Consider the following 64,953-nt stretch of genomic DNA (forward strand, 5'->3'; position numbering starts at 1 on the left):
GGCGGGGTCAGGCTTGGAGGGGAAGCTGGGCGGGCGGGGCCAGGATGGGACGGGAAGCTGGGCGGGCGGGGGCCTCGCTCGGGAGGGGAACGGAGCGGGCGGGGCCAAGCTGGGAGGGGAGGCTGGCGTGCGAAGCCTGGCTTGGGAGGAGAAGCGGGGCGGGCGGGGTCGGGAACGGGAGGAGAAACTGGGCGGTCGGGGGCCTGGCTGGGAGTGGATGCAGGGCGGGTGGGGCCGGGCTCGGGAGGGAAGCTGGGCAGGCGGGGCCTGGCTTGGGAAGAAAAACCTGGGCGGGCGGGGCCTGGCTCAGGAGGAGAAGCTGGGCAGGCGGGGCGAGGCTGGGAGGGCAAGCTGGGCCTGCGGGGCCTGCTCGGGAGGGGAAGCTTGGCGGGCGGGGCCTGCTTGGAGGAGAAGGTGGGCGGGCGGGCCTGGTCAGGAGGAGAAGCTGGGCAGGCGGGGCCAGAATGGGAGGGGAAGCTGGGCGGGGCGGGGCCAGGCTGGGAGGGGAAGCTGGGCGGGCGGGGCCTTGCTTGGGAGGAGAAGCGGGACGGGCGGGGCCGGGAACGGGAGGAGAAACTGGGCGTGCGGGGCCTGGGTGGGAAGGGAAGAAGGGCGGGCGGGGCCGGGCTCGGGAGGAGAAACTGGGCGGGCGGGGCCTGGCTCGGGAGGGGAAGCTCGGCGGGCGGGGCCAGGCTGGGAGGAGAAGCAGGGTGGCGTTGCCGGGCTCGGGAGGGGAAGCTGGGAGGGCGGGCCGGGAACGGGGAGGAGAAACTGGGCGTGCGGGGCCTGGCTGGAGGGGAAGCTGGGTGGCGTTGCCGGGCTCGGGAGGGGAAGCTGGGAGGGCGGGGCCAAGCTGGGAGGGAAGCTGGGCGGGCGGGGCCTGGCTTGGGAGGAGAAGCTGGGCGGGCGGAGCCAGGCTGGGAGGGGAAGCTGGGGGCGGGGCCAAAATGGGAGGGGAGGTTGGCAGGCGGGGCCTGGCTGGGAAGAGAAGCTGGGTGGGCGGGCTTGGCTAGGGAGGGGAAGCTGGGCGGGCGGGGTCTGGGTCGGGAGGGGAAGCGGGGGGCGGGCGGGGCAAACCTGGGAGGGGAAGTTGGGCGGTCGGGGCCTGGCTGGGAGGGGAAGCTGGGCGGGCGGGGCCAAGCTGGGAGGGGAAGCTGGGCGGGCGGGCACTGGTTCGGGAGGGGAAGCTGGGCGGGCGGGGCTAGGCTGGGAGGGGAAGCTGGGCGGGCGGGGCCAGGCTTCGGGAGGGGAAGCTGGGCGGGCGGGGCCAAACTGGAGGGGGAAATTCGGCGGTCGGGGCCTGGCTGGGAGGGGAAGGTGAGCGGGCCGGGACAGGCTGGGAGGGGAAACTGATCGGCGGGGCATGGCTCGGGAGGAGAAGCAGGGCGGGCGGGGCCAGGCTGGGAGGGGAAGCGGGCCGGCGGGGCCTGGCTGAGAGGGGAAGCTGGGCGGGCGGGGCCGGGCTCGGGAAGAGAAAGCGGGCGGGCGGGGCCGGACTAGGGAGGGGAAGCTGGGCGACTCGGGCCAGGCTGGAGGGGAAGCTGGGCGGGCGGGTCCGGACTCGGAGCGGAAGGTGGGCGGGCGGGGGCTGGCTGGGCGGGGAAGCTAGGCGGGCGGGCCAAGTTGGGAGGGGTAGCTGGGCGGGCGGGTCTGGACTCGGAGGCGGAAGGTGGGCGGGCGGGGGCTGGCTGGGCGGGAAGCTGGGCGGGCAGGGCCGTTCCTCGGGAGGAGAAGCTGGGCGGGCGGGGCCCGGCTCGGGAGGAGAAGCTGGCCGGGGCGGGGCCAGGCTGGGAGGGGAAGCTGGTCGGCCGTGGCCTGGCTCGAGAGGGGAAACTGGGTGGGCGCGGCCGGGCTCGGGAGGGGAAGCTGGGAAGGCGGGGCCGGGCTCGGAAGAGAAAGTGGGGCGGGCGGGGCCGGACTCGGGAGGGAAGCTGGGCGGGCGGGGCCAGGCTGGGAGGGGAAGCTGGGGGGGCGGGCCAAACTGGGAGGGGAAGTTGGGCGGTCGGGACCTGGCTGGGAGGGGAAGCTGGACGGGCGGGGCCGGACTCGGGAGGGGAAGCTGGCCGGGCGGGGCCAGGCTGGGAGGGGAAGCGGGGCGAGCGGGGCCGGACTGGGGAGGAGAAGCGGGGCGGTGGGGCCTGGTACCGCAGGAGAAGCGGGGCGGGCGGGGCCAGGCTGGGAGGAGAAGCTGGGCGGGCGGGTCCTGGCTCGCGAGCGGAACGGGGCTGGCGGGGCGAAGCTGGGAGGGGAAGGTGAGCGGGCCGGGGCAGGCTGGGAGGCGAAACTGGGCGGCCGGGGCCTGGCTCGGGAGGAGCAGCTGGGCAGAGGGACCTGGCTGGGAGGGGGAAGCGGGCCGGGCGGGGCCTGGCTGAGAGGGGAAGGTGGGCGGGCGGAGCCAGGCTGGGAGGGGAAGATGGGCGGGCGGGGGCTGGCTGGGAGGGGAAGCTGGTCGGGCGGGGCCGGACTCGGGAGGGGAACGGGGCGGCGGAGCCAAGCCGGGAAGGGAAGGTGAGCGGGCCGGGCCCCGCTGGGAGGGGAAGCTGGGCGGGCGGGGCCTGGTTCGGGTGGAGAAGCTGGGCAGAGGGGCCTGGCTGGGAGGGGAAGCTGGGCGGGCAGGCCGGGACTCCGGAGAAGCAGCTGGGCGGGCGGGGCCAGGGTGGGAGGGGAAGCTGGGCGGCGGGGTCGTCTGGGAGGGGAAGCTGAGCGGGCGGGGGCCCAAACTGGGAGGGAAGTTGGGCGGGTCCGGGCCTGGCTGGGAGGGGAAGCTGGGCAGGCGGGGCCAGGCTGGGAGGGGAAGCGGGCCGGGCGGGGCCTGGCTGAGAAGGGAAGGTGGGCGGGCGGGTCCAGGCTGGAGGAGAAGCTGGGGTGGGCGCGGCCGGGCTCGGGAGGGGAAGCTGCGAAGGCGGGGCCGGGCTCGGGAGGAGAAACTGAGCGGGCGGGGCCTGGCTGGGAGGGGAAGCTTGGCGGGCAGGGACGGACTCGGCAGGGGAACCTGGGCGGGCGGGGCCAGGCTGGGAGGGGAAGTTGGGCGGGCGGGGCCAGGCAGGGAGGGGAAGATGGGCGGGCGGGGCCAGGCTGGGAGGGGAAGCTGGGCGGGCGGGGCTTGGCTTGGGAGGAGAAGCGGGGCGGGCGGGGCCGGGAACGGGAGGAGAAAACTGGGCGTGCGGGGCCTGGCTGGGAGGGGAAGCTGGGTGGGCGGGGCCAAGCTGGAGGAGTATCTGGGCAGGCGGGGCCAGGCTGGGAGGGGAACCTGGGCGGGCGGGGCAAAGATGGAGGGGAAGGTGGGCGGGCGGGGCCAGGCTGGGAGGAGAAGATGAGCGGGCGGGGCCTCGCTGGGAGGGGAAGCAGGGCGGGCGGGGTCAGGCTGGAGGCGAAGCTGGGCGGGCGGGGCCTGGCTTGGGAGGAGAAGCTAGGCGGGCAGGACGGACTCGGGAGGGGAAGCTGGGCGGGCGGGGCCAGGCAGGAAGGGGAAGATGGGCAGGCGGGGCCAGGCAGGGAGGGGAAGATGGGCGGGCGGGGCCAGGCTGGGAGGGGAAGCTGGGCGGGCTGGGCCTGGCTTGGGAGGAGAAGCGGGGCGGGCGGGGCCGGAAACGGGAGGAGAAACTGAGCGGGCGGGGCCTGGCTGGGAGGGGAAGGTGGGCGTGCGGGGCCTGGCTGGGAGGGGAAGCTGGGCGGGCGGGGCCTGGCTCGGGAGGGGAAGCTGGGCGGGCGGGGCCTGGCTTGGGAAGAGAAGCTGGGCGGGCAGGGTCTGGCTTAGGAGCAGAAACTGGGCAGGCGGGGACAGGCTGGGAGGGGAAGCGGGCCGGGCGGAGCAGAGAAGCTGGGCGGGCGGGGCCTGGCTCGGGAGGGGAACGGGGCGGGCGGGGCCAAGCTGGGAGGGGAAGGTGAGCGGGCCGGGCCAGGCTGGGAGGAGAAGAGGGGCGGGAGGGGCCGGGAACGGGAGGAGATACTGGGCGGCCGCGGCCTGGCGGGGAGGGGAAGCCGGGCGGGCGAACCAGAGAAGATGGGCGGGCGGGGCTAGGCTGGGAGGGGAAGCTGGGCGGGCGGGGCCAGGCTCGGGAGGGGAAGCTGGGCGGGCGGGGCCAAACTGGGAGGGGAAGTTGGGCGGTCGGGGCCTGGCTGGGAGGGGAAGCTGGGGAGGCGGGGCCAGGCTGGGAGGGGAAGGTGGGCGGGCGGGTCCAGGCTGGGAGGAGAAGCTGGGTGGGCGCGGCCGAGCTCGGGAAGAGAAAGTGGGCGGGCGGGGCCTGGCTCGGGAGGGGAAGCTGGGCGGGCCTGGCCAGGCTGGGAGGGGAAGCTGGAGGGGCGGGGCCAGGCTGGGAGGAGAAGCTGGCCGGGCGGGGTCAGGCTGGGAGGCGAAGCTGGGCGGGCGGGGCGGGTTTCGGGAGGAGAAGCTGGAAGGGCGGGGCCAGGCTGGGAGGGGAAGCTGGGCAGGCGGGGCCAGGCTGGGAGGAGAAGCTGGGCGGGCGGGGCCTGGCTCCGGAGGGGAACGGGGCGGGCGGGGCCAAGCCGGGAGGGGAAGGTGAGCGGGCCGGGCCCCGCTGGGAGGGGAAACTGGGCGGGCGGGGCCTGGTTCGGGAGGGGAAGCGGGCCGGGCGGGGCCTGGCTGAGAGGGGAAGGTTGGCGGGCGGAGCCAGGCTGGGAGGAGAAGATGGGCGGGCGGGGGCTGGCTGGGAGGGGAAGCTGGGCGGGCGTGGCGAGGCTGGGAGGGGAAGCTGGGGGGCGGGGCCAAAATGGGAGGGGAAGCTGGGCGGCCGGGGCCTGGCTCGAGAGGGGAAGCTTGGTGGGCGCGGCCGGGCTCGGGAGGGGAAGCTGGGAAGACGGGGCCGGGCTCAGGAAGAGAAAGTGGGCGGGCGGAGCCGGACTCGGGAGGGGAAGCTGGGCGGGCGGGGCCAGGCTGGGAGGGAAAGCTGGGGGGGCGGGGCCAAGCTGGGAGGGGAAAGTGGTGGGGCGGGGCCAGGCTGGGAGGGGAAGCTGGGCGAGCGGGGCCGGACTGGGGAGGAGAAGCGGGGCGGGCGGGGCCTGGTACCGGAGGAGAAGCGGGGCGGGCGGGGCCAGGCTGGGAGGAGAAGCTGGGCGGGCGTGTCCTGGCTCGCGAGCGGAACGGGGCGGGCGGGGCCAAGCTGGGAGGGGAAGGTGAGCGGGCCGGGGCAGGCTGGGAGGGGAAACTGGGCGGGCGGGGCCTGGCTCGGGAGGAGAAGCTGGGCAGAGGGGCCTGGCTGGGAGGGGAAGCAGGGCGGGTGGGGCAAGGCTGGGAGGGGAAGCTGGGCGGGTAGCGCCGGACTCGGGAGGAGAAGGTGGGCGGGCGGGGCCAGGCTGGGAGGAGAAGCTGGGTGGGGGGGGCCCTGCTCGGGAGAGAAGCTGGGCGGGCGGGGCTGGGCTCGGGAGGAGAAACAGGGGGGCTGGGCCAAGCCCGGAGGGGAAGGTGGGCGGGCGGGGCCAGGCTATGAAGAGAAGCTGGGTGGGCGGGGCGGGGCCGGGCTCGGGAGGGGAATCTGGGCGGGCGGGGCCAGGATGGGGAGGGGAAGGTGGGAGGGCGGGGCCAAGCTGGGAGGGGAAGCTGGGCGGGCGGGGCCAAGCTGGGAGGGGAAGGTGAGCGGGCCGGGGCAGGCAGCGAGGGGAAACTGGGCGGGCGGGGCCTGGCTCGGGAGGACAAGCCTGGCAGAGGGACCTGGCTGGGAGGGGAAGCGGGCCGGGCGGGGCCTGGCTGAGACGGGAAGGTGGGCGGGCGGAGCCAGGCTGGGAGGGGAAGATGGGCGGGCGGGGGCTGGCTGGGAGGGGAAGCTGGGCGGGCGTGGCCAGGCTGGGAGGGAAAGCTGGGGGGCGGGGCCAAAATGGGAGGGGAGCTGGGCGGGCGGGGCCTGGCTGGGAAGAGAAGCTGGGTGGCCGGGGCTGGGCTAGGGAGGGGAAGCTGGGCGGGCGGGGTCTGGCTCGGGAGGGGAAGCGGGGCGGGCGGGGCAAACCTGGGAGGGGAACGTGGGCGGGCGGGGAAAGGCTGGGAGGAGAAGCTGGGCCGGCGGGGCCTGGCTGGGAGGGGAAGCTGGGCGGGCAGGGCCGGACTCGGGAGGAGAAGCTGGGCGGGCGGGGCCAGGCTGGGAGGGGAAGGTGAGAGGGCCGGGGCAGGCTGGGAGGGGAAACTGGGCGGGCGGGGCCTGGCTGGGAGGGGAAGCTGGGGAGGCGGGGCCAGGCTGGGAGGGGAAGGTGGGCGGGCGGGTCCAGGCTGGGAGAAGCTGGGTGGGCGCGGCCGAGCTCGGGAAGAGAAAGTGGGCGGGCGGGGCCTGGCTCGGGAGGGGAAGCTGGGCGGGCCTGGCCAGGCTGGGAGGGGAAGCTGGAGGGGCGGGGCCAGGCTGGGAGGAGAAGCTGGCCGGGCGGGGTCAGGCTGGGAGGCGAAGCTGGGCGGGCGGGGCGGGTTTCGGGAGGAGAAGCTGGAAGGGCGGGGCCAGGCTGGGAGGGGAAGCTGGGCAGGCGGGGCCTGGCTGGGAGGGGAAGCTGGGCGGGCGGGGCCTGGCTCGGGAGGGGAAGCTGGGCGGGCGGGGCCTGGCTTGGGAAGAGAAGCTGGGCGGGCAGGGTCTGGCTTAGGAGCAGAAACTGGGCAGGCGGGGACAGGCTGGGAGGGGAAGCGGGCCGGGCGGAGCAGAGAAGCTGGGCGGGCGGGGCCTGGCTCGGGAGGGGAACGGGGCGGGCGGGGCCAAGCTGGGAGGGGAAGGTGAGCGGGCCGGGCCAGGCTGGGAGGAGAAGAGGGGCGGGAGGGGCCGGGAACGGGAGGAGATACTGGGCGGCCGCGGCCTGGCGGGGAGGGGAAGCCGGGCGGGCGAACCAGAGAAGATGGGCGGGCGGGGCTAGGCTGGGAGGGGAAGCTGGGCGGGCGGGGCCAGGCTCGGGAGGGGAAGCTGGGCGGGCGGGGCCAAACTGGGAGGGGAAGTTGGGCGGTCGGGGCCTGGCTGGGAGGGGAAGCTGGGGAGGCGGGGCCAGGCTGGGAGGGGAAGGTGGGCGGGCGGGTCCAGGCTGGGAGGAGAAGCTGGGTGGGCGCGGCCGAGCTCGGGAAGAGAAAGTGGGCGGGCGGGGCCTGGCTCGGGAGGACAAGCCTGGCAGAGGGACCTGGCTGGGAGGGGAAGCGGGCCGGGCGGGGCCTGGCTGAGACGGGAAGGTGGGCGGGCGGAGCCAGGCTGGGAGGGGAAGATGGGCGGGCGGGGGCTGGCTGGGAGGGGAAGCTGGGCGGGCGTGGCCAGGCTGGGAGGGAAAGCTGGGGGGCGGGGCCAAAATGGGAGGGGAGCTGGGCGGGCGGGGCCTGGCTGGGAAGAGAAGCTGGGTGGCCGGGGCTGGGCTAGGGAGGGGAAGCTGGGCGGGCGGGGTCTGGCTCGGGAGGGGAAGCGGGGCGGGCGGGGCAAACCTGGGAGGGGAACGTGGGCGGGCGGGGAAAGGCTGGGAGGAGAAGCTGGGCCGGCGGGGCCTGGCTGGGAGGGGAAGCTGGGCGGGCAGGGCCGGACTCGGGAGGAGAAGCTGGGCGGGCGGGGCCAGGCTGGGAGGGGAAGGTGAGAGGGCCGGGGCAGGCTGGGAGGGGAAACTGGGCGGGCGGGGCCTGGCTGGGAGGGGAAGCTGGGGAGGCGGGGCCAGGCTGGGAGGGGAAGGTGGGCGGGCGGGTCCAGGCTGGGAGGAGAAGCTGGGTGGGCGCGGCCGAGCTCGGGAAGAGAAAGTGGGCGGGCGGGGCCTGGCTCGGGAGGGGAAGCTGGGCGGGCCTGGCCAGGCTGGGAGGGGAAGCTGGAGGGGCGGAGCCAGGCTGGGAGGAGAAGCTGGCCGGGCGGGGTCAGGCTGGGAGGCGAAGCTGGGCGGGCGGGGCGGGTTTCGGGAGGAGAAGCTGGAAGGGCGGGGCCAGGCTGGGAGGGGAAGCTGGGCAGGCGGGGCCTGGCTGGGAGGGGAAGCTGGGCGGGCGGGGCCTGGCTCGGGAGGGGAAGCTGGGCGGGCGGGGCCTGGCTTGGGAAGAGAAGCTGGGCGGGCAGGGTCTGGCTTAGGAGCAGAAACTGGGCAGGCGGGGACAGGCTGGGAGGGGAAGCGGGCCGGGCGGAGCAGAGAAGCTGGGCGGGCGGGGCCTGGCTCGGGAGGGGAACGGGGCGGGCGGGGCCAAGCTGGGAGGGGAAGGTGAGCGGGCCGGGCCAGGCTGGGAGGAGAAGAGGGGCGGGAGGGGCCGGGAACGGGAGGAGATACTGGGCGGCCGCGGCCTGGCGGGGAGGGGAAGCCGGGCGGGCGAACCAGAGAAGATGGGCGGGCGGGGCTAGGCTGGGAGGGGAAGCTGGGCGGGCGGGGCCAGGCTCGGGAGGGGAAGCTGGGCGGGCGGGGCCAAACTGGGAGGGGAAGTTGGGCGGTCGGGGCCTGGCTGGGAGGAGAAGCTGGCCGGGCGGGGTCAGGCTGGGAGGCGAAGCTGGGCGGGCGGGGCGGGTTTCGGGAGGAGAAGCTGGAAGGGCGGGGCCAGGCTGGGAGGGGAAGCTGGGCAGGCGGGGCCAGGCTGGGAGGAGAAGCTGGGCGGGCGGGGCCTGGCTCCGGAGGGGAACGGGGCGGGCGGGGCCAAGCCGGGAGGGGAAGGTGAGCGGGCCGGGCCCCGCTGGGAGGGGAAACTGGGCGGGCGGGGCCTGGTTCGGGAGGAGAAGCTGGGCAGAGGGGCCTGGCTGGGATGGGAAGCTGGGCGGGCAGGGCCGGACTCCGGAGAAGAAGCTGGGCGGGCGGGGCCAGGGTGGGAGGGGAAGCTGGGCGGGCGGGGTTGTCTGGGAGGGTAAGCTGAGCGGGCGGGGCCGAACTGGGAGGGGAAGTTGGGCGGTCCGGGCCTGGCTGGGAGGGGAAGCTGGGCAGGCGGGGCCAGGCTGGGAGGGGAAGCGGGCCGGGCAGGGCCTGGCTGAGAAGGGAAGGTGGGCGGGCGGGTCCAGGCTGGGAGGAGAAGCTGGGTGGGCGCGGCCGGGCTCGGGAGGGGAAGCTGTGCGGGCGGGGCCAGGCTCGGGAGGGGAACCTGGACGGGCGGGGCCAAACTGGGAGGGGAAGTTGGGCGGTCGGGGCCTGGCTGGGAGGGGAAGCTGGGCGGGCGGGGCCAAGCTGGGAGGAGAAGCTGGGCGGGCGGGCACTGGTTCGGGAGGGGAAGCTGGGCGGGCGGGGCCAGGCTGGGAGGAGAAGCTGGCCGGGCGGGGCCAGGCTGGGAGGGGAAGCTGGGAGGGCGTGGCCCGATTCGGGAGGGAAAGCTAGGCGGGCGGGGCCTGGCTCGGGAGGGGAAGCTGGGCGGGCGGGGCCTGGCTTAGGAGAAGAAGCTGGGCAGGCGGGGACAGGCTGGGAGGGGAAGCGGGCCGGGCGGAGCAGGAAAGCTGGGCGGGCGGGGCCTGGCTCGGGAGGGGAACGGGGCGGGCGGGGCCAAGCTGGGAGGGGAAGGTGAGCGGGCCGGGCCAGGCTGGGAGGAGAAGAGGGGCGGGAGGGGCCGGGAACGGGAGGAGCAGCTGGGCAGAGGGACCTGGCTGGGAGGGGAAGCGGGCCGGGCGGGGCCTGGCTGAGAGGGGAAGGTGGGCGGGCGGGTCCTGGCTCGCGAGCGGAACGGGGCTGGCGGGGCGAAGCTGGGAGGGGAAGGTGAGCGGGCCGGGGCAGGCTGGGAGGGGAAACTGGGCGGCCGGGGCCTGGCTCGGGAGGAGCAGCTGGGCAGAGGGACCTGGCTGGGAGGGGAAGCGGGCCGGGCGGGGCCTGGCTGAGAGGGGAAGGTGGGCGGGCGGAGCCAGGCTGGGAGGGGAAGATGGGCGGGCGGGGGCTGGCTGGGAGGGGAAGCTGGTCGGGCGGGGCCGGACTCGGGAGGGGAACGGGGCGGGCGGAGCCAAGCCGGGAAGGGAAGGTGAGCGGGCCGGGCCCCGCTGGGAGGGGAAGCTGGGCGGGCGGGGCCTGGTTCGGAGGAGAAGCTGGGCAGAGGGGCCTGGCTGGGAGGGGAAGCTGGGCGGGCAGGGCCGGACTCCGGAGAAGCAGCTGGGCGGGCGGGGCCAGGGTGGGAGGGGAAGCTGGGCGGGCGGGGTCGTCTGGGAGGGGAAGCTGAGCGGGCGGGGCCAAACTGGGAGGGGAAGTTGGGCGGTCCGGGCCTGGCTGGGAGGGGAAGCTGGGCAGGCGGGGCCAGGCTGGGAGGGGAAGCGGGCCGGGCGGGGCCTGGCTGAGAAGGGAAGGTGGGCGGGCGGGTCCAGGCTGGGAGGAGAAGCTGGGTGGGCGCGGCCGGGCTCGGGAGGGGAAGCTGCGAAGGCGGGGCCGGGCTCGGGAGGAGAAACTGAGCGGGCGGGGCCTGGCTGGGAGGGGAAGCTTGGCGGGCAGGGACGGACTCGGGAGGGGAACCTGGGCGGGCGGGACCAGGCTGGGAGGGGAAGTTGGGCGGGCGGGGCCAGGCAGGGAGGGGAAGATGGTCGGGCGGGGCCAGGCTGGGAGGGGAAGCTGGGCGGGCGGGGCTTGGCTTGGGAGGAGAAGCGGGGCGGGCGGGGCCGGGAACGGGAGGAGAAACTGGGCGTGCGGGGCCTGGCTGGGAGGGGAAGCTGGGTGGGCGGGGCCAAGCTGGGAGGAGTATCTGGGCAGGCGGGGCCAGGCTGGGAGGGGAACCTGGGCGGGCGGGGCAAAGATGGGAGGGGAAGGTGGGCGGGCGGGGCCAGGCTGGGAGGAGAAGATGAGCGGGCGGGGCCTCGCTGGGAGGGGAAGCAGGGCGGGCGGGGTCAGGCTGGGAGGCGAAGCTGGGCGGGCGGGGCCTGGCTTGGGAGGAGAAGCTAGGCGGGCAGGGACGGACTCGGGAGGGGAAGCTGGGCGGGCGGGGCCAGGCAGGAAGGGGAAGATGGGCAGGCGGGGCCAGGCAGGGAGGGGAAGATGGGCGGGCGGGGCCAGGCTGGGAGGGGAAGCTGGGCGGGCTGGGCCTGGCTTGGGAGGAGAAGCGGGGCGGGCGGGGCCGGAAACGGGAGGAGAAACTGAGCGGGCGGGGCCTGGCTGGGAGGGGAAGGTGGGCGTGCGGGGCCTGGCTGGGAGGGGAAGCTGGGCGGGCGGGGCCTGGCTCGGGAGGGGAAGCTGGGCGGGCGGGGCCTGGCTTGGGAAGAGAAGCTGGGCGGGCAGGGTCTGGCTTAGGAGCAGAAACTGGGCAGGCGGGGACAGGCTGGGAGGGGAAGCGGGCCGGGCGGAGCAGAGAAGCTGGGCGGGCGGGGCCTGGCTCGGGAGGGGAACGGGGCGGGCGGGGCCAAGCTGGGAGGGGAAGGTGAGCGGGCCGGGCCAGGCTGGGAGGAGAAGAGGGGCGGGAGGGGCCGGGAACGGGAGGAGATACTGGGCGGCCGCGGCCTGGCGGGGAGGGGAAGCCGGGCGGGCGAACCAGAGAAGATGGGCGGGCGGGGCTAGGCTGGGAGGGGAAGCTGGGCGGGCGGGGCCAGGCTCGGGAGGGGAAGCTGGGCGGGCGGGGCCAAACTGGGAGGGGAAGTTGGGCGGTCGGGGCCTGGCTGGGAGGGGAAGCTGGGGAGGCGGGGCCAGGCTGGGAGGGGAAGGTGGGCGGGCGGGTCCAGGCTGGGAGGAGAAGCTGGGTGGGCGCGGCCGAGCTCGGGAAGAGAAAGTGGGCGGGCGGGGCCTGGCTCGGGAGGGGAAGCTGGGCGGGCCTGGCCAGGCTGGGAGGGGAAGCTGGAGGGGCGGGGCCAGGCTGGGAGGAGAAGCTGGCCGGGCGGGGTCAGGCTGGGAGGCGAAGCTGGGCGGGCGGGGCGGGTTTCGGGAGGAGAAGCTGGAAGGGCGGGGCCAGGCTGGGAGGGGAAGCTGGGCAGGCGGGGCCAGGCTGGGAGGAGAAGCTGGGCGGGCGGGGCCTGGCTCCGGAGGGGAACGGGGCGGGCGGGGCCAAGCCGGGAGGGGAAGGTGAGCGGGCCGGGCCCCGCTGGGAGGGGAAACTGGGCGGGCGGGGCCTGGTTCGGGAGGAGAAGCTGGGCAGAGGGGCCTGGCTGGGATGGGAAGCTGGGCGGGCAGGGCCGGACTCCGGAGAAGAAGCTGGGCGGGCGGGGCCAGGGTGGGAGGGGAAGCTGGGCGGGCGGGGTTGTCTGGGAGGGGAAGCTGAGCGGGCGGGGCCGAACTGGGAGGGGAAGTTGGGCGGTCCGGGCCTGGCTGGGAGGAGAAGCTGGGCAGGCGGGGCCAGGCTGGGAGGGGAAGCGGGCCGGGCAGGGCCTGGCTGAGAAGGGAAGGTGGGCGGGCGGGTCCAGGCTGGGAGGAGAAGCTGGGTGGGCGCGGCCGGGCTCGGGAGGGGAAGCTGTGCGGGCGGGGCCAGGCTCGGGAGGGGAACCTGGACGGGCGGGGCCAAACTGGGAGGGGAAGTTGGGCGGTCGGGGCCTGACTGGGAGGGGAAGCTGGGCGGGCGGGGCCAAGCTGGGAGGAGAAGCTGGGCGGGCGGGCACTGGTTCGGGAGGGGAAGCTGGGCGGGCGGGGCCAGGCTGGGAGGAGAAGCTGGCCGGGCGGGGCCAGGCTGGGAGGGGAAGCTGGGAGGGCGTGGCCCGATTCGGGAGGGAAAGCTGGGCGGGCGGGGCCTGGCTCGGGAGGGGAAGCTGGGCGGGCGGGGCCTGGCTTAGGAGAAGAAGCTGGGCAGGCGGGGACAGGCTGGGAGGGGAAGCGGGCCGGGCGGAGCAGGAAAGCTGGGCGGGCGGGGCCTGGCTCGGGAGGGGAACGGGGCGGGCGGGGCCAAGCTGGGAGGGGAAGGTGAGCGGGCCGGGCCAGGCTGGGAGGAGAAGAGGGGCGGGAGGGGCCGGGAACGGGAGGAGATACTGGGCGGGCGCGGCCTGGCTGGGAGGGGAAGCAGGGCGGGCGAACAAGAGAAGCTGGGCGGGCGGGGCTAGGCTGGGAGGGGAAGCTGTGCGGGCGGGGCCAGGCTCGGGAGGGGAAGCTGGACGGGCGGGCACTGGTTCGGGAGGGGAAGCTGGGCGGGCGAAGCCTGGCTTGGGAAGAGAAGCTGGGCGGGCGGGGTCTGGCTTAGGAGCAGAAGCTGGGCAGGCGGGGACAGGCTGGGAGGGGAAGCGGGCCGGGCGGAGCACAGAAGCTGGGCGGGCGGGGCCTGGCTCGGGAGGGGAACGGGGCGGGCGGGGCCAAGCTGGGAGGGGAAGGTGAGCGGGCGGGGCCTGGCTTGGGAGGAGAAGCTGGGCAGGCGGGGCCAGGCTGGGAGGGGAAGCGGGCCGGGTGGGGCCTGGTTGAGAAGGGAAGGTGGGCGGGCGGAGCCAGGCTGGGAGGGGAAGCTGGGGGGCGGGGCCAAAATGGGAGGGGAGGTTGGCGGGCGGGGCCTGGCTGGGAAGAGAAGCTGGGTGGGCGGGGCTGGGCTAGGGAGGGGAAGCTGGGCGGGCGGGGCCAAGCTGGGAGGGGAAGCTGGGCAGGCGGGGCCAGGAAAAGAGGGGAAGCTGGGCGGGCGGGGCCAGGCTGGGAGGGGAAGCTGGGCGGGCGGGGCCTGACTTGGGAGGAGAAGCGGGGCGGGCGGGGCCGGGAACGGGAGGAGAAACTGGGTGGGCGGGGCCTGGCTGGGAGGGGAAGCTGGGCGGGCAGGGACGGACTCGGGAGGGGAAGCTGGACGAGCAGGGACGGACTCGGGAGGGGAAGCTGGGCGGGCGGGTGCAAGCTGGGAGGGGAAGCTGGGCAGGCGGGGCCTGGCTTGGGAGAAAAAGCTGGGCGGGCGGGGCCTGGCTCAGGAGGAGAAGCTGGGCAGGCGGGGCCAGGCTGGGAGGGGAAGCTGGGCCTGCGGGGCCTGCCTCGGGAGGGGAAGCTGGGCGGGCGGGGCCTGGCTTGGGAGGAGAAGCTGGGCGGGCGGGGCCTGGCTCAGGAGGAGAAGCTGGGCAGGCGGGGCCAGAATGGGAGGGGAAGCTGGGCGGGCGGGGCCAGGCTGGGAGGGGAAGCTGGGCGGGCGGGGCCTTGCTTGGGAGGAGAAGCGGGGCGGGCGGGGCCGGGAACGGGAGGAGAAACTGGGCGTGCGGGGCCTGGGTGGGAGGGGAAGCAGGGCGGGCGGGGCCTGGCTCGGGAGGAGAAACTGGGCGGGCGGGGCCGGGCTCGGGAGGAGAAACTGGGCGGGCGGGGCCTGGCTGGGAGGGGAAGGAGGGCGTGCGGGGCCAGGCAGGGAGGGGACGGTGGGCGGGCGGGGCGAGGCTGGGAGGAGAAACTGGGTGGGCGTGGCCGGGCTCGGGAGGCGAAGCTGGGCGGGCTGGCCGGGAACGGGAGGAGAAACTGGGCGGGCGGGGCCTCGCTGGGAGGGGAAGCAGGGCGTGCAGGGAGGGGAAGGTGGGCGGGTGGGGCCAGGCTAGGAGGAGAAGCTGGGTGGGCGTGGCCGGGCTCGGGAGGGGAAGCAGGGCGGGCGGGGCCGGGCTCGGGAGGAGAAACTCGGCGGGCGGGGCCTGGCTCGGGAGGGGAAGCGGGGCGGGCGGGGCAAACCTGGGAGGGGAAGGTGGGCGGGCGGGTCCTCGCTCGGGAGGGGAACGGGGCGGGCGGGGTCGGGAACGAGAGGAGAAACTGGGCGGTCGGGGCCTGGCTGGGAGGGGATGCAGGGCGGGCGGGGCCTGGCTCAGGAGGAGAAGCTGGGCAGGCGGGGCCAGGCTGGGAGGGGAAGCTGGGCCTGCGGGGCCTGCCTCGGGAGGGGAAGCTGGGCGGGCGGGGCCTGGCTTGGGAGGGGAAGCTGGGCGGGCGGGGCCTGGCTTGGGAGGAGAAGCGGGGCGGGTGGGGCCGGGAACGGGAGGAGAAACTGGGAGGGCGGGGCCTGGCTGGGAGGGAAAGGTGGGCGCGCAGGGACGGACTCGGGAGGGGAAGCTGGACGGGCAGGGACGGACTCGGGAGGGGAAGCTGGGCGGGCGGGTGCAAGCTGGGAGGGGAAGCTGGGCAGGCGGGGCCTGGCTTGGGAGAAAAAGCTGGGCGGGCGGGGCCTGGCTCAGGAGGAGAAGCTGGGCAGGCGGGGCCAGGCTGGGAGGGGAAGATGGGCCTGCGGGGCCTGCCTCGGGAGGGGAAGCTGGGCGGGCGGGGCCTGGCTTGGGAGGAGAATCTGGGCGGGCGGGGCCTGGCTCAGGAGGAGAAGCTGGGCAGGCGGGGCCAGAATGGGAGGGGAAGCTGGGCGGGCGGGGCCAGGCTGGGAGGGGAAGCTGGGCGGGCGGGGCCTTGCTTGGGAGGAAAAGCGGGGCGGGCGGGGCCGGGAACGGGAGGAGAAACTGGGCGTGCGGGGCCTGGGTGGGAGGGGAAGAAGGGCGGGCGGGGCCGGGCTCGGGAGGAGAAACTGGGCGGGCGGGGCCTGGCTCGGGAGGGGAAGCTCGGCGGGCGGGGCCAGGCTGGGAGGAGAAGCTGGGTGGGCGTTGCCGGGCTCGAGAGGGGAAGCTGGGAGGGCGGGCCGGGAACGGGAGCAGAAACTGGGCGTGCGGGGCCCGGCTGGGAGGGGAAGCTGGGTGGGCGTTGCCGGGCTCGGGAGGGGAAGCTGGGGGGGCGGGGCCAAGCTGGGAGGGGAAGGTGGTCGGGCGGGGCCAGGCTGGGAGGGGGAGCAGGGCGAGCGGGGCCGGACTGGGGAGGAGAAGCGGGGCGGGCGGGGCCTGGTACCGGAGGAGAAGCGGGGCGGGCGGGGCCAGGCTGGGAGGAGAAGCTGGGTGGGCGGGGCCTGGGTCGGGAGGGGAAGTGAGGCGGGCGGGGAAAACCTGGTAGGGGAAGGTGGGCGGGCGGGGCAAGGCTGGGAGGAGTAGCTGGGCGGGTAGCGCCGGACTCGGGAGGAGAAGCTGGGCGGGCGGGGCCGGGCTCGCGAGCGGAACGGGGCGGGCGGGGCCCAGCTGGGAGGGGAAGGTGAGCGGGCCGGGGCAGGCTGGGAGGAGAAGCTGGGCAGAGGGGCCTGGGTGGGAGGGGAAGCAGGGCGGGCGGGGCAAGGCTGGGAGGAGAAGCTGGGTGGGCGGGGCCTGGGTCGGGAGGGGAAGTGAGGCGGGCGGGGAAAACCTGGTAGGGGAAGGTGGGCGGGCGGGGCAAGGCTGGGAGGAGTAGCTGGGCGGGTAGCGCCGGACTCGGGAGGGGAAGCTGGGCGGGCGGGGCCAGGCTGGGAGGGGAAGCTGGGGGAGCTGAGCCAAGCTGGGAGGGGAAGGTGGTCGGGCGGGGCCAGGCTGGGAGGGGAAGCAGGGCGGGCAGGTCCGGACTCGGTTGGAGAAGCTGGGCGGGCGGGGCCTGGCTCGGGAGGGGAAGCTGGTAAGGCGGGGCCGGGCTCGGGAAGAGAAAGTGGGCGGACGGGGCCGGACTCGGGAGGGGAAGCTGGGGGGGCGGGGCCAAGCTGGGAGGGGAAGGTGGTCGGGCGGGGCCAGGCTGGGAGGGGAAACTGGGCGGGCGGGGCCTGGCTCGGAAGAAGAAGCTGGGCAGAGGGGCCTTGCTGGGAGGGGAAGCAGGGCGGGCAGGTCCGGACTCGGTAGGAGAAGCTGGGTGGGCGGGGCCAGGCTGGGAGGGGAAGCTGGGCGGGCGGGGCCTGGCTTGGGAGGAGAAGCTGGGCGTGCGGGGCCTGGCTGGAGGGGAAGCTGGGGGGGCGGGGCCAAGCTGGGAGGGGAAGGTGGTCGGGCCGGGCCAGGCAGGGAGGGGAAGCTGGGCGGGCGGGGCAGGACTGGGAGGAGAAGCGGGGCGGGAGGAGCCGGACTGGGAGGAGAAGCCGGGCGGGCGGGGCCAGGCTGGGTGGAGAAGCTGGGCGGGCGCTGCCTGGCTCGAGAGGGGAACGGGGCGGGCGGGGCCACGCTGGGAGGGGAAGGTGAGCGGGACGGGCCAGGCTTGGAGGGGAAACTGAGCGGGTGGGGCCTGGCTCGTGAGGAGAAGCTGGGTGGGCGGGGCCGAGCTCGGGAGGGGAAGCTGGGAAGGCGGGGCCGGGCTCGGAAAGAGAAAGCGGGCGGGCAGGGCCGGACTCGGGAGGAGAAGCTGGGCGGCCGGGGCCTGGCTCGAGAGGGGAAGCTGGGTGGGCGCGGCCGGGCTCGGGAGGGGAAGCTGGGAAGGCGGGGCCGGGCTCGGGAAGAGAAAGTGGGCGGTCGGGGCCGGACTCGGGAGGGGAAGCTGGGCGGGCGGGGCCAAGCTGGGAGGGGAAGCTGGGCGGGCGGGGCCAAGCTGGGAGGGAAAGCTGGGCGGGCGGGGCCCGGCTCGGGAGAGAAGCTGGGCGGGCGGGGCTGGGCTCGGGAGGAGAAACAGGGCGGCTGGGCCAAGCCGGGAGGGGAAGGTGGGCGGGCGGGGCCAGGCTATGAAGAGAAGCTGGGTGGGTGGGGCCGGGCTTGGAAGGAGAAACAGGGCGGGCGGGGCCAAGCCGGGAGGGGAATGTGGGCGGGCGGTGCCAGGCTGGGAAGAGAAGCTTGGTGGGCGGGGCCAAGCTGGGAGGGGAAGGTGATCGGGCCGGGCCAGGCTGGGAGGGGAAACTGGGCGGGCGGGGCCTGGCTCGGAAGAAGAAGCTGGGCAGAGGGGCCTTGCTGGGAGGGGAAGCAGGGCGGGCGGGGCCAGGCTGGGAGGGGAAGTAGGGAGGGCAGGTCCGGACTCGGTAGGAGAAGCTGGGTGGGCGGGGCCAGGCTGGGAGGGGAAGCTGGGCGGGCGGGGCCTGGGTTGGGAGGGGAAGTGGGGCGGGCGGGGAAAACCTGGTAGGGGAAGGTGGGCGGGCGGGGCAAGGCTGGGAGAAGAAGCTGGGCGGGCGGAGCCTGGCTCGGGAGGGGAACGGGGCGGGCGGGGCCACGCTGGGAGGGGAAGCTGGGCGGGCGGAACCAAGCTGGGAGGGGAAGCTGGGTGGGCGGGGCCGAGCTCGGGAGGGGAAGCTGGGAAGGCGGGGCCGGTCTCGGGAAGAGAAAGCGGGCGGGCGGGGCCGGACTCGGGAGGGGAAGCTGGGCGAGCCGAGCCAGGCTGGGAGGGGAAGCTGGGCGGCCGGGGCCTGGCTCGAGAGGGGAAGCTGGGTGGGCGCGGCCGGGCTCGGGAGGGGAAGCTGGGAAGGCGGGGCCGGGCTCGGGAAGAGAATGTGGGCGGTCGGGGCCGGACTCGGGAGGGGAAGGTGGGCGGGCGGGGCCAGGCTGGGAGGGGAAGCTGGGGGGGCGGGGCCAAGCTGGGAGGGGAAGGTGGTCGGGCGGGGCCAGGCTCGGACGGGGAGCTGGGCGAGCGGGGCCGGACTGGGGAGGAGAAGCGGGGCGGGCGGGGCCTGGTACCGGAGGAGAAGCGGGGCGGGCGGGGCCAGGCTGGGAGGAGAAGCTGGGTGGGCGGGTCCTGGCTCGCGAGCGGAACGGGGCGGGCGGGGCCCAGCTGGGAGGGGAAGGTGAGCGGGCCGGGGCAGGCTGGGAGGAGAAGCTGGGCAGAGGGGCCTGGCTGGGAGGGGAAGCAGGGCGGGCGGGGCCAGGCTGGGAGGGGAAGTTGGGAGGGCAGGTCCGGAGTCGGTAGGAGAAGCTGGGTGGGCGGGGCAAGGCTGGGAGGGGAAGCTGGGCGGGCGGGGCCGGACTCGGGAGGGGAAGCTGGGCGGGCGGGGCCTGGCTGGGAGGGGAAGCAGGGCGGGCGGGGCAAGGCTGGGAGGGGAAGCTGGGCGGGTAGCGCCGGACTCGGGAGGAGAAGCGGGGCGGGCGGGGCCAGGCTGGGAGGGGAAGCTGGGCGGGCAGGTCCGGACTCGGTAGGAGAAGCTGGGTGGGCGGGGCCAGGCTGGGAGGGGAAGCTGGGCGGGCGGGGCCTGGGTTGGGAGGGGAAGTGGGGCGGGCGGGGAAAACCTGGTAGGGGAAGGTGGGCGGGCGGGGCAAGGCTGCGAGGAGAAGCTGGGCGGGCGGAGCCTGGCTCGGGAGGGGAACCGGGCGGGCGGGGACAAGCTGGGAGGGGAACGTGGGCAGGCGGGGACTGGCTAGGAGGGGAAGCTGGGCGGGCGGGGCCAAGCTGGGAGGGGAAGCTGGGCGGGCGGGGCCTGGCTTGGGAGGAGAAGCTGGGCGTGCGGGGCTTGGCTGGGAGGGGAAGCTGGGGGGGCGGGGCTAAGCTGGGAGGGAATGTTGGGCGGGCGGGGCAGGACTGGGAGGAGAAGCGGGGCGGGCGGGGCCAGACTGGGAGGAGAAGCGGGGCGGGCGGGGCCAGGCTGGGAGGAGAAGCTGGGCGGGCGCGGCCTGGCTCGGGAGGGGAACGGGGCGGGCGGGGCCACGCTGGGAGGGGACACTGAGCGGGCGGGGCCTGGCTCGTGAGGAGAAGCAGGGCGGGAGGGCCAGGCTGGGAGGGGAAGCTGGGCGGGCGGGGCCAGGCCGGGAGGAGAAGCTGGGTGGGCGGGGCCGAGCTCGGGAGGGGAAGCTGGGAATGCGGGGCCGGGCTCGGGAGAAGAAGCTGGGCAGAGGGGCCTTGCTGGGAGGGGAAGCAGGGCGGGCAGGTCCGGACTCGGTAGGAGAAGCTGGGTGGGCGGGTCCAGGCTGGGAGGGGAAGCTGGGCTGGCGGGGAAAACCTGGTAGGGGAAGGTGGGCGGGCGGGGCAAGGCTGGGAGGAGAAGCTGGGTGGGCGGAGCCTGGCTCGGGAGGGGAACGGGGCGGGCGGGGCCAAGCTGGGAGGGGAAGCTGGGCGGGCGGGGCCAAGCTGGGAGGGGAAGTTGGGCGGGCGGGGCCTGGCTCGGGAGGGGAACGTGGCGGGCGGGGCGAAGCTGGGAGGGGAAGGTGGGCAGGCGGGGACTGGCTAGGAGGGGAAGCTGGGCGGGCGGGGCCAAGTTGGGAGGGGAAGCTGGGCGGGCGGGCCTGGATTGGAAGGAGAAGCTGGGCGTGCGGGGCCTGGCTGGGAGGGGAAGCTGGGGGGGCGGGGCCAAGCTGGGAGGGGAAGGTGGTCGGGCGGGGCCAGGCAGGGAGGGGAAGCTGGGCGGGCGGGGCAGGACTGGGAGGAGAAGCGGGGCGGGCGGGGCGAGACTGGGAGGAGAAGCGGGGCGGGCAGGGCTAGGCTGGGAGGAGAAGCTGGGCGGGCGCGGCCTGGCTCCGGAGGGGAACGGGGCGGGCGGCGCCACGGTGGGAGGGGAAGGTGAGCGGGCCGGGCCAGGCTGGGAGGGGAAACTGAGCGGGCGGGGCCTGGCTCGTGAGGAGAAGCAGGGCGGGCGGGGCCAGGCTGGAAGGGGAAGCGGGCCGGCCGGGGCCTGGCTGAGAGGGGAAGCAGGGCGGGCGGGGCCTGGCTCGGGAGGGGAAGATGGTCGGGTGGGGCGGGGCTCGGGAACAGAAAGTGGGCGGGCGGGGCCTGGGTCCGCAGGAGAAGCTGGGCGGGCGGGGAAGCTCGGCTGGCGGGGCCGGACTCGGGTGGAGAAGCGGGGCGGGCTTGGCCAGGCTAGGAGGGGAATCGGGCCGGACAGAGCAGGGAAGCTGGGCGGGCTGGGCGTGGCTCGGGAGGGGAACGGGGCGGGCGGGGCCAAGCTGTTAGGGGAAGGTGAGCGGGCCGGGCTAGGCTGGGAGGAGAAGCTCGGCGGGGGGAGCCAGGCTGGGAGGAGAAGCGGGGCGGGATGGGCCGGGTTCGGAAGGAGAAACTGGGTGGGCGGGGCCTGGCTGGGAGGAGAAGCTGGGTGGGCGGGGCCTGGCTCGGGAGGGGAAGGTGGTCGGGTGGGGCCGGGCTCGGGAACAGAAAGTGGGCGGGCGGGGCCTGGATCCGCAGGAGAAGCTGGTCGGCCGGGTAAGCTGGGCTGGCGGGGCCGGACTCGGGAGGAGAAGCTGGTCGGGCGTGGCCAGGCTGGGAGGGGAAGCTTGGGGAGCGGGGCCAAGCTGGGAGGGGAAGGTCGTCGGGCGGGGACAGCCTGGGAGGAGAAGCTATGTGGGCGGGGCCTGGCTGGGAGGGGAAGCTGGGCGGGCGGGGACTGGCTCGGGAGGGGAAGCTGGGCGGGCGGGGCCTGGCTCGGGAGGAGAAGCTGGGCGGGCGGGGCCTGGCTCAGGAGGAGAAGCTGGGCAGGCGGGGCCAGGCTGGGAGGAGAAGCTGGGTGGGCGGGGCCAGGCTGGGAGGGGAAGCTGGGAGGGCGTGGCCGGACTCGGGAGGGGAAGCTGGGCGGGCGGGGCCAGGCTGGGAGGGGAAGCTGGGAGGGCGTGGCTGGACTCGGGAGGGGAAGCTGGGCGTGCGGGGCCAGGCTGGGAGGGGAAGCTGGGCGGGCGGGGCCTGGCTCGGGAGGGGAAGCTGGGCGGGCGGAGCCTGGCTTGGGAGGAGAAGCTGGGCGGGCGGGGCCAGGCTGGGAGGGGAAGCTGGGCGGTCCGGGCCAAGCTGGGAGGGGAAGCTGGGCGGGCGGGGCCTGGCTCGGGAGGGGAAGCCGGGCGGGCGGGGCCTGGCTCGGGAGGAGAAGCTGGGGAGGCGGGGCCAGGCTGGGAGGGGAAGGTGGGCGGCAGGTCCAGGCTGGGAGGAGAAGCTGGGTGGGCGCGGCCGCGCTCGGGAGTGGAAGCTGGGAAGGCGGGGCCGGGCTCGGGAAGAGAAAGTGGGCGGGCGGGGCCTGGCTCGGGAGGGGAAGCTGGGCGGGCGGGGCCAGGCTGGGAGGGGAAGGTGGGGGGGCGGAGCCAAGCTGGGAGGGGAAGGTGGTCGGGCGGGTCCAGGCTGGGAGGGGAAGCTGGGCGGGCGGGGCCAAGCTGGGAGGGGAAGCTGGGCGGGCGGATCCGGACTCGGGAGGGGAAGGTGGGCGGGCGGGGGCTGGCTGGGCGGGGAAGCTGGGCGGGCGGGGCCAAGCTGGGAGGGAAGCTGGGCGGGCGGGGCCTTGCTTGGGAGGAGAAGCTGGGCAGGCGGGGCCAGGCTGGGAGGGGAAGGTGGGCGGGCGGGGCCAGGCTGGGAGGAGAAGCTGGGCGGGCGGGTCCTGGCTCGCGAGCGGAACGGGGCGGGCGGGGCCAAGCTGGGAGGGGAAGGTGAGCGGGCCGGGGCAGGCTGGGAGGGGAAACTGGGCGGGCGGGGCCTGGCTCGGGAGGAGAAGCTGGGCAGAGGGACCTGGCTGGGAGGGGAAGCGGGCCGGGCGGGGCCTGGCTGAGAGGGGAAGGTTGGCGGGCGGAGCCAGGCTGGGAGGAGAAGATGGGCGGGCGTGGCGAGGCTGGGAGGGGAATCTGGGGGGCGGGGCCAAAATGGGAGGGGAAGCTGGGCGGCCGGGGCCTGGCTCGAGAGGGGAAGCTTGGTGGGCGCGGCCGGGCTCGGGAGGGGAAGCTGGGAAGACAGGGCCGGGCTCAGGAAGAGAAAGTGGGCGGGCGGAGCCGGACTCGGGAGGGGAAGCTGGGCGGGCGGGGCCAGGCTGGGAGGGAAAGCTGGGGGGGCGGGGCCAAGCTGGGAGGGGAAAGTGGTGGGGCGGGGCCAGGCTGGGAGGGGAAGCTGGGCGAGCGGGGCCGGACTGGGGAGGAGAAGCGGGGCGGGCGGGGCCTGGTACCGGAGGAGAAGCGGGGCGGGCGGGGCCAGGCTGGGAGGAGAAGCTGGGCGGGCGTGTCCTGGCTCGCGAGCGGAACGGGGCGGGCGGGGCCAAGCTGGGAGGGGAAGGTGAGCGGGCCGGGGCAGGCTGGGAGGGGAAACTGGGCGGGCGGGGCCTGGCTCGGGAGGAGAAGCTGGGCAGAGGGGCCTGGCTGGGAGGGGAAGCAGGGCGGGTGGGGCAAGGCTGGGAGGGGAAGCTGGGCGGGTAGCGCCGGACTCGGGAGGAGAAGGTGGGCGGGCGGGGCCAGGCTGGGAGGAGAAGCTGGGTGGGCGGGGCCCTGCTCGGGAGAGAAGCTGGGCGGGCGGGGCTGGGCTCGGGAGGAGAAACAGGGGGGCTGGGCCAAGCCCGGAGGGGAAGGTGGGCGGGCGGGGCCAGGCTATGAAGAGAAGCTGGGTGGGCGGGGCGGGGCCGGGCTCGGGAGGGGAATCTGGGCGGGCGGGGCCAGGATGGGGAGGGGAAGGTGGGAGGGCGGGGCCAAGCTGGGAGGGGAAGCTGGGCGGGCGGGGCCAAGCTGGGAGGGGAAGGTGAGCGGGCCGGGGCAGGCAGCGAGGGGAAACTGGGCGGGCGGGGCCTGGCTCGGGAGGAGAAGCCTGGCAGAGGGACCTGGCTGGGAGGGGAAGCGGGCCGGGCGGGGCCTGGCTGAGACGGGAAGGTGGGCGGGCGGAGCCAGGCTGGGAGGGGAAGATGGGCGGGCGGGGGCTGGCTGGGAGGGGAAGCTGGGCGGGCGTGGCCAGGCTGGGAGGGAAAGCTGGGGGGCGGGGCCAAAATGGGAGGGGAGCTGGGCGGGCGGGGCCTGGCTGGGAAGAGAAGCTGGGTGGCCGGGGCTGGGCTAGGGAGGGGAAGCTGGGCGGGCGGGGTCTGGCTCGGGAGGGGAAGCGGGGCGGGCGGGGCAAACCTGGGAGGGGAACGTGGGCGGGCGGGGAAAGGCTGGGAGGAGAAGCTGGGCCGGCGGGGCCTGGCTGGGAGGGGAAGCTGGGCGGGCAGGGCCGGACTCGGGAGGAGAAGCTGGGCGGGCGGGGCCAGGCTGGGAGGGGAAGGTGAGAGGGCCGGGGCAGGCTGGGAGGGGAAACTGGGCGGGCGGGGCCTGGCTCGGGAGGAGAAGCTCGGCAGAGGGACCTGGCTGGGAGGGGAAGCGGGCCGGGCGGGGCCTGGCTGAGAGGGGAAGGTGGGCGGGCGGAGCCAGGCTGGGAGGCGAAGATGGGCGGGCGGGGGCTGGCTGGGAGGGGAAGCTGGGCGGGCGTGGCCAGGCTGGGAGGGGAAGCTGGGGGGCGGGGCCAAAATGGGAGGGTAGGTGGGCGGGCGGGGCTGGCTGGGAAGAGAAGCTGGGTGGGCGGGGCTGGGCTAGGGAGGGGAAGCTGGGCGGGCGGGGTCTGGCTCGGGAGGGGAAGCGGGGCGGGCGGGGCAAACCTGGGAGGGGAACGTGGGCGGGCGGGGCAAGGCTGGGAGGAGAAGCTGGGCGGGCGTGGCCAGGCTGGGAGGAGAAGCTGGGGGGCGGGGCCAAAATGGGAGGGTAGGTGGGCGGGCGGGGCCTGGCTGGGAAGAGAAGCTGGGTGGGCGGGGCTGGGCTAGGGAGGGGAAGCTGGGCGGGCGGGGTCTGGCTCGGGAGGGGAAGCGGGGCGGGCGGGGCAAACCTGGGAGGGGAACGTGGGCGGGAGGGGCAAGGCTGGGAGGAGAAGGTGGGCGGGCGGGGTCTGGCTAGGGAGGGGAAGTGGGGCGGGCCGGGCAAACCTGGGAGGGGAAGGTGGGCGGGCGGGCGGGGCAAGGCTGGGAGGAGAAACTGGGCGGGCGGGGCCGGCCTGGGAGGGGAAGCTGGGCGGGCAGGGCCTGGCTCGGGAGGGGATGGTGGGCGGGCGGGGCCTGGCTTGGGAGGAGCAGGTGGGCGGGCGGGGCCTGGCTTAGGAGCAGAAACTGGGCAGGCGGGGCCAGGTTGGGAGGGGAAGCAGGGCGGACGGGCGGGGCCTGGCTCGGGAGGGGAAGGTGGGCGGGCGGGGCCTGGCTTGGGAGGAGAAGGTGGGCGGGCGGGGCCAGGTTGGGAGGGGAAGCGGGCCGGGCGGAGCAAGGAAGCTGGGCGGGCGGGGCCTGGCTCGGGAGGGGAACGTGGCGGGCGGGGTCAAGCTGGGAGGGGAAGGTGAGCGGGCCGGGCCAGGCTGGGAGGAGAAGCGGGGCGGGAGGGGCCGGGAACGGGACGAGAAACTGGGCGGGCGGGGCCTGGCTGGGAGGGGAAGCTCGGCGGGCGGGGCCAGGCTCGGGAGGGGAAGCTCGGCGAGCGGGGCCAAACTGGGAGGGGAAGTTGGGCGGTCGGGGCCTGGCTGGGAGGGGAAGCTGGGCGGGCGGGGCCAGGCTGGGAGGGGAAGCTGGGCCTGCGGGGACTGGCTCGGTAGGGGAAGCTGGGCGGGCGGGGCCTGGCTTGGGAGGAGAAGCCGGGCAGGCGGGGCCAGGCTGGGAGGAGAAGCTGGCCCGGCGAGGCCAGGCTGGGAGGGGAAGCTGCGCGGTCCGGGCCAAGCTGGGAGCGGAAGCTGGGCGGGCGGAGCCTGCCTCGGGAGGGGAAGCCGGGCGGGCGGGGCCTGGCTCGGGAGGGGAAGCTGGGCGGGCGGGACCTGGCTCGGGAGGAGAATCTGGGGAGTCGGGGCCAGGCTGGGAGGGGAAGGCGGGCGGGCGGGTCCAGGGTGGGAGGAGAAGCTGGGTGGGCGCGGCCGGGCTTGGGAGTGGAAGCTGGGAAGGCGGGGCCGGGCTCGGGAAGAGAAAGTGGGCGGGCGGAGCCGGACTCGGGAGGGGAAGCTGGGCGGGCGGGGCCAGGCTCGGGAGGAGAAGCTGGCCGGGCGGGGCCAGGCTGGGAGGGGAAGCTGGGCGGCCGGGGCCTGGCTCGAGACGGGAAGCTTGGTGGGCGCGGCCGGGCTCGGGAGGGGAAGCTGGGAAGGCGGGACGGGCTCGGGAAGAGAAAGTGGGCGGGCGGAGCCGGACTCGGGAGTGGAAGCTGGGCGGGCGGGGCCAGGCTGGGAGGGGAAGCTGGGGGGGCGGGGCCAAGCTGGGAGGGGAAGGTGGTGGGGCGGGGCCGGACTGGGGAGGAGAAGCGGGGCGGGCAGGGCTGGGCTCGGGAGGAGAAACAGGGCGGCTGGGCCAAGCCGGGAGGGGAAGATGGGTGGGGCGGGGCCAGGCTATGAAGAGAACCTGGGTGGGCGGGGCGGGGCCGGGCTCGGGAGGGGAAGCTGGGCGGGCGGGGCCGGGATGGGGAGGGGAAGGTGGGAGGGCGGGGCCAAGCTGGGAGGGGAAGCTGGGCGGGCGGGGCCAGGCTGGGAGGAAAAGCTGGGCGGGCGGGGCCTGGCTCGGGAGGGGAACCGGGCGGGCGGGGCCGAGCTGGGAGGGGAAGCTGGGAAGGCGGGGCCGGGCTCGGGAGGGGAAGGTGGGCGAGCGGGGCCAGGCTGCGAGGGGAAGCGGGGGGGGGGGGGGGGCCGGGCCAAGCTGGGAGGGGAAGCTGGGGGGGCGGGGCCAGGCTTGGAAGAGAAGCTGTGCGGTCGGGGCCAGGCTGGGAGGGGAAGCGGGCCGGCCGGGGCCTGGCTGAGAGAGGAAGCTGGGCGGGCGGGGCCAGGCTGGGAGTGGAAGCTGGGCGGACGGGGCCTGGCTCGGGAGGGGAAGCTGGGCGGGCGGGGCCTGGTTTGGGAGGAGAAGCTGGGCAGGCGGGGCCAGGCCGGGAGGAGAACCTGGGTGGGCGGGGCCGGGCTCGGGAGGGGAAGCTGGGCGGGCGGGGCCTGGCTTGGGAGGAGAAGCTGGGCGGGCGGGGCCTGGCTTGGTAGGGGATGCTGGGCGGGCGCGAGCTGGCTGGGAGGGGATGCTGGGCGGGCAGGGCCAGGCTAGGAGGAGAAGCTGGGTAGAGGGGCCTGGCTGGGAGGGGAAGCAGGGCCGGTAAGGCCAGGCTGGGAGGGGAAGCTGGGCGGGCGGAGCCTGGCTCGGGAGGGGAACGGGAAGCGCGAGGCAAAGCTGGGAGGGGAAGCTGGGCGGGCGGTGCCTGGTTTGGGAGGAGAAGCTGGGCAGGCCGGGCCAGGCCGGGAGGAGAACCTGGGTGGGCGGGGCCGGGCTCGGGAGGGGAAGCTGGGCGGGCGGGGCCTGGCTTGGGAGGAGAAGCTGGGCGGGCGGGGCCTGGCTTGGTAAGGGAAGCTGGGCGGGCGGGGCCTGGCTTGGTAGGGGATGCTGGGCGGGCGCGAGCTGGCTGGGAGGGGATGCTGGGCGGGCAGGGCCAGGCTAGGAGGAGAAGCTGGGTAGAGGGGCCTGGCTGGGAGGGGAAGCAGGGCCGGTAAGGCCAGGCTGGGAGGGGAAGCTGGGCGGGCGGAGCCTGGCTCGGGAGGGGAACGGGAAGCGCGAGGCAAAGCTGGGAGGGGAAGCTGGGCGGGCGGTGCCTGGCTTGGAAGGAAAGCTGGGCGGGCAGGGCGGGACTCGGGAGGAGAAGCTGGGCGGGTGGGGCCCGGCTCGGGAGGATAAGCTGGCCGGGCGGGGCCAGGCTGGGAGGGGAAGCTGGGCGGACGGGGCCAGGCTGGGAGGGGAAGCTGGGGGGGCGGGGCCAAGCTGGGTGGGGAAGGTCGTCGGGCGGGGCCAGCCTGGGAAGAGAAGCTGGGTGGGCGGGGCCAGGCTGGGAGGGGAAGCTGGGCGGGCGGGGCCTGGCTCGGGAGGGGAAGCTGGGCGGGCGGGGCCTGGCTTGGGAGGAGAAGCTGGGCGGGCGGGGCCTGCTTTAGGAGCAGAAGCTGGGCAGGCGGGGCCAGGCTGGGCGGGGAAGCGGGCCGGGCGGATCAGGGAAGCTGGGCGGGCGGGGCCTGGCTCGGGAGGGGAAGGGGGCGGGCGGGGCCAAGCTGGGAGGGGAAGGTGAGCGGGCTGGGCCAGGCTGGGAGGAGAAGCTAGGCGGGCGGAGCCAGGCTGGGAGGAGAAGCGGGGCGGGAGGGGCCGAGAACGGGAGGAGAAACTGGGTGGGCGGGGCCTGGCTGGGAGGGGAAGCTGGGCGGGCGGGGCCGGGCTCGGGAAGAGAAAGTGGGCGGGGGGTGGGACGGACTCGGGAGGGGAAGCTGGGCGGACGGGGCCAAGCTGGGAGGGGAAGGTGGTCGGTCGGGGCCAGACTGGGAGGAGAAGCTGGGTGGGCGGGGCCTGGCTCGGGAGGGGAAGGTGGTCGGGTGGGGCCGGGCTCGGGAACAGAAAGTGGGCGGGCAGGGCCTGGATCCGCAGGAGAAGCTGGGCGGGCGGGGAAGCTCGGCTGGCGGGGCCGGACTCGGGTGGAGAAGCGGGGCGGGTGGGGCCAGGCTGGGAGGGGAAGCGGGCCGGGCGGAGCAGGGAAGCTGGGCGGGCTGGGCCTGGCTCGGGAGCGGAACGGGGCGGGCGGGGCCAAGCTGGGAGGGGAAGGTGAGCGGGACGGGCCAGGCTGGGAGGAGAAGCTCGGCGGCCGGAGCCAGGCTGGGAGGAGAAGTGGGGCGGGAGGGGCCGGGAACGGGAGGACAAACTGGGTGGGCGGGGCCTGGCTGGGAGGAGAAGCTGGGGGGGCGGGGCCAAGCTGGGAGGGGAAGGTCGTCGTGGGGGGCCAGCCTGGGAAGAGAAGTTGGGTGGGCGGGGCCAGGCTGGGAGGGGAAGCTGGGCGGGCGGGGCCTGGCTCAGGAGGGGAAGCTGGGCGGGCGGGGCCTGCTTTAGCAGCAGAAGCTGGGCAGGCGGGGCCAGGCTGGGAGGGGAAGCGGGCCGGGCGGAGCAGGGAAGTTGGGCGGGCGGGGCCTGGCTCGGGAGGGGAAGGGGGCGGGCGGGGCCAGGCTGGGAGGAGAAGCTAGGCGGGCGGAGCCATGCTGGGAGGAGAAGCGGGGCGGGAGGGGCCGGGAACGGGAGGAGAAACTGGGCGGGCGGGGCCTGGCTTGGAGGGGAAGCTGGGCAGGCAGGGCTGGACTCGGGAGGGGAAGCTGGGCGGCCGGGGCCTGGCTCGAGAGGGGAAGCTGGGCGGGCGGGGCCTGGCTTGGGAGGAGAAGCTGGGCGGGCGGGGCCTGGCTTGGTAGGGGAAGCTGGGCGGGCGGGGCCTGGCTTGGTAGGGGAAGCTGGGCGGGCGGGGCCTGGCTTGGTAGGGGATGCTGGGCGGGCGCGAGCTGGCTGGGAGGGGATGCTGGGCGGGCAGGGCCAGGCTAGGAGGAGAAGCTGGGTAGAGGGGCCTGGCTGGGAAGGGAAGCAGGGCCGGTAAGGCCAGGCTGGGAGGGGAAGCTGGGCGGGCGGAGCCTGGCTCGGGAGGGGAACGGGAAGCGCGAGGCAAAGCTGGGAGGGGAAGCTGGGCGGGCGGTGCCTGGCTTGGAAGGAAAGCTGGGCGGGCAGGGCGGGACTCGGGAGGAGAAGCTGGGCGGGTGGGGCCCGGCTCGGGAGGATAAGCTGGCCGGGCGGGGCCAGGCTGGGAGGGGAAGCTGGGCGGGCGGGGCCAGGCTGGGAGGGGAAGCTGGGGGGGCGGGGCCAAGCTGGGTGGGGAAGGTCGTCGGGCGGGGCCAGCCTGGGAAGAGAAGCTGGGTGGGCGGGGCCAGGCTGGGAGGGGAAGCTGGGCGGGCGGGGCCTGGCTCGGGAGGGGAAGCTGGGCGGGCGGGGCCTGGCTTGGGAGGAGAAGCTGGGCGGGCGGGGCCTGCTTTAGGAGCAGAAGCTGGGCAGGCGGGGCCAGGCTGGGCGGGGAAGCGGGCCGGGCGGATCAGGGAAGCTGGGCGGGCGGGGCCTGGCTCGGGAGGGGAAGGGGGCGGGCGGGGCCAAGCTGGGAGGGGAAGGTGAGCGGGCCGGGCCAGGCTGGGAGGAGAAGCTAGGCGGGCGGAGCCAGGCTGGGAGGAGAAGCGGGGCGGGAGGGGCCGAGAACGGGAGGAGAAACTGGGTGGGCGGGGCCTGGCTGGGAGGGGAAGCTGGGCGGGCGGGGCCGGGCTCGGGAAGAGAAAGTGGGCGGGGGGTGGGACGGACTCGGGAGGGGAAGCTGGGCGGACGGGGCCAAGCTGGGAGGGGAAGGTGGTCGGTCGGGGCCAGACTGGGAGGAGAAGCTGGGTGGGCGGGGCCTGGCTCGGGAGGGGAAGGTGGTCGGGTGGGGCCGGGCTCGGGAACAGAAAGTGGGCGGGCAGGGCCTGGATCCGCAGGAGAAGCTGGGCGGGCGGGGAAGCTCGGCTGGCGGGGCCGGACTCGGGTGGAGAAGCGGGGCGGGTGGGGCCAGGCTGGGAGGGGAAGCGGGCCGGGCGGAGCAGGGAAGCTGGGCGGGCTGGGCCTGGCTCGGGAGTGGAACGGGGCGGGCGGGGCCAAGCTGGGAGGGGAAGGTGAGCGGGACGGGCCAGGCTGGGAGGAGAAGCTCGGCGGCCGGAGCCAGGCTGGGAGGAGAAGTGGGGCGGGAGGGGCCGGGAACGGGAGGACAAACTGGGTGGGCGGGGCCTGGCTGGGAGGAGAAGCTGGGGGGGCGGGGCCAAGCTGGGAGGGGAAGGTCGTCGTGGGGGGCCAGCCTGGGAAGAGAAGTTGGGTGGGCGGGGCCAGGCTGGGAGGGGAAGCTGGGCGGGCGGGGCCTGGCTCAGGAGGGGAAGCTGGGCGGGCGGGGCCTGCTTTAGCAGCAGAAGCTGGGCAGGCGGGGCCAGGCTGGGAGGGGAAGCGGGCCGGGCGGAGCAGGGAAGCTGGGCGGGCGGGGCCTGGCTCGGGAGGGGAAGGGGGCGGGCGGGGCCAGGCTGGGAGGAGAAGCTAGGCGGGCGGAGCCATGCTGGGAGGAGAAGCGGGGCGGGAGGGGCCGGGAACGGGAGGAGAAACTTGGCGGGCGGGGCCTGGCTTGGAGGGGAAGCTGGGCAGGCAGGGCTGGACTCGGGAGGGGAAGCTGGGCGGCCGGGGCCTGGCTCGAGAGGGGAAGCTGGGCGCGCGGGACCGGACTCGGGAGGGGAAGCTGGGCGGGCCGGGCCTGGCTCGGGAGGGGAAGTTGGGCGGCCGGGGCCTGGCTTGGGAGGAGAAGCTGGGTGTGACGTAGTGGGGGTACTTGCTGGGCTGTGGTGACCCCTGCTGTCTGGAGCAAGACCCAGCAGGGAAAACCTCGCTAGGCAGAGGTAAGGCCAAACTTGTTGATCCAGGGGCCAGACACCCCCCATGGAGAGGAACAAAGGAAGGTGGAATGCTGCCCTGACTGCGGGGGCAGGGCTGCAAGGGAATTTAGTTAGTTCTGTCCGAGAGCATGGAGGAGAGCCTAGGGGAAGGGGCTGGAGTTTAGGGGCCCAGTCTCCCCCATTTCAAGGGGGCCTGAGGCATCCTAGTCCAGCTCTGTGACCAGACTACATCTGTGCTGTGCTGTATCCTGGAGAGGCAATAAACTTCCTCTATTCCACTGGCTGGTGCAGTCTGTTTGTGCCATTTCGGGGTGCAGGAGACGGGGGACACCCAACGCGCCGTCACACTGGGCGGGCGGGGCGTGGCTTAGGAGCAGAAGCTGGGCAGGCGGGGCCAGGCTGGGAGGGGAAGGTGGGCGGGCGGGGAAAGGCTGGGAGGAGAAGCTGGGCGGGCGGAGCCTGGCTCGGGAGGGTAACGGGGAGGGCGGGGCCAAGTTGGGAGGGGAAGCTGGGCGTGCGGGGCCTGGCTTGGGAGGAGAAGCGGGCCGGGCAGGGCCGGACTCGGGAGGAGAAGCTGGGCGGGCGGGGCCCGGCTAAGGAGGAGAAGCTGGCCGGGCTGGGCCAGGCTGGGAGGGGAAGCTGGGCGGCCGGGGACTGGCTCGAGACGGGAAGCTGGGCGGGCGGGTCCTGGCTCGGGAGGGGAAGCTGGGCGGGCGGGGCCTGGCTTGGGAAGAGAAGCTGGGCGGGCGGGGCCTGGCTTAGGAGCAGAAGCTGGGCAGGCAGGGCCAGGCTGTGAGGGGAAGCGGGCCGGGTGGGGCAGGGAAGCTGGGCGGGCGGGGCCTGGCTCGGTAGGGGAACGGGGCGGGCGGGGCCAAGCTGGGAGGGGAAGATGAGCGGGCCGGGCCAGGCTGGGAGGAGAAGCTGGGCGGGAGGGGCCGGGAACGGGAGGAGAAACTGGGCGGGCGGGGCCTAGCTGGGAGGGGAAGCAGGGCGGGCGGAGCCGGGCTGGGGAGGAGAAACTGGGCGGGAGGGGCCTGGCTGGGAGGGGAAGCAGGGCGGGCGGGGCCGGGCTGGGGAGGAGAAACTGGGCGGGCGGGGCCTGGCTGGGAGGGGAAGCAGGGCGGGCGGACCAGGGAAGCTGGGCGGGCGGGGCCAGGTTGGGAGGGGAAGCTGGGCGGGCGGGGCCAGGCTCGGGAGGGGAAGCTGGGCAGGTGGGGCCAGGCTGGGAGGAGAAGCTGGCCGGGCGGGCCCAGGCTGGGAGGGGAAGCTGGGCGGGCGAGGCCGGACTCGGGAGGGGAAGCTGGGCGGGCGGGGCCAGGCTGGGAGGGGAAGCTGGGCGGGCGCGGGCTGGCTGGGAGGGGAAGCTGGGCGGGCAGAGCCAGGCTAGGAGGAGAAGCTGGGTAGAGGGGCCTGGCTGGGAGGGGAAGCAGGGCTGGCGAGGCCAGGCTGGGAGGGGAAGCTGGGCGGGCGGAGCCTGGCTCGCGAGGGGAACGGGAAGCGCGAGGCAAAGCTGGGAGGGGAAGCTGGGCGGGCAGGGCCTGGCTTGGAAGGAAAGCTGGGCGGGCAGGGCCGGACTCGGGAGGAGAAGCTGGGCGGGTGGGGCCCGGCTCGGGACGAGAAGCTGGCCGGGCGGGGCCAGGCTGGGAGGGGAAGCTGGGCGGGCGGGGCCAGGCTGGGAGGGGAAGCAGTGGGGGCGGGGCCAAGCTGGGAGGGAATGTCGTCGGGCGTGGCCAGCATGGGAAGAGAAGCTGGGTGGGCGGGGCCTGGTTCGGGAGGGGAAGCTGGGCGGGCGGGCCAGGCTGGGAGGGGAAACTGGGTAGAGGGGCCTGGCTGGGAGGGGAAGCAGGGCTGGCGAGGCCAGGCTGGGAGGGGAAACTGGGCGGGCGGAGCCTGGCTCGCGAGGGGAACGGGAAGCGCGAGGCAAAGCTGGGAGGAGAAACTGGGTGGGCGGGGCCTGGCTTGGAAGGAAAGCTGGGCGGGCAGGGCCGGACTCGGGAGGAGAAGCTGGGCGGGTGGGGCCCGGCTCGGGACGAGAAGCTGGCCGGTCGGGGCCAGGCTGGGAGGGGAAGCTGTGGGGGCGGGGCCAAGCTGGGAGGGGAAGGTCGTCGGGCGGGGCCAGCATGGGAAGAGAAGCTGGGTGGGCGGGGCCTGGCTCGGGAGGGGAAGCTGGGCGGGCGGGGCCAGGCTGGGAGGGGAAGCTGGGCGGGCGGGGCCTGGCTCGGGAGGGGAAGCTGGGCGGGCGGGGCCTGGCTTGGGAGGAGAAGCTGGGCGGTCGGGGCCTGCGTTAGGAGCAGAAGCTGGGCAGGCGGGGCCAGGCTGGGAGGGGAAGGTGAGCGGGCCGGGCCAGGCTGGGAGGAGAAGCTAGGCGAGCGGAGCCAGGCTGGGAGGAGAAGCAGGGCGGGCGGGGCCGGGCTGGGGAGGAGAAACTGGGCGGGCGGGGCCTGGATCCGCAGGAGAAGTTGGGCGGGGCGGGAGGGGCCGGGAACGGGAGGACAAACTGGGTGGGCGGGGCCTGGCTGGGAGGAGAAGCTGGGTGGGCGGGGCCTGGCTCGGGAGGGGAAGGTGGTCGGGTGGGGCCGGGCTCGGGAACAGAAAGTGGGCGGGCCGGGCCTGGATCCGCAGGAGAAGCTGGTAGGCCGGGTAAGCTGGGCTGGCGGGGCCGGACTCGGGAGGAGAAGCTGGGCGGGCGGGGCCAGGCTGGGAGGGGAAGCTGGGGGGGCGGGGCCAAGCTGGGAGGGGAAGGTCGTCGGGGGGGGGCCAGCCTGGGAGGGGAAGCTGGGCGGGCGGGGACTGGCTCGGGAGGGGAAGCTGGGCGGGCGGGGCCTGGCTTGGGAGGAGAAGCTGGGCGGGCGGGGCCTGGCTCAGGAGAAGCTGGGCAGGCGGGGCCAGGCTGGGAGGAGAAGCTGTCCGGGCGGGGCCAGGCTGGGAGGGGAAGCTGGGCGGGCGTGGCCGGACTCGGGAGGGGAAGCTGGGCGGGCGGGGCCAGGCTGGGAGGAGAAGCTGGGTGGGGGGCGCCTGGCTCGGGAGGGGAAGCTGGGCGGGCGGGGCCAGGCTGGGAGGGGAAGCTGGGCGGGCGGGGCCTGGCTCGGGAGGGGAAGCTGGGCGGGCGGGGCCTGGCTTAGGAGCAGAAGCTGGGCAGGCGGGGCCAGGCTGGGAGGGGAAGCGGGGCGGGCGGGGCAAACCTGGGAGGGGAAGGTGGGCGGGCGGGGAAAGGCTGGGAGGAGAAGCTGGGCGGGCGGAGCCTGGCTCGGGAGGGTAACGGGGAGGGCGGGGCCAAGTTGGGAGGGGAAGCTGGGCGTGCGGGGCCTGGCTTGGGAGGAGAAGCGGGCCGGGCGGGGCCGGGAACGGGAGGAGAAACTGGGCGGGCGGGACCTGGCTGGGAGGGGAAGATGGGTGGGCAGGGCCGGACTCGGGAGGAGAAGCTGGGCGGGCGGGGCCCGGCTAAGGAGGAAAAGCTGGCCGGGCTGGGCCAGGCTGGGAGGGGAAGCTGGGCGGCCGGGGCCTGGCTCGAGAGGGGAAGCTGGGCGGGCGGGTCCTGGCTCGGGAGGGGAAGCTGGGCGGGCGGGGCCTGGCTTGGGAGGAGAAGCTGGGCAGGCGGGGCCTGGCTTAGGAGCAGAAGCTGGGCAGGCAGGGCCATGCTGGGAGGGGAAGCTGGGCGGGCGGGGCCTGGCTTGGGAGGAGAAGCTGGGCGGGCGGGGCCTGCTTTAGGAGCAGAAGCTGGGCAGGCGGGGCCAGGCTGGGCGGGGAAGCGGGCCGGGCGGATCAGGGAAGCTGGGCGGGCGGGGCCTGGCTCGGGAGGGGAAGGGGGCGGGCGGGGCCAAGCTGGGAGGGGAAGGTGAGCGGGCCGGGCCAGGCTGGGAGGAGAAGCTAGGCGGGCGGAGCCAGGCTGGGAGGAGAAGCGGGGCGGGAGGGGCCGAGAACGGGAGGAGAAACTGGGTGGGCGGGGCCTGGCTGGGAGGGGAAGCTGGGCGGGCGGGGCCGGGCTCGGGAAGAGAAAGTGGGCGGGGGGTGGGACGGACTCGGGAGGGGAAGCTGGGCGGACGGGGCCAAGCTGGGAGGGGAAGGTGGTCGGTCGGGGCCAGACTGGGAGGAGAAGCTGGGTGGGCGGGGCCTGGCTCGGGAGGGGAAGGTGGTCGGGTGGGGCCGGGCTCGGGAACAGAAAGTGGGCGGGCAGGGCCTGGATCCGCAGGAGAAGCTGGGCGGGCGGGGAAGCTCGGCTGGCGGGGCCGGACTCGGGTGGAGAAGCGGGGCGGGTGGGGCCAGGCTGGGAGGGGAAGCGGGCCGGGCGGAGCAGGGAAGCTGGGCGGGCTGGGCCTGGCTCGGGAGTGGAACGGGGCGGGCGGGGCCAAGCTGGGAGGGGAAGGTGAGCGGGACGGGCCAGGCTGGGAGGAGAAGCTCGGCGGCCGGAGCCAGGCTGGGAGGAGAAGTGGGGCGGGAGGGGCCGGGAACGGGAGGACAAACTGGGTGGGCGGGGCCTGGCTGGGAGGAGAAGCTGGGGGGGCGGGGCCAAGCTGGGAGGGGAAGGTCGTCGTGGGGGGCCAGCCTGGGAAGAGAAGTTGGGTGGGCGGGGCCAGGCTGGGAGGGGAAGCTGGGCGGGCGGGGCCTGGCTCAGGAGGGGAAGCTGGGCGGGCGGGGCCTGCTTTAGCAGCAGAAGCTGGGCAGGCGGGGCCAGGCTGGGAGGGGAAGCGGGCCGGGCGGAGCAGGGAAGCTGGGCGGGCGGGGCCTGGCTCGGGAGGGGAAGGGGGCGGGCGGGGCCAGGCTGGGAGGAGAAGCTAGGCGGGCGGAGCCATGCTGGGAGGAGAAGCGGGGCGGGAGGGGCCGGGAACGGGAGGAGAAACTTGGCGGGCGGGGCCTGGCTTGGAGGGGAAGCTGGGCAGGCAGGGCTGGACTCGGGAGGGGAAGCTGGGCGGCCGGGGCCTGGCTCGAGAGGGGAAGCTGGGCGCGCGGGACCGGACTCGGGAGGGGAAGCTGGGCGGGCCGGGCCTGGCTCGGGAGGGGAAGTTGGGCGGCCGGGGCCTGGCTTGGGAGGAGAAGCTGGGTGTGACGTAGTGGGGGTACTTGCTGGGCTGTGGTGACCCCTGCTGTCTGGAGCAAGACCCAGCAGGGAAAACCTCGCTAGGCAGAGGTAAGGCCAAACTTGTTGATCCAGGGGCCAGACACCCCCCATGGAGAGGAACAAAGGAAGGTGGAATGCTGCCCTGACTGCGGGGGCAGGGCTGCAAGGGAATTTAGTTAGTTCTGTCCGAGAGCATGGAGGAGAGCCTAGGGGAAGGGGCTGGAGTTTAGGGGCCCAGTCTCCCCCATTTCAAGGGGGCCTGAGGCATCCTAGTCCAGCTCTGTGACCAGACTACATCTGTGCTGTGCTGTATCCTGGAGAGGCAATAAACTTCCTCTATTCCACTGGCTGGTGCAGTCTGTTTGTGCCATTTCGGGGTGCAGGAGACGGGGGACACCCAACGCGCCGTCACACTGGGCGGGCGGGGCGTGGCTTAGGAGCAGAAGCTGGGCAGGCGGGGCCAGGCTGGGAGGGGAAGGTGGGCGGGCGGGGAAAGGCTGGGAGGAGAAGCTGGGCGGGCGGAGCCTGGCTCGGGAGGGTAACGGGGAGGGCGGGGCCAAGTTGGGAGGGGAAGCTGGGCGTGCGGGGCCTGGCTTGGGAGGAGAAGCGGGCCGGGCAGGGCCGGACTCGGGAGGAGAAGCTGGGCGGGCGGGGCCCGGCTAAGGAGGAGAAGCTGGCCGGGCTGGGCCAGGCTGGGAGGGGAAGCTGGGCGGCCGGGGACTGGCTCGAGACGGGAAGCTGGGCGGGCGGGTCCTGGCTCGGGAGGGGAAGCTGGGCGGGCGGGGCCTGGCTTGGGAAGAGAAGCTGGGCGGGCGGGGCCTGGCTTAGGAGCAGAAGCTGGGCAGGCAGGGCCAGGCTGTGAGGGGAAGCGGGCCGGGTGGGGCAGGGAAGCTGGGCGGGCGGGGCCTGGCTCGGTAGGGGAACGGGGCGGGCGGGGCCAAGCTGGGAGGGGAAGATGAGCGGGCCGGGCCAGGCTGGGAGGAGAAGCTGGGCGGGAGGGGCCGGGAACGGGAGGAGAAACTGGGCGGGCGGGGCCTAGCTGGGAGGGGAAGCAGGGCGGGCGGAGCCGGGCTGGGGAGGAGAAACTGGGCGGGAGGGGCCTGGCTGGGAGGGGAAGCAGGGCGGGCGGGGCCGGGCTGGGGAGGAGAAACTGGGCGGGCGGGGCCTGGCTGGGAGGGGAAGCAGGGCGGGCGGACCAGGGAAGCTGGGCGGGCGGGGCCAGGTTGGGAGGGGAAGCTGGGCGGGCGGGGCCAGGCTCGGGAGGGGAAGCTGGGCAGGTGGGGCCAGGCTGGGAGGAGAAGCTGGCCGGGCGGGCCCAGGCTGGGAGGGGAAGCTGGGCGGGCGAGGCCGGACTCGGGAGGGGAAGCTGGGCGGGCGGGGCCAGGCTGGGAGGGGAAGCTGGGCGGGCGCGGGCTGGCTGGGAGGGGAAGCTGGGCGGGCAGAGCCAGGCTAGGAGGAGAAGCTGGGTAGAGGGGCCTGGCTGGGAGGGGAAGCAGGGCTGGCGAGGCCAGGCTGGGAGGGGAAGCTGGGCGGGCGGAGCCTGGCTCGCGAGGGGAACGGGAAGCGCGAGGCAAAGCTGGGAGGGGAAGCTGGGCGGGCAGGGCCTGGCTTGGAAGGAAAGCTGGGCGGGCAGGGCCGGACTCGGGAGGAGAAGCTGGGCGGGTGGGGCCCGGCTCGGGACGAGAAGCTGGCCGGGCGGGGCCAGGCTGGGAGGGGAAGCTGGGCGGGCGGGGCCAGGCTGGGAGGGGAAGCAGTGGGGGCGGGGCCAAGCTGGGAGGGAATGTCGTCGGGCGTGGCCAGCATGGGAAGAGAAGCTGGGTGGGCGGGGCCTGGTTCGGGAGGGGAAGCTGGGCGGGCGGGCCAGGCTGGGAGGGGAAACTGGGTAGAGGGGCCTGGCTGGGAGGGGAAGCAGGGCTGGCGAGGCCAGGCTGGGAGGGGAAACTGGGCGGGCGGAGCCTGGCTCGCGAGGGGAACGGGAAGCGCGAGGCAAAGCTGGGAGGAGAAACTGGGTGGGCGGGGCCTGGCTTGGAAGGAAAGCTGGGCGGGCAGGGCCGGACTCGGGAGGAGAAGCTGGGCGGGTGGGGCCCGGCTCGGGACGAGAAGCTGGCCGGTCGGGGCCAGGCTGGGAGGGGAAGCTGTGGGGGCGGGGCCAAGCTGGGAGGGGAAGGTCGTCGGGCGGGGCCAGCATGGGAAGAGAAGCTGGGTGGGCGGGGCCTGGCTCGGGAGGGGAAGCTGGGCGGGCGGGGCCAGGCTGGGAGGGGAAGCTGGGCGGGCGGGGCCTGGCTCGGGAGGGGAAGCTGGGCGGGCGGGGCCTGGCTTGGGAGGAGAAGCTGGGCGGTCGGGGCCTGCGTTAGGAGCAGAAGCTGGGCAGGCGGGGCCAGGCTGGGAGGGGAAGGTGAGCGGGCCGGGCCAGGCTGGGAGGAGAAGCTAGGCGAGCGGAGCCAGGCTGGGAGGAGAAGCAGGGCGGGCGGGGCCGGGCTGGGGAGGAGAAACTGGGCGGGCGGGGCCTGGATCCGCAGGAGAAGTTGGGCGGGGCGGGAGGGGCCGGGAACGGGAGGACAAACTGGGTGGGCGGGGCCTGGCTGGGAGGAGAAGCTGGGTGGGCGGGGCCTGGCTCGGGAGGGGAAGGTGGTCGGGTGGGGCCGGGCTCGGGAACAGAAAGTGGGCGGGCCGGGCCTGGATCCGCAGGAGAAGCTGGTAGGCCGGGTAAGCTGGGCTGGCGGGGCCGGACTCGGGAGGAGAAGCTGGGCGGGCGGGGCCAGGCTGGGAGGGGAAGCTGGGGGGGCGGGGCCAAGCTGGGAGGGGAAGGTCGTCGGGGGGGGGCCAGCCTGGGAGGGGAAGCTGGGCGGGCGGGGACTGGCTCGGGAGGGGAAGCTGGGCGGGCGGGGCCTGGCTTGGGAGGAGAAGCTGGGCGGGCGGGGCCTGGCTCAGGAGAAGCTGGGCAGGCGGGGCCAGGCTGGGAGGAGAAGCTGTCCGGGCGGGGCCAGGCTGGGAGGGGAAGCTGGGCGGGCGTGGCCGGACTCGGGAGGGGAAGCTGGGCGGGCGGGGCCAGGCTGGGAGGAGAAGCTGGGTGGGGGGCGCCTGGCTCGGGAGGGGAAGCTGGGCGGGCGGGGCCAGGCTGGGAGGGGAAGCTGGGCGGGCGGGGCCTGGCTCGGGAGGGGAAGCTGGGCGGGCGGGGCCTGGCTTAGGAGCAGAAGCTGGGCAGGCGGGGCCAGGCTGGGAGGGGAAGCGGGGCGGGCGGGGCAAACCTGGGAGGGGAAGGTGGGCGGGCGGGGAAAGGCTGGGAGGAGAAGCTGGGCGGGCGGAGCCTGGCTCGGGAGGGTAACGGGGAGGGCGGGGCCAAGTTGGGAGGGGAAGCTGGGCGTGCGGGGCCTGGCTTGGGAGGAGAAGCGGGCCGGGCGGGGCCGGGAACGGGAGGAGAAACTGGGCGGGCGGGACCTGGCTGGGAGGGGAAGATGGGTGGGCAGGGCCGGACTCGGGAGGAGAAGCTGGGCGGGCGGGGCCCGGCTAAGGAGGAAAAGCTGGCCGGGCTGGGCCAGGCTGGGAGGGGAAGCTGGGCGGCCGGGGCCTGGCTCGAGAGGGGAAGCTGGGCGGGCGGGTCCTGGCTCGGGAGGGGAAGCTGGGCGGGCGGGGCCTGGCTTGGGAGGAGAAGCTGGGCAGGCGGGGCCTGGCTTAGGAGCAGAAGCTGGGCAGGCAGGGCCATGCTGGGAGGGGAAGCGGGCCGGGTGGGGCAGGGAAGCTGGGCGGGCGGGGCCTGGCTCGGGAGGGGAACGGGGCGGGCGGGGCAAAGCTGGGAGGGGAAGATGAGCGGGCCGGGCCAGGCTGGGAGGAGAAGCTGGGCGGGAGGGGCCAGGAACGGGAGGAGAAACTGGGCGGGCGGGGCCTAGCTGGGAGGGGAAGCAGGGCGGGCGGGGCCGGGCTGGGGAGGAGAAACTGAGCGGGCGGGGCCTGGCTGGGAGGGGAAGCTGGGCAGGCGGACCAGGGAAGCTGGGCGGGCGGGGCCAGGCTGGGAGGGGAAGCTGGGCGGGCGGGGCCTGGCTCGGGAGGGGAAGGTGGTCGGGTGGGGCCGGGCTCGGGAACAGAAAGTGGGCGGGCCGGGCCTGGATCCGCAGGAGAAGCTGGTAGGCCGGGTAAGCTGGGCTGGCGGGGCCGGACTCGGGAGGAGAAGCTGGGCGGGCGGGGCCAGGCTGGGAGGGGAAGCTGGGGGGGCGGGGCCAAGCTGGGAGGGGAAGGTCGTCGGGGGGGGGCCAGCCTGGGAGGGGAAGCTGGGCGGGCGGGGACTGGCTCGGGAGGGGAAGCTGGGCGGGCGGGGCCTGGCTTGGGAGGAGAAGCTGGGCGGGCGGGGCCTGGCTCAGGAGAAGCTGGGCAGGCGGGGCCAGGCTGGGAGGAGAAGCTGTCCGGGCGGGGCCAGGCTGGGAGGGGAAGCTGGGCGGGCGTGGCCGGACTCGGGAGGGGAAGCTGGGCGGGCGGGGCCAGGCTGGGAGGAGAAGCTGGGTGGGGGGCGCCTGGCTCGGGAGGGGAAGCTGGGCGGGCGGGGCCAGGCTGGGAGGGGAAGCTGGGCGGGCGGGGCCTGGCTCGGGAGGGGAAGCTGGGCGGGCGGGGCCTGGCTTAGGAGCAGAAGCTGGGCAGGCGGGGCCAGGCTGGGAGGGGAAGCGGGGCGGGCGGGGCAAACCTGGGAGGGGAAGGTGGGCGGGCGGGGAAAGGCTGGGAGGAGAAGCTGGGCGGGCGGAGCCTGGCTCGGGAGGGTAACGGGGAGGGCGGGGCCAAGTTGGGAGGGGAAGCTGGGCGTGCGGGGCCTGGCTTGGGAGGAGAAGCGGGCCGGGCGGGGCCGGGAACGGGAGGAGAAACTGGGCGGGCGGGACCTGGCTGGGAGGGGAAGATGGGTGGGCAGGGCCGGACTCGGGAGGAGAAGCTGGGCGGGCGGGGCCCGGCTAAGGAGGAAAAGCTGGCCGGGCTGGGCCAGGCTGGGAGGGGAAGCTGGGCGGCCGGGGCCTGGCTCGAGAGGGGAAGCTGGGCGGGCGGGTCCTGGCTCGGGAGGGGAAGCTGGGCGGGCGGGGCCTGGCTTGGGAGGAGAAGCTGGGCAGGCGGGGCCTGGCTTAGGAGCAGAAGCTGGGCAGGCAGGGCCATGCTGGGAGGGGAAGCGGGCCGGGTGGGGCAGGGAAGCTGGGCGGGCGGGGCCTGGCTCGGGAGGGGAACGGGGCGGGCGGGGCAAAGCTGGGAGGGGAAGATGAGCGGGCCGGGCCAGGCTGGGAGGAGAAGCTGGGCGGGAGGGGCCAGGAACGGGAGGAGAAACTGGGCGGGCGGGGCCTAGCTGGGAGGGGAAGCAGGGCGGGCGGGGCCGGGCTGGGGAGGAGAAACTGAGCGGGCGGGGCCTGGCTGGGAGGGGAAGCTGGGCAGGCGGACCAGGGAAGCTGGGCGGGCGGGGCCAGGCTGGGAGGGGAAGCTGGGCGGGCGGGGCCAGGCTCGGGAGGGGAAGCTGGGCAGGCGGGGCCAAGCTGGGAGGAGAAGCTGGCCGGGCGGGCCCAGGCTGGGAGGGGAAGCTGGGCGGGCGAGGCCGGACTCGGGAGGGGAAGCTGGGCGGGCGGGGCCAGGCTGGGAGGGGAAGCTGGGCGGGCGCGGGCTGGCTGGGAGGGGAAGCTGGGCGGGCAGGGCCAGGCTAGGAGGGGAAGCTGGGTAGAGGGGCCTGGCTGGGAGGGGAAGCAGGGCGGGCAGGGCCTGGCTTGGAAGGAAAGCTGGGCGGGCAGGGCCGGACTCGGGAGGAGAAGCTGGGCGGGCGGGGCCAGGCTGGGAGGGGAAGCTGGGCGGGCGGGGCCAGGCTGGGAGGGGAAGCTGTGGGGGCGGGGCCAAGCTGGGAGGGGAAGGTCGTCGGGCGGGGCCAGCATGGGAAGAGAAGCTGGGTGGGCGGGGCCTGGCTCGGGAGGGGAAGCTGGGCGGGCGGGGCCAGGCTGGGAGGGGAAGCTGGGCGGGCGGGGCCTGGCTCGGGAGGGGAAGCTGGGCGGGCGGGGCCTGGCTTGGGAGGAGAAGCTGGGCGGGCGGGGCCTGCTTTAGGAGCAGAAGCTGGGCAGGCGGGGCCAGGCTGGGAGGGGAAGGTGAGCGGGCCGGGCCAGGCTGGGAGGAGAAGCGGGGCGGGAGGGGCCGTGAACGGGAGGAGAACCTGGGTGGGCGGGGCCCGGCTGGGAGGGGAAGCAGGGCGGGCGGAGCCTGGCTCGCGAGGGGAACGGGAAGCGCGAGGCAAAGCTGGGAGGGGAAGCTGGGCGGGCAGCGCCTGGCTTGGAAGGAAAGCTGGGCGGGCAGGGCCGGACTCGGGAGGAGAAGCTGGGCGGGTGGGGCCCGGCTCGGGACGAGAAGCTGGCCGGGCGGGGCCAGGCTGGGAGGGGAAGCTGGGCGGGCGGGGCCAGGCTGGGAGGGGAAGCTGTGGGGGCGGGGCCAAGCTGGGAGGGAATGTCGTCGGGCGTGGCCAGCATGGGAAGAGAAGCTGGGTGGGCGGGGCCTGGATCGGGAGGGGAAGCTGGGCGGGCGGGCCAGGCTGGGAGGGGAAACTGGGTAGAGGGGCCTGGCTGGGAGGGGAAGCAGGGCTGGCGAGGCCAGGCTGGGAGGGGAAACTGGGCGGGCGGAGCCTGGCTCGCGAGGGGAACGGGAAGCGCGAGGCAAAGCTGGGAGGAGAAACTGGGTGGGCGGGGCCTGGCTTGGAAGGAAAGCTGGGCGGGCAGGGCCGGACTCGGGAGGAGAAGCTGGGAGGGTGGGGCCCGGCTCGGGACGAGAAGCTGGCCGGTCGGGGCCAGGCTGGGAGGGGAAGCTGTGGGGGCGGGGCCAAGCTGGGAGGGGAAGGTCGTCGGGCGGGGCCAGCATGGGAAGAGAAGCTGGGTGGGTGGGGCCTGGCTCGGGAGGGGAAGCTGGGCGGGCGGGGCCAGGCTGGGAGGGGAAGCTGGGCGGGCGGGGCCTGGCTCGGGAGGGGAAGCTGGGCGGGCGGGGCCTGGCTTGGGAGGAGAAGCTGGGCGGGCGGGGCCTGCGTTAGGAGCAGAAGCTGGGCAGGCGGGGCCAGGCTGGGAGGGGAAGGTGAGCGGGCCGGGCCAGGTTGGGAGGAGAAGCTAGGCGAGCGGAGCCAGGCTGGGAGGAGAAGCAGGGCGGGCGGGGCCGGGCTGGGGAGGAGAAACTGGGCGGGCGGGGCCTGGATCCGCAGGAGAAGTTGGGCGGGGCGGGAGGGGCCGGGAACGGGAGGACAAACTGGGTGGGCGGGGCCTGGCTGGGAGGAGAAGCTGGGTGGGCGGGGCCTGGCTCGGGAGGGGAAGGTGGTCGGGTGGGGCCGGGCTCGGGAACAGAAAGTGGGCAGGCCGGGCCTGGATCCGCAGGAGAAGCTGGTAGGCCGGGTAAGCTGGGCTGGCGGGGCCGGACTCGGGAGGAGAAGCTGGGCGGGCGGGGCCAGGCTGGGAGGGGAAGCTGGGGGGGCGGGGCCAAGCTGGGAGGGGAAGGTCGTCGGGGGGGGGGCCAGCCTGGGAGGGGAAGCTGGGCGGGCGGGGACTGGCTCGGGAGGGGAAGCTGGGCGTGCGGGGCCTGGCTTGGGAGGAGAAGCTGGGCGGGCGGGGCCTGGCTCAGGAGAAGCTGGGCAGGCGGGGCCAGGCTGGGAGGAGAAGCTGTCCGGGCGGGGCCAGGCTGGGAGGGGAAGCTGGGCGGGCGTGGCCGGACTCGGGAGGGGAAGCTGGGCGGGCGGGGCCAGGCTGGGAGGAGAAGCTGGGTGGGGGGGGCCTGGCTCGGGAGGGGAAGCTGGGCGGGCGGGGCCTGGCTTAGGAGCAGAAGCTGGGCAGGCGGGGCCAGGCTGGGAGGGGAAGCGGGGCGGGCGGGGCAAACCTGGGAGGGGAAGGTGGGCGGGCGGGGAAAGGCTGGGAGGAGAAGCTGGGCGGGCGGAGCCTGGCTCGGGAGGGTAACGGGGAGGGCGGGGCCAAGTTTGGAGGGGAATCTGGGCGTGCGGGGCCTGGCTTGGGAGGAGAAGCGGGCCGGGCGGGGCCGGGAACGGGAGGAGAAACTGGGCGGGCGGGACGTGGCTGGGAGGGGAAGATGGGTGGGCAGGGCCGGACTCGGGAGGAGAAGCTGGGCGGCCGGGGCCTGGCTCGAGAGGGGAAGCTGGGCGGGCGGGTCCTGGCTCGGGAGGGGAAGCAGGGCGGGCGGGGCCGGGCTGGGGAGGAGAAACTGGGCGGGCGGGGCCTGGATCCGCAGGAGAAGTTGGGCGGGGCGGGAGGGGCCGGGAACGGGAGGACAAACTGGGTGGGCGGGGCCTGGCTGGGAGGAGAAGCTGGGTGGGCGGGGCCTGGCTCGGGAGGGGAAGGTGGTCGGGTGGGGCCGGGCTCGGGAACAGAAAGTGGGCGGGCCGGGCCTGGATCCGCAGGAGAAGCTGGTAGGCCGGGTAAGCTGGGCTGGCGGGGCCGGACTCGGGAGGAGAAGCTGGGCGGGCGGGGCCAGGCTGGGAGGGGAAGCTGGGGGGGCGGGGCCAAGCTGGGAGGGGAAGGTCGTCGGGGGGGGGCCAGCCTGGGAGGGGAAGCTGGGCGGGCGGGGACTGGCTCGGGAGGGGAAGCTGGGCGGGCGGGGCCTGGCTTGGGAGGAGAAGCTGGGCGGGCGGGGCCTGGCTCAGGAGAAGCTGGGCAGGCGGGGCCAGGCTGGGAGGAGAAGCTGTCCGGGCGGGGCCAGGCTGGGAGGGGAAGCTGGGCGGGCGTGGCCGGACTCGGGAGGGGAAGCTGGGCGGGCGGGGCCAGGCTGGGAGGAGAAGCTGGGTGGGGGGCGCCTGGCTCGGGAGGGGAAGCTGGGCGGGCGGGGCCAGGCTGGGAGGGGAAGCTGGGCGGGCGGGGCCTGGCTCGGGAGGGGAAGCTGGGCGGGCGGGGCCTGGCTTAGGAGCAGAAGCTGGGCAGGCGGGGCCAGGCTGGGAGGGGAAGCGGGGCGGGCGGGGCAAACCTGGGAGGGGAAGGTGGGCGGGCGGGGAAAGGCTGGGAGGAGAAGCTGGGCGGGCGGAGCCTGGCTCGGGAGGGTAACGGGGAGGGCGGGGCCAAGTTGGGAGGGGAAGCTGGGCGTGCGGGGCCTGGCTTGGGAGGAGAAGCGGGCCGGGCGGGGCCGGGAACGGGAGGAGAAACTGGGCGGGCGGGACCTGGCTGGGAGGGGAAGATGGGTGGGCAGGGCCGGACTCGGGAGGAGAAGCTGGGCGGGCGGGGCCCGGCTAAGGAGGAAAAGCTGGCCGGGCTGGGCCAGGCTGGGAGGGGAAGCTGGGCGGCCGGGGCCTGGCTCGAGAGGGGAAGCTGGGCGGGCGGGTCCTGGCTCGGGAGGGGAAGCTGGGCGGGCGGGGCCTGGCTTGGGAGGAGAAGCTGGGCAGGCGGGGCCTGGCTTAGGAGCAGAAGCTGGGCAGGCAGGGCCATGCTGGGAGGGGAAGCGGGCCGGGTGGGGCAGGGAAGCTGGGCGGGCGGGGCCTGGCTCGGGAGGGGAACGGGGCGGGCGGGGCAAAGCTGGGAGGGGAAGATGAGCGGGCCGGGCCAGGCTGGGAGGAGAAGCTGGGCGGGAGGGGCCAGGAACGGGAGGAGAAACTGGGCGGGCGGGGCCTAGCTGGGAGGGGAAGCAGGGCGGGCGGGGCCGGGCTGGGGAGGAGAAACTGAGCGGGCGGGGCCTGGCTGGGAGGGGAAGCTGGGCAGGCGGACCAGGGAAGCTGGGCGGGCGGGGCCAGGCTGGGAGGGGAAGCTGGGCGGGCGGGGCCAGGCTCGGGAGGGGAAGCTGGGCAGGCGGGGCCAAGCTGGGAGGAGAAGCTGGCCGGGCGGGCCCAGGCTGGGAGGGGAAGCTGGGCGGGCGAGGCCGGACTCGGGAGGGGAAGCTGGGCGGGCGGGGCCAGGCTGGGAGGGGAAGCTGGGCGGGCGCGGGCTGGCTGGGAGGGGAAGCTGGGCGGGCAGGGCCAGGCTAGGAGGGGAAGCTGGGTAGAGGGGCCTGGCTGGGAGGGGAAGCAGGGCGGGCAGGGCCTGGCTTGGAAGGAAAGCTGGGCGGGCAGGGCCGGACTCGGGAGGAGAAGCTGGGCGGGCGGGGCCAGGCTGGGAGGGGAAGCTGGGCGGGCGGGGCCAGGCTGGGAGGGGAAGCTGTGGGGGCGGGGCCAAGCTGGGAGGGGAAGGTCGTCGGGCGGGGCCAGCATGGGAAGAGAAGCTGGGTGGGCGGGGCCTGGCTCGGGAGGGGAAGCTGGGCGGGCGGGGCCAGGCTGGGAGGGGAAGCTGGGCGGGCGGGGCCTGGCTCGGGAGGGGAAGCTGGGCGGGCGGGGCCTGGCTTGGGAGGAGAAGCTGGGCGGGCGGGGCCTGCTTTAGGAGCAGAAGCTGGGCAGGCGGGGCCAGGCTGGGAGGGGAAGGTGAGCGGGCCGGGCCAGGCTGGGAGGAGAAGCGGGGCGGGAGGGGCCGTGAACGGGAGGAGAACCTGGGTGGGCGGGGCCCGGCTGGGAGGGGAAGCAGGGCGGGCGGAGCCTGGCTCGCGAGGGGAACGGGAAGCGCGAGGCAAAGCTGGGAGGGGAAGCTGGGCGGGCAGCGCCTGGCTTGGAAGGAAAGCTGGGCGGGCAGGGCCGGACTCGGGAGGAGAAGCTGGGCGGGTGGGGCCCGGCTCGGGACGAGAAGCTGGCCGGGCGGGGCCAGGCTGGGAGGGGAAGCTGGGCGGGCGGGGCCAGGCTGGGAGGGGAAGCTGTGGGGGCGGGGCCAAGCTGGGAGGGAATGTCGTCGGGCGTGGCCAGCATGGGAAGAGAAGCTGGGTGGGCGGGGCCTGGATCGGGAGGGGAAGCTGGGCGGGCGGGCCAGGCTGGGAGGGGAAACTGGGTAGAGGGGCCTGGCTGGGAGGGGAAGCAGGGCTGGCGAGGCCAGGCTGGGAGGGGAAACTGGGCGGGCGGAGCCTGGCTCGCGAGGGGAACGGGAAGCGCGAGGCAAAGCTGGGAGGAGAAACTGGGTGGGCGGGGCCTGGCTTGGAAGGAAAGCTGGGCGGGCAGGGCCGGACTCGGGAGGAGAAGCTGGGAGGGTGGGGCCCGGCTCGGGACGAGAAGCTGGCCGGTCGGGGCCAGGCTGGGAGGGGAAGCTGTGGGGGCGGGGCCAAGCTGGGAGGGGAAGGTCGTCGGGCGGGGCCAGCATGGGAAGAGAAGCTGGGTGGGTGGGGCCTGGCTCGGGAGGGGAAGCTGGGCGGGCGGGGCCAGGCTGGGAGGGGAAGCTGGGCGGGCGGGGCCTGGCTCGGGAGGGGAAGCTGGGCGGGCGGGGCCTGGCTTGGGAGGAGAAGCTGGGCGGTCGGGGCCTGCGTTAGGAGCAGAAGCTGGGCAGGCGGGGCCAGGCTGGGAGGGGAAGGTGAGCGGGCCGGGCCAGGCTGGGAGGAGAAGCTAGGCGAGCGGAGCCAGGCTGGGAGGAGAAGCAGGGCGGGCGGGGCCGGGCTGGGGAGGAGAAACTGGGCGGGCGGGGCCTGGATCCGCAGGAGAAGTTGGGCGGGGCGGGAGGGGCCGGGAACGGGAGGACAAACTGGGTGGGCGGGGCCTGGCTGGGAGGAGAAGCTGGGTGGGCGGGGCCTGGCTCGGGAGGGGAAGGTGGTCGGGTGGGGCCGGGCTCGGGAACAGAAAGTGGGCAGGCCGGGCCTGGATCCGCAGGAGAAGCTGGTAGGCCGGGTAAGCTGGGCTGGCGGGGCCGGACTCGGGAGGAGAAGCTGGGCGGGCGGGGCCAGGCTGGGAGGGGAAGCTGGGGGGGCGGGGCCAAGCTGGGAGGGGAAGGTCGTCGGGGGGGGGGCCAGCCTGGGAGGGGAAGCTGGGCGGGCGGGGACTGGCTCGGGAGGGGAAGCTGGGCGTGCGGGGCCTGGCTTGGGAGGAGAAGCTGGGCGGGCGGGGCCTGGCTCAGGAGAAGCTGGGCAGGCGGGGCCAGGCTGGGAGGAGAAGCTGTCCGGGCGGGGCCAGGCTGGGAGGGGAAGCTGGGCGGGCGTGGCCGGACTCGGGAGGGGAAGCTGGGCGGGCGGGGCCAGGCTGGGAGGAGAAGCTGGGTGGGGGGGGCCTGGCTCGGGAGGGGAAGCTGGGCGGGCGGGGCCTGGCTTAGGAGCAGAAGCTGGGCAGGCGGGGCCAGGCTGGGAGGGGAAGCGGGGCGGGCGGGGCAAACCTGGGAGGGGAAGGTGGGCGGGCGGGGAAAGGCTGGGAGGAGAAGCTGGGCGGGCGGAGCCTGGCTCGGGAGGGTAACGGGGAGGGCGGGGCCAAGTTTGGAGGGGAATCTGGGCGTGCGGGGCCTGGCTTGGGAGGAGAAGCGGGCCGGGCGGGGCCGGGAACGGGAGGAGAAACTGGGCGGGCGGGACGTGGCTGGGAGGGGAAGATGGGTGGGCAGGGCCGGACTCGGGAGGAGAAGCTGGGCGGCCGGGGCCTGGCTCGAGAGGGGAAGCTGGGCGGGCGGGTCCTGGCTCGGGAGGGGAAGCTGGGCGGGCGGGGCCTGGCTTGGGAGGAGAAGCTGGGCAGGCGGGGCCTGGCTTAGGAGCAGAAGCTGGGCAGGCAGGGCCATGCTGGGAGGGGAAGCGGGCCGGGTGGGGCAGGGAAGCTGGGCGGGCGGGGCCTGGCTCGGGAGGGGAACGGGGCGGGCGGGGCAAAGCTGGGAGGGGAAGATGAGCGGGCCGGGCCAGGCTGGGAGGAGAAGCTGGGCGGGAGGGGCCAGGAACGGGAGGAGAAACTGGGCGGGCGGGGCCTAGCTGGGAGGGGAAGCAGGGCGGGCGGAGCCGGGCTGAGGAGGAGAAACTGGGCGGGAGGGGCCTGGGTGGGAGGGGAAGCAGGGCGGGCGGGGCCGGGCTGGGGAGGAGAAACTGAGCGGGCGGGGCCTGGCTGGGAGGGGAAGCTGGGCAGGCGGACCAGGGAAGCTGGGCGGGCGGGGCCAGGCTGGGAGGGGAAGCTGGGCGGGCGGGGCCAGGCTCGGGAGGGGAAGCTGGGCAGGCGGGACCAAGCTGGGAGGAGAAGCTGGCCGGGCGGGCCCAGGCTGGGAGGGGAAGCTGGGCGGGCGAGGCCGGACTCGGGAGGGGAAGCTGGGCGGGCGGGGCCAGGCTGGGAGGGGAAGCTGGGCGGGCGCGGGCTGGCTGGGAGGGGAAGCTGGGCGGGCAGGGCCAGGCTAGGAGGGGAAGCTGGGTAGAGGGGCCTGGCTGGGAGGGGAAGCAGGGCGGGCAGGGCCTGGCTTGGAAGGAAAGCTGGGCGGGCAGGGCCGGACTCGGGAGGAGAAGCTGGGCGGGTGGGGCCCGGCTCGGGACGAGAAGCTGGCCGGGCGGGGCCAGGCTGGGAGGGGAAGCTGGGCGGGCGGGGCCAGGCTGGGAGGGGAAGCTGTGGGGGCGGGGCCAAGCTGGGAGGGGAAGGTCGTCGGGCGGGGCCAGCATGGGAAGAGAAGCTGGGTGGGCGGGGCCTGGCTCGGGAGGGGAAGCTGGGCGGGCGGGGCCAGGCTGGGAGGGGAAGCTGGGCGGGCGGGGCCTGGCTCGGGAGGGGAAGCTGGGCGGGCGGGGCCTGGCTTGGGAGGAGAAGCTGGGCGGGCGGGGCCTGCTTTAGGAGCAGAAGCTGGGCAGGCGGGGCCAGGCTGGGAGGGGAAGGTGAGCGGGCCGGGCCAGGCTGGGAGGAGAAGCGGGGCGGGAGGGGCCGTGAACGGGAGGAGAACCTGGGTGGGCGGGGCCTGGCTGGGAGGGGAAGCAGGGCGGGCGGGGCCGGGCTGGGGAGGAGAAACTGGGCGGGCGGGGCCTGGATCCGCAGGAGAAGCTGGGCGGGCGGGGAAGCTGGGCTGGCGGGGCCGGACTCGGGAGGAGAAGCGGGGCGGGCGGGGCCTGGTTCGGGAGGAGAAGCGGGGCGGGTGGGGCAATGCTGGGAGGAGAACCTGGGCGGGCGGGGCCTGGCTCGGGAGGGGAAGCTGGGCGGGAGGGGCCAAACTGGGAGGGGAAGTTGGGCGGTCGGGGCCTGGCTGGGAGGGGAAGCTGGGCGGGCGGGGCCAAGCTGGGAGGGGAAGCTGGGCGGGCGGGGACTGGCTCGGGAAGAGAAAGTGGGCGGGGGGGTGGGACGGACTCGGGAGGGGAAGCTGGGCGGACGGGGCCAAGCTGGGAGGGGAAGGTGGTCGGTCGGGGCCAGACTGGGAGGAGAAGCTGGGTGGGCGGGGCCTGGCTCGGGAGGGGAAGGTGGTCGGGTGGGGCCGGGCTCGGGAACAGAAAGTGGGCGGGCGGGGCCTGGATCCGCAGGAGAAGCTGGGCGGGCGGGGAAGCTCGGCTGGCGGGGCCGGACTCGGGTGGAGAAGCGGGGCGGGCGGGGCCAGGCTGGGAGGGGAAGCGGGCCGGGCGGAGCAGGGAAGCTGGGCGGGCTGGGCCTGGCTCGGGAGGGGAACGGGGCGGGCGGGGCCAAGCTGGGAGGGGAAGGTGAGCGGGACGGGCCAGGCTGGGAGGAGAAGCTCGTCCGGTGGAGCCAGGCTGGGAGGAGAAGCGGGGCGGGCGAGGCCAGGCTGGGAGGGGAAGCTGGGCGGGCGGGGCCTGGCTCGGGAGGGGAAGCTGGGCGGGCGGGGCCGGACTCGGGAGGAGAAGCGGGGCGGGCGCGGCAAGGCTGGGAGGAGAAGCTGGGCGGGTGGAGCCTGGCTCGGGAGGGGACGGGGCGGGCGGGGCCAAGCTGGGAGGGGAAGGTGAGCGGGCCGGGCCAGGCTGGGAGGGGAAATTGGGCGGGCCGGGCCTGGTTCGGGAGGAGAAGCTGGGCAGAGGGGCCTGGCTGGGAGGGGAAGCAGGGCGGGCGGGGCCGTCTGGGAGGGGAACCTGGGCGGGCAGGGCCTGACTCGGGAGGAGAAGCTGAGCGGGCGGGGCCAGGTTGGGAGGGGAAGCTGGGCGGCTGGGGCCAGGCTGGGAGGGGAAGCTGGGCGGGCGGGGTCTGGCTCGGGAGGGGAAGCTGGGCGGGCGGGGCAAGGCTGGGAGGAGAAGCTGGGCGGGAGGAGCCTGGCTCGGGAGGGTAACGGGGCGGGCGGGGCCGGACTTGGGAGGGGAAGTTGGGCGGTCGGGGCCTGGCTGGGAGGGGAAGCTGGGCGGGCGGGGCCAAGCTGGGAGGAGAAGCTGGGCGGGCGGAGCCTGGCTCGGGAGGGGAACGGGGCGGGCGGGGCTAAGCTGGGAGGGGAAGGTGAGCGGGCCGGGCCAGGCTGGGAGGGGAAACTGGGCGGGCCGGGCCTGGTTCGGGAGGAGAAGCTGGGCAGAGGGGCCTGGCTGGGAGGGTAAGCAGGGCGGGCGGCGCCGTCTGGGAGGGGAACCTGGGCGTGCAGGGCCGGACTCGGGAGGAGAAGCTGGGCGGGCGGGGCCAGGCTGGGAGGGGAAGCTGGGCGGGCGGGGCAAGGCTGGGAGGAGAAACTGGGCAGGCGGGGCCTGGCTTGGAGGGGAAGCTGGGCGGGCGGGGCCGGGCTCGGGAAGAGAAAGTGGGCGGGGGGTGGGACGGACTCGGGAGGGGAAGCAGGGCGGACGGGGCCAAGCTGGGAGGGGAAGGTGGTCGGTCGGGGCCAGAATGGGAGGAGAAGCTGGGTGGGCGGGGCCTGGCACGGGAGGGGAAGGTGGTCGGGTGGGGCAGGGCTCGGGAACAGAAAGTGGGCGGGCCGGGCCTGGATCCGCAGGAGAAGCTGGTCGGCCGGGTAAGCTGGGCTGGCGGGGCCGGACTCGGGAGGAGAAGCTGGGCGGGCGGGGCCAGGCTGGGAGGGGAAGCTGGGAGGGGAAGGTGGTCGGGGGGGGCCAGCCTGGGAGGGGAAGCTGGGCGGGCGGGGACTGGCTGGGGAGGGGAAGCAGGGCGGACGGGGCCAAGCTGGGAGGGGAAGGTGGTCGGTCGGGGCCAGACTGGGAGGAGAAGCTGGGTGGGCGGGGCCTGGAACGGGAGGGGAAGGTGGTCGGGTGGGGAAGGGCTCGGGAACAGAAAGTGGGCGGGCCGGGCCTGGATCCGCAGGAGAAGCTGGTCGGCCGGGTAAGCTGGGCTGGCGGGGCCGGACTCGGGAGGAGAAGCTGGGCGGGCGGGGCCAGGCTGGGAGGGGAAGCTGGGGGGGCGGGGCCAAGCTGGGAGGGGAAGGTCGTCGGGGGGGGGCCAGCCTGGGAGGGGAAGCTGGGCGGGCGGGGACTGGCTGGGGAGGGGAAGCTGGGCGGGCGGGGCCTGGCTCAGGAGGAGAAGCTGGGCAGGCGGGGCCAGGCTGGGAGGAGAAGCTGTCCGGGCGGGGCCAGGCTGGGAGGGGAAGCTGGGCGGGCGTGGCCGGACTCGGGAGGGGAAGCTGGGCGGGCGGGGCCAGGCTGGGAGGGGAAGCTGGGGGGGCGGGGTCAAGCTGGGAGGGGAAGGTCGTCGGGCGGGGCCAGCCTGGGAAGAGAAGCTGGGTTGGGGGGGCCTGGCTCGGGAGGGGAAGCTGGGCGGGCGGGGCCAGGCTGGGAGGGGAAGCTGGGCGGGCGGGGACTGGCTCGGGAGGGGAAGCTGGGCGGGTGGGGCCTGGCTTGGGAAGAGAAGCTGGGCGGGCGGGGCCTGGCTTAGGAGCAGAAGCTGGGCAGGCGGGGACAGGCTGGGAGGGGAAGGGGGCCGGGCGGAGCAGGGAAGCTGGGCACGCGGGGCCTGGCTCGGGACGGGAACGGGGCGGGCGGGGCCAGGCTGGGAGGAGAAGAGGGGCGGGAGGGGCCGGGAACGGGAGGAGAAACTGGGCGGGCGGGGCCTGGCTGGGAGGGGAAGCAGGGCGGGCGGGGCCAGGCTCGAGAGGGGAAGCTGGGCAGGCGGGGCCAGGCTGGGAGGAGAAGCTGGCCGGGCGGGCCCAGGCTGGGAGGGGAAGCTGGGCGGGCGAGGCCGGACTCGGGAGGGGAAGCTGGGCGGGCGGGGCCAGGCTGGGAGGGGAAGCTGGGCGGGCGGGGCCAGGCTGGGAGGGGAAGGTGAGCGGGCCGGGCCTGGCTCAGGAGGAGAAGCTGGGCAGGCGGGGCCAGGCTGGGAGGAGAAGCGGGGCGGGAGGGGCCGTGAACGGGAGGAGAACCTGGGTGGGCGGGGCCTGGCTGGGAGGGGAAGCAGGGCGGGCGGGGCCGGGCTGGGGAGGAGAAACTGGGCGGGCGGGGCCTGGATCCGCAGGAGAATCTGGGCAGGCGGGGAAGCTGGGCTGGCGGGGCCGGACTCGGGAGGAGAAGCGGGGCGGGCGGGGCCTGGTTCGGGAGGAGAAGCGGGGCGGGTGGGGCAAGGCTGGGAGGAGACGCTGGGCGGGCGGGGCCTGGCTCGGGAGGGGAAGCTGGGCGGGAGGGGCCAAACTGGGAGGGGAAGTTGGGCGGTCGGGGCCTAGCTGGGAGGGGAAGCTGGGCGGGCGGAGCCAAGCTGGGAGTGGAAGCTGGGCGGGCGGGGCCAAGCTGGGAGGGGAAGCTGGGCGGGCGGGGACTGGCTCGGGAAGAGAAAGTGGGCGGGGGGTGGGACGGACTCGGGAGGGGAAGCTGGGGGGGCGGGGTCAAGCTGGGAGGGGAAGGTCGTCGGGCGGGGCCAGCCTGGGAGGAGAAGCTGGGTTGGGGGGGCCTGGCTCGGGAGGGGAAGCTGGGCGGGCGGGGCCAGGCTGGGAGGGGAAGCTGGGCGGGCGGGGACTGGCTCGGGAGGGGAAGCTGGGCGGGTGGGGCCTGGCTTGGGAGGAGAAGCTGGGCGGGCGGGGCCTGGCTTAGGAGCAGAAGCTGGGCAGGCGGGGACAGGCTGGGAGGGGAAGGGGGCCGGGCGGAGCAGGGAAGCTGGGCACGCGGGGCCTGGCTCGGGACGGGAACGGGGCGGGCGGGGCCAGGCTGGGAGGAGAAGAGGGGCGGGAGGGGCCGGGAACGGGAGGAGAAACTGGGCGGGCGGGGCCTGGCTGGGAGGGGAAGCAGGGCGGGCGGGGCCAGGCTCGAGAGGGGAAGCTGGGCAGGCGGGGCCAGGCTGGGAGGGGAAGCTGGCCGGGCGGGCCCAGGCTGGGAGGGGAAGCTGGGCGGGCGAGGCCGGACTCGGGAGGGGAAGCTGGGCGGGCGGGGCCAGGCTGGGAGGGGAAGCTGGGCGGGCGGGGCCAGGCTGGGAGGGGAAGGTGAGCGGGCCGGGCCAGGCTGGGAGGAGAAGCTAGGCGGGCGGAGCCAGGCTGGGAGGAGAAGCGGGGCGGGAGGGGCCGTGAACGGGAGGAGAACCTGGGTGGGCGGGGCCTGGCTGGGAGGGGAAGCAGGGCGGGCGGGGCCGGGCTGGGGAGGAGAAACTGGGCGGGCGGGGCCTGGATCCGCAGGAGAAGCTGGACAGGCGGGGAAGCTGGGCTGGCGGGGCCGGACTCGGGAGGAGAAGCGGGGCGGGCGGGGCCTGGTTCGGGAGGAGAAGCGGGGCGGGTGGGGCAAGGCTGGGAGGAGACGCTGGGCGGGCGGGGCCTGGCTCGGGAGGGGAAGCTGGGCGGGAGGGGCCAAACTGGGAGGGGAAGTTGGGCGGTCGGGGCCTGGCTGGGAGGGGAAGCTGGGCGGGCGGGGCCAAGCTGGGAGTGGAAGCTGGGCGGGCGGGGCCAAGCTGGGAGGGGAAGCTGGGCGGGCGGGGACTGGCTCGGGAAGAGAAAGTGGGCGGGGGGTGGGACGGACTCGGGAGGGGAAGCTGGGCGGACGGGGCCAAGCTGGGAGGGGAAGGTGGTCGGTCGGGGCCAGGCTGGGAAGAGAAGCTGGCCGGGCGGGCCCAGGCTGGGAGGGGAAGCTGGGCGGGCGAGGCCGGACTCGGGAGGGGAAGCTGGGCGGGCGGGGCCAGGCTGGGAGGGGAAGCTGGGCGGGCGGAGCCTGGCTCGCGAGGGGAACGGGAAGCGCGAGGCAAAGCTGGGAGGGGAAGCTGGGCGGGCGGGGCCTGGCTTGGAAGGAAAGCTGGGCGGGCAGGGCCGGACTCGGGAGGAGAAGCTGGGCGGGTGGGGCCCGGATCGGGACGAGAAGCTGGCCGGGCGGGGCCAGGCTGGGAGGGGAAGCTGGGCGGGCGGGGCCAGGCTGGGAGGGGAGGCTGTGGGGGCGGGGCCAAGCTGGGAGGGGAAGGTCGTCGGGCGGGGCCAGCATGGGAAGAGAAGCTGGGTGGGCGGGGCCTGGCTCGGGAGGGGAAGCTGGGCGGGCGGGGCCTGGCTTGGGAGGAGAAGCTGGGCGGGCGGGGCCTGCTTTAGGATCAGAAGTTGGGCAGGCGGGGCCAGGCTGGGAGGGGAAGGTGAGCGGGCCGGGCCAGGCTGGGAGGAGAAGCTAGGCGGGCGGAGCCAGGCTGGGAGGAGAAGCGGGGCGGGAGGGGCCGTGAACGGGAGGAGAACCTGGGTGGGCGGGGCCTGGCTGGGAGGGGAAGCAGGGCGGGCGGGGCCGGGCTGGGGAGGAGAAACTGGGCGGGCGGGGCCTGGATCCGCAGGAGAAGCTGGGCGGGCGGGGAAGCTGGGCTGGCGGGGCCTGACTCGGGAGGAGAAGCGGGGCGGGCGGGGCCTGGTTCGGGAGGAGAAGCGGGGCGGGTGGGGCAAGGCTGAGAGGAGAAGCTGGGCGGGCGGGGCCTGGCTCGGGAGGGGAAGCTGGGCGGGAGGGGCCAAACTGGGAGGGGAAGTTGGGCGGTCGGGGCCTGGCTGGGAGGGGAAGCTGGGCGGGGGGGGCCAAGCTGGGAGGGGAAGCTGGGCGGGCGGGGACTGGCTCGGGAAGAGAAAGTGGGCGGGGGGTGGGACGGACTCGGGAGGGGAAGCTGGGACGACGGGGCCAAGCTGGGAGGGGAAGGTGGTCGGTCGGGGCCAGACTGGGAGGAGAAGCTGGGTGGGCGGGGCCTGGCTCGGGAGGGGAAGGTGGTCGGGTGGGGCCAGGCTGGGAGGGGAAGCTGGGCGGCCGGGGCCTTGCTCGAGAGGGGAAGCTGGGCGGGCGGGTCCTGGCTCGGGAGGGGAAGCTGGGCGGGCGGGGCCTGGCTTGGGAGGAGAAGCTGGGCAGGCGGGGCCTGGCTTAGGAGCAGAAGCTGGGCAGGCAGGGCCATGCTGGGAGGGGAAGCGGGCCGGGTGGGGCAGGGAAGCTGGGCGGGCGGGGCCTGGCTCGGGAGGGGAACGGGGCGGGCGGGGCAAAGCTGGGAGGGGAAGATGAGCGGGCCGGGCCAGGCTGGGAGGAGAAGCTGGGCGGGAGGGGCCAGGAACGGGAGGAGAAACTGGGCGGGCGGGGCCTAGCTGGGAGGGGAAGCAGGGCGGGCGGAGCCGGGCTGAGGAGGAGAAACTGGGCGGGAGGGGCCTGGGTGGGAGGGGAAGCAGGGCGGGCGGGGCCGGGCTGGGGAGGAGAAACTGAGCGGGCGGGGCCTGGCTGGGAGGGGAAGCTGGGCAGGCGGACCAGGGAAGCTGGGCGGGCGGGGCCAGGCTGGGAGGGGAAGCTGGGCGGGCGGGGCCAGGCTCGGGAGGGGAAGCTGGGCAGGCGGGACCAAGCTGGGAGGAGAAGCTGGCCGGGCGGGCCCAGGCTGGGAGGGGAAGCTGGGCGGGCGAGGCCGGACTCGGGAGGGGAAGCTGGGCGGGCGGGGCCAGGCTGGGAGGGGAAGCTGGGCGGGCGCGGGCTGGCTGGGAGGGGAAGCTGGGCGGGCAGGGCCAGGCTAGGAGGGGAAGCTGGGTAGAGGGGCCTGGCTGGGAGGGGAAGCAGGGCGGGCAGGGCCTGGCTTGGAAGGAAAGCTGGGCGGGCAGGGCCGGACTCGGGAGGAGAAGCTGGGCGGGTGGGGCCCGGCTCGGGACGAGAAGCTGGCCGGGCGGGGCCAGGCTGGGAGGGGAAGCTGGGCGGGCGGGGCCAGGCTGGGAGGGGAAGCTGTGGGGGCGGGGCCAAGCTGGGAGGGGAAGGTCGTCGGGCGGGGCCAGCATGGGAAGAGAAGCTGGGTGGGCGGGGCCTGGCTCGGGAGGGGAAGCTGGGCGGGCGGGGCCAGGCTGGGAGGGGAAGCTGGGCGGGCGGGGCCTGGCTCGGGAGGGGAAGCTGGGCGGGCGGGGCCTGGCTTGGGAGGAGAAGCTGGGCGGGCGGGGCCTGCTTTAGGAGCAGAAGCTGGGCAGGCGGGGCCAGGCTGGGAGGGGAAGGTGAGCGGGCCGGGCCAGGCTGGGAGGGGAAACTGGGCGGGCCGGGCCTGGTTCGGGAGGAGAAGCTGGGCAGAGGGGCCTGGCTGGGAGGGTAAGCAGGGCGGGCGGCGCCGTCTGGGAGGGGAACCTGGGCGTGCAGGGCCGGACTCGGGAGGAGAAGCTGGGCGGGCGGGGCCAGGCTGGGAGGGGAAGCTGGGCGGGCGGGGCAAGGCTGGGAGGAGAAACTGGGCAGGCGGGGCCTGGCTTGGAGGGGAAGCTGGGCGGGCGGGGCCGGGCTCGGGAAGAGAAAGTGGGCGGGGGGTGGGACGGACTCGGGAGGGGAAGCAGGGCGGACGGGGCCAAGCTGGGAGGGGAAGGTGGTCGGTCGGGGCCAGAATGGGAGGAGAAGCTGGGTGGGCGGGGCCTGGCACGGGAGGGGAAGGTGGTCGGGTGGGGCAGGGCTCGGGAACAGAAAGTGGGCGGGCCGGGCCTGGATCCGCAGGAGAAGCTGGTCGGCCGGGTAAGCTGGGCTGGCGGGGCCGGACTCGGGAGGAGAAGCTGGGCGGGCGGGGCCAGGCTGGGAGGGGAAGCTGGGAGGGGAAGGTGGTCGGGGGGGGCCAGCCTGGGAGGGGAAGCTGGGCGGGCGGGGACTGGCTGGGGAGGGGAAGCAGGGCGGACGGGGCCAAGCTGGGAGGGGAAGGTGGTCGGTCGGGGCCAGACTGGGAGGAGAAGCTGGGTGGGCGGGGCCTGGAACGGGAGGGGAAGGTGGTCGGGTGGGGAAGGGCTCGGGAACAGAAAGTGGGCGGGCCGGGCCTGGATCCGCAGGAGAAGCTGGTCGGCCGGGTAAGCTGGGCTGGCGGGGCCGGACTCGGGAGGAGAAGCTGGGCGGGCGGGGCCAGGCTGGGAGGGGAAGCTGGGGGGGCGGGGCCAAGCTGGGAGGGGAAGGTCGTCGGGGGGGGGCCAGCCTGGGAGGGGAAGCTGGGCGGGCGGGGACTGGCTGGGGAGGGGAAGCTGGGCGGGCGGGGCCTGGCTCAGGAGGAGAAGCTGGGCAGGCGGGGCCAGGCTGGGAGGAGAAGCTGTCCGGGCGGGGCCAGGCTGGGAGGGGAAGCTGGGCGGGCGTGGCCGGACTCGGGAGGGGAAGCTGGGCGGGCGGGGCCAGGCTGGGAGGGGAAGCTGGGGGGGGCGGGGTCAAGCTGGGAGGGGAAGGTCGTCGGGCGGGGCCAGCCTGGGAAGAGAAGCTGGGTTGGGGGGGCCTGGCTCGGGAGGGGAAGCTGGGCGGGCGGGGCCAGGCTGGGAGGGGAAGCTGGGCGGGCGGGGACTGGCTCGGGAGGGGAAGCTGGGCGGGTGGGGCCTGGCTTGGGAAGAGAAGCTGGGCGGGCGGGGCCTGGCTTAGGAGCAGAAGCTGGGCAGGCGGGGACAGGCTGGGAGGGGAAGGGGGCCGGGCGGAGCAGGGAAGCTGGGCACGCGGGGCCTGGCTCGGGACGGGAACGGGGCGGGCGGGGCCAGGCTGGGAGGAGAAGAGGGGCGGGAGGGGCCGGGAACGGGAGGAGAAACTGGGCGGGCGGGGCCTGGCTGGGAGGGGGAAGCAGGGCGGGCGGGGCCAGGCTCGAGAGGGGAAGCTGGGCAGGCGGGGCCAGGCTGGGAGGAGAAGCTGGCCGGGCGGGCCCAGGCTGGGAGGGGAAGCTGGGCGGGCGAGGCCGGACTCGGGAGGGGAAGCTGGGCGGGCGGGGCCAGGCTGGGAGGGGAAGCTGGGCGGGCGGGGCCAGGCTGGGAGGGGAAGGTGAGCGGGCCGGGCCTGGCTCAGGAGGAGAAGCTGGGCAGGCGGGGCCAGGCTGGGAGGAGAAGCGGGGCGGGAGGGGCCGTGAACGGGAGGAGAACCTGGGTGGGCGGGGCCTGGCTGGGAGGGGAAGCAGGGCGGGCGGGGCCGGGCTGGGGAGGAGAAACTGGGCGGGCGGGGCCTGGATCCGCAGGAGAATCTGGGCAGGCGGGGAAGCTGGGCTGGCGGGGCCGGACTCGGGAGGAGAAGCGGGGCGGGCGGGGCCTGGTTCGGGAGGAGAAGCGGGGCGGGTGGGGGCAAGGCTGGGAGGAGACGCTGGGCGGGCGGGGCCTGGCTCGGGAGGGGAAGCTGGGCGGGAGGGGCCAAACTGGGAGGGGAAGTTGGGCGGTCGGGGCCTAGCTGGGAGGGGAAGCTGGGCGGGCGGAGCCAAGCTGGGAGTGGAAGCTGGGCGGGCGGGGCCAAGCTGGGAGGGGAAGCTGGGCGGGCGGGGACTGGCTCGGGAAGAGAAAGTGGGCGGGGGGTGGGACGGACTCGGGAGGGGAAGATGGGGGGGCGGGGTCAAGCTGGGAGGGGAAGGTCGTCGGGCGGGGCCAGCCTGGGAGGAGAAGCTGGGTTGGGGGGGCCTGGCTCGGGAGGGGAAGCTGGGCGGGCGGGGCCAGGCTGGGAGGGGAAGCTGGGCGGGCGGGGACTGGCTCGGGAGGGGAAGCTGGGCGGGTGGGGCCTGGCTTGGGAGGAGAAGCTGGGCGGGCGGGGCCTGGCTTAGGAGCAGAAGCTGGGCAGGCGGGGACAGGCTGGGAGGGGAAGGGGGCCGGGCGGAGCAGGGAAGCTGGGCACGCGGGGCCTGGCTCGGGACGGGAACGGGGCGGGCGGGGCCAGGCTGGGAGGAGAAGAGGGGCGGGAGGGGCCGGGAACGGGAGGAGAAACTGGGCGGGCGGGGCCTGGCTGGGAGGGGAAGCAGGGCGGGCGGGGCCAGGCTCGAGAGGGGAAGCTGGGCAGGCGGGGCCAGGCTGGGAGGGGAAGCTGGCCGGGCGGGCCCAGGCTGGGAGGGGAAGCTGGGCGGGCGAGGCCGGACTCGGGAGGGGAAGCTGGGCGGGCGGGGCCAGGCTGGGAGGGGAAGCTGGGCGGGCGGGGCCAGGCTGGGAGGGGAAGGTGAGCGGGCCGGGCCAGGCTGGGAGGAGAAGCTAGGCGGGCGGAGCCAGGCTGGGAGGAGAAGCGGGGCGGGAGGGGCCGTGAACGGGAGGAGAACCTGGGTGGGCGGGGCCTGGCTGGGAGGGGAAGCAGGGCGGGCGGGGCCGGGCTGGGGAGGAGAAACTGGGCGGGCGGGGCCTGGATCCGCAGGAGAAGCTGGACAGGCGGGGAAGCTGGGCTGGCGGGGCCGGACTCGGGATGAGAAGCGGGGCGGGCGGGGCCTGGTTCGGGAGGAGAAGCGGGGCGGGTGGGGCAAGGCTGGGAGGAGACGCTGGGCGGGCGGGGCCTGGCTCGGGAGGGGAAGCTGGGCGGGAGGGGCCAAACTGGGAGGGGAAGTTGGGCGGTCGGGGCCTGGCTGGGAGGGGAAGCTGGGCGGGCGGGGCCAAGCTGGGAGTGGAAGCTGGGCGGGCGGGGCCAAGCTGGGAGGGGAAGCTGGGCGGGCGGGGACTGGCTCGGGAAGAGAAAGTGGGCGGGGGGTGGGACGGACTCGGGAGGGGAAGCTGGGCGGACGGGGCCAAGCTGGGAGGGGAAGGTGGTCGGTCGGGGCCAGGCTGGGAAGAGAAGCTGGCCGGGCGGGCCCAGGCTGGGAGGGGAAGCTGGGCGGGCGAGGCCGGACTCGGGAGGGGAAGCTGGGCGGGCGGGGCCAGGCTGGGAGGGGAAGCTGGGCGGGCGGAGCCTGGCTCGCGAGGGGAACGGGAAGCGCGAGGCAAAGCTGGGAGGGGAAGCTGGGCGGGCGGGGCCTGGCTTGGAAGGAAAGCTGGGCGGGCAGGGCCGGACTCGGGAGGAGAAGCTGGGCGGGTGGGGCCCGGATCGGGACGAGAAGCTGGCCGGGCGGGGCCAGGCTGGGAGGGGAAGCTGGGCGGGCGGGGCCAGGCTGGGAGGGGAGGCTGTGGGGGCGGGGCCAAGCTGGGAGGGGAAGGTCGTCGGGCGGGGCCAGCATGGGAAGAGAAGCTGGGTGGGCGGGGCCTGGCTCGGGAGGGGAAGCTGGGCGGGCGGGGCCTGGCTTGGGAGGAGAAGCTGGGCGGGCGGGGCCTGCTTTAGGATCAGAAGTTGGGCAGGCGGGGCCAGGCTGGGAGGGGAAGGTGAGCGGGCCGGGCCAGGCTGGGAGGAGAAGCTAGGCGGGCGGAGCCAGGCTGGGAGGAGAAGCGGGGCGGGAGGGGCCGTGAACGGGAGGAGAACCTGGGTGGGCGGGGCCTGGCTGGGAGGGGAAGCAGGGCGGGCGGGGCCGGGCTGGGGAGGAGAAACTGGGCGGGCGGGGCCTGGATCCGCAGGAGAAGCTGGGCGGGCGGGGAAGCTGGGCTGGCGGGGCCTGACTCGGGAGGAGAAGCGGGGCGGGCGGGGCCTGGTTCGGGAGGAGAAGCGGGGCGGGTGGGGCAAGGCTGAGAGGAGAAGCTGGGCGGGCGGGGCCTGGCTCGGGAGGGGAAGCTGGGCGGGAGGGGCCAAACTGGGAGGGGAAGTTGGGCGGTCGGGGCCTGGCTGGGAGGGGAAGCTGGGCGGGGGGGGCCAAGCTGGGAGGGGAAGCTGGGCGGGCGGGGACTGGCTCGGGAAGAGAAAGTGGGCGGGGGGTGGGACGGACTCGGGAGGGGAAGCTGGGACGACGGGGCCAAGCTGGGAGGGGAAGGTGGTCGGTCGGGGCCAGACTGGGAGGAGAAGCTGGGTGGGCGGGGCCTGGCTCGGGAGGGGAAGGTGGTCGGGTGGGGCCAGGCTGGGAGGGGAAGCTGGGCGGCCGGGGCCTTGCTCGAGAGGGGAAGCTGGGCGGGCGGGTCCTGGCTCGGGAGGGGAAGCTGGGCGGGCGGGGCCTGGCTTGGGAGGAGAAGCTGGGCAGGCGGGGCCTGGCTTAGGAGCAGAAGCTGGGCAGGCAGGGCCATGCTGGGAGGGGAAGCGGGCCGGGTGGGGCAGGGAAGCTGGGCGGGCGGGGCCTGGCTCGGGAGGGGAACGGGGCGGGCGGGGCAAAGCTGGGAGGGGAAGATGAGCGGGCCGGGCCAGGCTGGGAGGAGAAGCTGGGCGGGAGGGGCCAGGAACGGGAGGAGAAACTGGGCGGGCGGGGCCTAGCTGGGAGGGGAAGCAGGGCGGGCGGAGCCGGGCTGAGGAGGAGAAACTGGGCGGGAGGGGCCTGGGTGGGAGGGGAAGCAGGGCGGGCGGGGCCGGGCTGGGGAGGAGAAACTGAGCGGGCGGGGCCTGGCTGGGAGGGGAAGCTGGGCAGGCGGACCAGGGAAGCCGGGCGGGCGGGGCCAGGCTGGGAGGGGAAGCTGGGCGGGCGGGGCCAGGCTCGGGAGGGGAAGCTGGGCAGGCGGGACCAAGCTGGGAGGAGAAGCTGGCCGGGCGGGCCCAGGCTGGGAGGGGAAGCTGGGCGGGCGAGGCCGGACTCGGGAGGGGAAGCTGGGCGGGCGGGGCCAGGCTGGGAGGGGAAGCTGGGCGGGCGCGGGCTGGCTGGGAGGGGAAGCTGGGCGGGCAGGGCCAGGCTAGGAGGGGAAGCTGGGTAGAGGGGCCTGGCTGGGAGGGGAAGCAGGGCGGGCAGGGCCTGGCTTGGAAGGAAAGCTGGGCGGGCAGGGCCGGACTCGGGAGGAGAAGCTGGGCGGGTGGGGCCCGGCTCGGGACGAGAAGCTGGCCGGGCGGGGCCAGGCTGGGAGGGGAAGCTGGGCGGGCGGGGCCAGGCTGGGAGGGGAAGCTGTGGGGGCGGGGCCAAGCTGGGAGGGGAAGGTCGTCGGGCGGGGCCAGCATGGGAAGAGAAGCTGGGTGGGCGGGGCCTGGCTCGGGAGGGGAAGCTGGGCGGGCGGGGCCAGGCTGGGAGGGGAAGCTGGGCGGGCGGGGCCTGGCTCGGGAGGGGAAGCTGGGCGGGCGGGGCCTGGCTTGGGAGGAGAAGCTGGGCGGGCGGGGCCTGCTTTAGGAGCAGAAGCTGGGCAGGCGGGGCCAGGCTGGGAGGGGAAGGTGAGCGGGCCGGGCCAGGCTGGGAGGAGAAGCGGGGCGGGAGGGGCCGTGAACGGGAGGAGAACCTGGGTGGGCGGGGCCTGGCTGGGAGGGGAAGCAGGGCGGGCGGGGCCGGGCTGGGGAGGAGAAACTGGGCGGGCGGGGCCTGGATCCGCAGGAGAAGCTGGGCGGGCGGGGAAGCTGGGCTGGCGGGGCCGGACTCGGGAGGAGAAGCGGGGCGGGCGGGGCCTGGTTCGGGAGGAGAAGCGGGGCGGGTGGGGCAATGCTGGGAGGAGAACCTGGGCGGGCGGGGCCTGGCTCGGGAGGGGAAGCTGGGCGGGAGGGGCCAAACTGGGAGGGGAAGTTGGGCGGTCGGGGCCTGGCTGGGAGGGGAAGCTGGGCGGGCGGGGCCAAGGTGGGAGGGGAAGCTGGGCGGGCGGGGACTGGCTCGGGAAGAGAAAGTGGGCGGGGGGTGGGACGGACTCGGGAGGGGAAGCTGGGCGGACGGGGCCAAGCTGGGAGGGGAAGGTGGTCGGTCGGGGCCAGACTGGGAGGAGAAGCTGGGTGGGCGGGGCCTGGCTCGGGAGGGGAAGGTGGTCGGGTGGGGCCGGGCTCGGGAACAGAAAGTGGGCGGGCGGGGCCTGGATCCGCAGGAGAAGCTGGGCGGGCGGGGACTGGCTCGGGAAGAGAAAGTGGGCGGGGGGTGGGACGGACTCGGGAGGGGAAGCTGGGCGGACGGGGTCAAGCTGGGAGGGGAAGGTCGTCGGGCGGGGCCAGCCTGGGAGGAGAAGCTGGGTTGGGGGGGCCTGGCTCGGGAGGGGAAGCTGGGCGGGCGGGGCCAGGCTGGGAGGGGAAGCTGGGCGGGCGGGGACTGGCTCGGGAGGGGAAGCTGGGCGGGTGGGGCCTGGCTTGGGAGGAGAAGCTGGGCGGGCGGGGCCTGGCTTAGGAGCAGAAGCTGGGCAGGCGGGGAGAGGCTGGGAGGGGAAGGGGGCCGGGCGGAGCAGGGAAGCTGGGCACGCGGGGCCTGGCTCGGGACGGGAACGGGGCGGGCGGGGCCAGGCTGGGAGGAGAAGAGGGGCGGGAGGGGCCGGGAACGGGAGGAGAAACTGGGCGGGCGGGGCCTGGCTGGGAGGGGAAGCAGGGCGGGCGGGGCCAGGCTCGAGAGGGGAAGCTGGGCAGGCGGGGCCAGGCTGGGAGGGGAAGCTGGCCGGGCGGGCCCAGGCTGGGAGGGGAAGCTGGGCGGGCGAGGCCGGACTCGGGAGGGGAAGCTGGGCGGGCGGGGCCAGGCTGGGAGGGGAAGCTGGGCGGGCGGGGCCAGGCTGGGAGGGGAAGGTGAGCGGACCGGGCCAGGCTGGGAGGAGAAGCTAGGCGGGCGGAGCCAGGCTGGGAGGAGAAGCGGGGCGGGAGGGGCCGTGAACGGGAGGAGAACCTGGGTGGGCGGGGCCTGGCTGGGAGGGGAAGCAGGGCGGGCGGGGCCGGGCTGGGGAGGAGAAACTGGGCGGGCGGGGCCTGGATCCGCAGGAGAAGCTGGACAGGCGGGGAAGCTGGGCTGGCGGGGCCGGACTCGGGAGGAGAAGCGGGGCGGGCGGGGCCTGGTTCGGGAGGAGAAGCGGGGCGGGTGGGGCAAGGCTGGGAGGAGACGCTGGGCGGGCGGGGCCTGGCTCGGGAGGGGAAGCTGGGCGGGAGGGGCCAAACTGGGAGGGGAAGTTGGGCGGTCGGGGCCTGGCTGGGAGGGGAAGCTGGGCGGGCGGGGCCAAGCTGGGAGTGGAAGCTGGGCGGGCGGGGCCAAGCTGGGAGGGGAAGCTGGGCGGGCGGGGACTGGCTCGGGAAGAGAAAGTGGGCGGGGGGTGGGACGGACTCGGGAGGGGAAGCTGGGCGGACGGGGCCAAGCTGGGAGGGGAAGGTGGTCGGTCGGGGCCAGGCTGGGAAGAGAAGCTGGCCGGGCGGGCCCAGGCTGGGAGGGGAAGCTGGGCGGGCGAGGCCGGACTCGGGAGGGGAAGCTGGGCGGGCGGGGCCAGGCTGGGAGGGGAAGCTGGGCGGGCGGAGCCTGGCTCGCGAGGGGAACGGGAAGCGCGAGGCAAAGCTGGGAGGGGAAGCTGGGCGGGCGGGGCCTGGCTTGGAAGGAAAGCTGGGCGGGCAGGGCCGGACTCGGGAGGAGAAGCTGGGCGGGTGGGGCCCGGATCGGGACGAGAAGCTGGCCGGGCGGGGCCAGGCTGGGAGGGGAAGCTGGGCGGGCGGGGCCAGGCTGGGAGGGGAGGCTGTGGGGGCGGGGCCAAGCTGGGAGGGGAAGGTCGTCGGGCGGGGCCAGCATGGGAAGAGAAGCTGGGTGGGCGGGGCCTGGCTCGGGAGGGGAAGCTGGGCGGGCGGGGCCTGGCTTGGGAGGAGAAGCTGGGCGGGCGGGGCCTGCTTTAGGATCAGAAGTTGGGCAGGCGGGGCCAGGCTGGGAGGGGAAGGTGAGCGGGCCGGGCCAGGCTGGGAGGAGAAGCTAGGCGGGCGGAGCCAGGCTGGGAGGAGAAGCGGGGCGGGAGGGGCCGTGAACGGGAGGAGAACCTGGGTGGGCGGGGCCTGGCTGGGAGGGGAAGCAGGGCGGGCGGGGCCGGGCTGGGGAGGAGAAACTGGGCGGGCGGGGCCTGGATCCGCAGGAGAAGCTGGGCGGGCGGGGAAGCTGGGCTGGCGGGGCCTGACTCGGGAGGAGAAGCGGGGCGGGCGGG

The sequence above is a fragment of the Pelodiscus sinensis genome, unplaced genomic scaffold (assembly GCF_049634645.1).
Source record: "Pelodiscus sinensis isolate JC-2024 unplaced genomic scaffold, ASM4963464v1 ctg47, whole genome shotgun sequence".
In the NCBI taxonomy this organism is placed as follows: domain Eukaryota; kingdom Metazoa; phylum Chordata; order Testudines; family Trionychidae; genus Pelodiscus; species Pelodiscus sinensis.